The sequence below is a fragment of the Grammomys surdaster genome, unplaced genomic scaffold (assembly GCF_004785775.1).
Source record: "Grammomys surdaster isolate TR1022 unplaced genomic scaffold, NIH_TR_1.0 255, whole genome shotgun sequence".
In the NCBI taxonomy this organism is placed as follows: domain Eukaryota; kingdom Metazoa; phylum Chordata; class Mammalia; order Rodentia; family Muridae; genus Grammomys; species Grammomys surdaster.
This window is the reverse complement of record NW_021604696.1, coordinates 9,682,413-9,754,147: the sequence shown is the minus strand read 5'-3', so window position 1 is coordinate 9,754,147 and position 71,735 is coordinate 9,682,413. Positions and strand designations below refer to the sequence as shown.

At 45.7% G+C, this 71,735-nt stretch overlaps 2 protein-coding genes and 1 pseudogene across 2 annotated transcripts in view; 2 read left to right on the top strand and 1 right to left on the bottom strand.

Annotated features, from left to right (window-relative positions):
* Rfx8 (RFX family member 8, lacking RFX DNA binding domain) overlaps positions 1-18,667 on the top strand; it is a 61,564-nt gene extending 42,897 nt beyond the window's left edge. Inside the window, exons 10-15 of the mRNA XM_028775516.1 lie at positions 652-710; positions 2,680-2,836; positions 5,010-5,104; positions 11,075-11,189; positions 13,470-13,786; positions 18,318-18,667. Of these exons, the coding sequence (XP_028631349.1) occupies positions 652-710; positions 2,680-2,836; positions 5,010-5,104; positions 11,075-11,189; positions 13,470-13,786; positions 18,318-18,512 (938 nt within the window). The 3' untranslated portion in view covers positions 18,513-18,667. The remainder of the gene's footprint in view (positions 1-651; positions 711-2,679; positions 2,837-5,009; positions 5,105-11,074; positions 11,190-13,469; positions 13,787-18,317) is intronic.
* A 12,989-nt stretch (positions 18,668-31,656) lies between these two features.
* Creg2 (cellular repressor of E1A stimulated genes 2) lies at positions 31,657-65,468 on the top strand. Its single transcript, XM_028775352.1, has 4 exons — positions 31,657-32,091; positions 34,569-34,738; positions 63,977-64,090; positions 65,321-65,468. The coding sequence occupies exons 1-4, from the start codon at positions 31,657-31,659 to the stop codon at positions 65,466-65,468; spliced, it is 867 nt and encodes a 288-aa protein (XP_028631185.1).
* On the bottom strand, positions 51,373-51,491 carry LOC114627639 (annotated as a pseudogene).
* Positions 65,469-71,735: the final 6,267 nt, after the last annotated feature.

Below are 71,735 nucleotides of genomic sequence, written 5' to 3'. Positions count from 1 at the left end.
GGTATTAGGAGATACTAGGTGAAAATTCTAGACTCATCAGAATGAATGCCCATCCTAGTTAGCTCAGGCTGCTGTAACACATCATGCCCTGGGCAGCTCACAAGCAGCTGAGATCCATTCCTTGCTTGCTTCTGAGGAGTGGATATCGAACAGGCCAGAAGTCCAGCATTGGACAATGGCAGATCTGATCTAGTCAGGGCTTATTTTCTGGTTCATAGACAGTCTGTCAGCTTTGCCCTTACATTAAGGGAAAGGCGAGGACTCTTTCTGAGTTCTTTTGCCTTAGGAGAGCACCAATCTCTTCAAGAAAGTTCCGAGTTTGAAAATTTTGCTATAACAGGCACCTCCTCTCAGTACTGTCACTGTGAGGTGATGCTTCAGTGCGTGAATAAGAGGAGTACCAGCCTCCCCATAGCAGCCCACTTCAGATGCTAGGATCCACAAGTCTCTGCTGCACAGGCTATATTGGGCATGCTGCTCCTAGCAGACTGCCTAAGCCATTGGGGAAGGAGTCAGCGGATGGGTGATGAGGAGGAGGCACAGACTGAGGCCAGACAGCTTTGCTGCTTAGCCGCGGGGGCCTGCCCCAACACCTGCACAGAGAAGCTAGAGTGGGCAGCACCAGTAATAGCCCTGTGTTGTCCTCCACAGAAGTCACTGGATTTGTCAAAAGACTCAAGAGAAAGACATACCTTTCCAACATGGCAAAGGTACGTTGCAGCTCCCTGATGGGTTGCTAAGGCACAGGAGATGTTCCACACCCTGCAGTCCCTCCATACAGGAGGGAAGCCATTTTACCCCACCCACAAGCAGAGGGCAGACAGGAGAACCTGCAGGCCACTGGCTGGGGAGGCCCCCAGTCCGCGGTGCACCCTTCCCCTTGCCCTGAAAGGCTCCAGCCGCCTCTGATCTCTACACAGGAGAGAGGTGCAAGGCAACATCTAATAAATGTAGGAGGGATACTGCTGGGGATGCTGGCCCGGGCTGGCTGGTGTCAGAGGTGAAAAGGTATCATAGCAGACCCTAATAGATAGGTGGACAGACAGACAGACCTGCTTCCCTTCTACATGTGTCCTTCTGAACTCCACATGTCTGGGGTTCCAGGCTCCTCAGCTCTGAGCCTTTGTCTTAGGTGTTGACGTTTTAGCTGACATGCTAGACACCATGGTTCTCAAACTGTGGGTCTCAAACCCCAGATATTTACATAATGGCTCACAATAGTAGCAAAACTACATGAGGTAGTAATGAAAATAATTTTATGGTTGAGGGTCACCACAACATGAGGAACTGTATTAAAGGGTCACAGCATCAGGAAGGCTGAGGGCCACTGTGCTAGAGAATGGGGATCCGGCTTAATCTTCCTGGAGGTTTAAGTTCCTCTCCACAGGCTCAACCCACCTCTCACTGAAAATGGTTCCACAGCCTTTGATGGCTGCATCTGTACTGTAAGTGGAAAGCCATTCCTTGTCATTGTCCCCTGGACAATACCATGCAACAGCTATGTACATGGAGTGTACTGTATTAGGTGCTCCAAGCCCTCCAGAGATGCTCCAAGCTGTACAGCAGACTGTCCAGACTGTGAGAAAACACAGCATTCCATAAGGGGCCTGAGCATTCACAAAGGCTGGCATCCATTTCACCCCACCCACAAACAGAAGGGGCCCAGGCCTCATGACACTCAGCAAGATCCCACCCTGTCCCTTGCCCTGGAAGGTTCCAGTCGCCTCAGTTCTCTCTGTACACTGGCACACAGAGCATCAAGGAACCACCCCCAAGTTGGTGCCAAGGGGCAGTGGTATGATGCCAGCCACTGGACATGGGCCCCATGTCCATCCAAGCTGGAGAGGAACTTACCAGGTCCTCTGTGAACCATCCCATCTGTTAGCACCCAGCATTCTCTGGGCTCTCAGATGGTCCTCAGGCCATCCCTGGTCAACAGCACTTACATATTTCTGTGGGTCTATCTGGCAGTGACTATGGTCCTTGATCTCATCCCATCAGGGCAGCGTGTTTGGGCTCTCAATGAACCTGCTCTAGGCCAATCTCTGCTCTTATGACTCCTTGAGGATATTTACTTAAGCCCCCAATGCTGTTTCCTCCTCTGGAACATGGAGATTTCTGTAGTTTAGGGATGACCAAGTGCCTATTCTATGAAGTCATGAAATGCAAAGGTTTCTGTCATCCCCACTTGACCACCCAGTAAATCAGCTCCAAAAGGCTAAATTCATGCTTGAAGGTTCCCAACAGGAAGCAGAGACAGAGCTGGAATGTAGTTCAGAGACAGTGATTACTTGCAGTGTGCAGGACCCAGAGGGTAATATCAGAGCAAGGAAAGAGGAAGAGACAAGAGAAGGCAGGCTTCCGACTCCACAGCTATCTGCTTAGGATCAAGGACAGTTTTATAAGATACTGACCAGTTACCCTCCACTCTCCTTCCTAGAGTAACCTGGGCCTGGGTGTGGCAGGTGCCGAGGAAAAGGAAGCTTAGCAGCCCCACACTGGGAGCTAGAACGTGCATGGTCTGAACATGTCCTGCCATTTGAGATTGGATGTTAGCGCCCACGCCCACAGCCGCCTTTCCTACCCCTCAACAATCACAGGAGGCTCTGTGGTGTCCAGGTGGGATCAGCAGCGGAAGCACCACACGAATTGATCATTATCCTCCCTCCTTGTCCCTAGACAATGAAAATGGTTCTGAAGAACAGCAGGAGAATCGGCCTCTTGAAGTCAGATCTCCGTGCCATCATCAGAGACGGCACTCTGGATATTTCGAAGAAGGTCCTGGAAAGTGACTCGGGGCATGACGAGGATCCAGAGAGGCAGACAGAGATGAAATGTAACCCTCCTTCACACTCTCCATTTGGGGCGAGCACGGCCGTTACTAGGAAGGCCTCTCACTGCAGCAGGCAGTTACCTAGTTGAATGTGTTCACACTTGTCTTCCTGTAGAGGGCAACGGGCAACCCAGGAACTCCCCAAGGGCAGCGGTTCTCAGCCTTCCTAGTGCTGTGACCTTATAATACAGTTCTTTAAGTTGTGGTGACCCCAACCATAAAATTATTAACTTCATAACTAATTTTGCTACTGCTATGAATCATGGTGTAAATATCTGATATGTGGCCCCTGTGAAAGGGTCGTTTGATCCACGAGAGGATCATGAGCCACACGTTGGGAACCACTGTTCTATGACATCTGCTCCCAAAGGCTTCCTGAGTGTCAGACAAGATGTCAGTGCCAACACATGTTTGAGGATCAAGCCCACAGAGAGGCGAGGCCTCAGTAATGCTGCTTGACAGTATTTCTTTGCAGACATTCCCCCACCTCAGGGGGATCAGGGGAGATCATCTCTGCATCTGTCTTGCACACACACACAAACCCCAGCATCTCATCCGTGCTGTGTGACTGGATAGAGTTAGCCCTGTGAGTTTCCAGGGTTCCGGTGACCCAAAGTAAGCCGTGTAGAATTCTAACTCTAGGCAGTGTAGGGGTCAAGCCACCCACCACGGCGACTCCACAAACAACTGATGCAGAGATCCTCTTGACAGTCAATAACTGGCAACCATTTTCCAAGGAAGGGAAATCACTCTTCTATAAAGAGGCCTAGTTACTGGTGACACTGTGTTTGAGGGATGAGGCAGGGACAGACTAGTGATTGAAAAACCTTCCCAGGGTGCCTTTCAGGAGGGGAGTTGGGAGTTACCAGAAGGTGGCAATGGGTTCCAGGCTCCACCCCTGGCCAGAATGTCCAGGACGATCTAGAAAGGCTCCCTCTGCAGGGATAATCCCTCCCCAGTCAGCACAGCCCTGGCTAAAGCTGCCTGCAAAAATGCAGGCTCCTTCGGGGTCAACTGAGCCCCTCTTAGGCCACACAGAGTGCCACTTTCACGCAGCAGCACTGCGGTTTCCCTGACCCAATGGACACATGGATTCAGTAACAGACGAAACCTGTAAAATAATCTTTTCTTTGACCGTGAAGTAGAGGTGGCTTTGCTACAGTTGTGCAAGTTGTTAAGGTACCTTGTTTTGTAATAGTGCCCGGTAACCCCTCCTCACTTGTCACTTGTGTCCCTTGTCCCTAAGACCCTGGCTCTCCCCAATCCAGATGCCCTCTGTGATGTTCCACTTCCTCAGCCACAAGTTTCAGGGCTTTGGGTGTCAGTTCCCAGTGGTAGGAGCCTCACAGTCTTTCCTCTCAGGGCACTGGCTTTCCTGGGAAACTCAGGTGGGAATCCAGTCACTGCTCCTGCCCCCAGCCCCACCTACCTACAGAGCCCAGTGAAGGCACATGGGCCCTAGATACCTACAAACTTCCTCTTAGCCTGCGGAGAGCATGTTCCTGCCCACTGCCATCCCTGTGTGTCTCAAAGAGGATGCAGAGTCCTGCCAATGGACTACTAGCTGCTGTTGGTACCTGCAGGCCCCAGTGTTTCTAAAGCCAGGGACGTAGGGCCTGCTGTTTTCATAAACTCCACTTGCTGGGCATCTGCCCTCAGGAGGGAAGGCTGATCCTTGTTGTTCATCCTCCAGCAGTGCTACCTGGGACACCCAGACCTGACATCACACACAGGCTCACATGCAGGCCAGGGGTTCCACCTGTGTGTGTACATAACCCCAGGCAAGGCACTTACTGCCTTTGATGCCCCGGCCATTTAAGTGACACTAACGAGCCAGCTCATTTGCAAAGCTGTCAAAGGTAGGTGAGGTCACGTCTGCAGAGTACAGTGAGCTCATCTGAAGCCAGACTCCACATAATTGCAAGGTGGGGCTATTGTCTCAGGACATGTCTTCCCATTGCCAACAAGTGGTAGAGACAGGACTGTGATTTCCAAGAAGGCGACCCCAGGAGTGACAGCTCCAGCCAGAGTGCTGATTGATCCCTTGGGTTCAAGATGAATGTGGGGTCCTGCCCCCCCCCCCCCCGCACTGTTCTTCAGTTCTGTCCCCTAGGTGTCTAACATGAGCACCTAGCTCACGAAGTCCTCTGTTTTATTTCATTCTGTCTCCTTGCAGGCTTAGGCTGTTTAATTTCTTTGCTGGAAACCTCAACAGATCTTGCTGAACTCCTGAACTGTGTGTCTTCAAACCTCCAAGTGCTTGTCTTCCAGGTATGAAACTAGATTTTTACAGAAAAGAAGTGGGTGTTGATCCTTCTAGCTAAATTACAGCCTCAGGTACCCAGCACTTACCTGTATGACTCTGGCCTTGATGACCATAGAGACAGTAAACTCAGCTCAGAATTCATCCTTTGTTTCCAAAGAGTGTAAGCCTTGGGAGAATCCCTTTGAAGTACTGTCTGTCCCTGGGGGCATGAGAAAGAGGTTCTCTGTGGGGGCTGGGCACAAGTATGTCAGGGTAGTGAGGGTGTTAGCATTGGGACATGGGCTCTCACCTCTCTAACAAGGCACAAAATGAGGAGGTAGCATGGCAGTGTGTGCGTGTGTGTGCGTGCGTGCACGTGTGTATGTGTGTGCATGTGTGTGCATGTGTGTGCATGTGTGTAAGGGTGTTGTGTGCACATGTGTGCATGTGCCTGTGCATGTGTGTGTGCCTGTTCGTGTGCATGTGCATGTGTGTGTTTGAACAAATGTGGGTTTTGTACACGTGTGTGAGTGTTAAGTGTGAAATGGGAGGAATGTGAGAACATGGTCGTGTATGTTCCTGTGTTTGGGTAAGCAGGTGTATGTTAGAATAGGGGATATGTATGTACAAATGAGCACAGGTAGGTGTACACATAAGGATTTGAAAGACAGGGAGAACATGTGCTGAGGGCGTGTGCACCAAGCAACTGTTGAGGAGGAGAGAAGCTCTGCCTTCAGGAATAGTGGTGTCCATCCGGGTGTTTCACAGACCCATCCCAATGAAGAGATTTGGAAAAACCTCAAGGAATGGGTGTGGTGGTTCATGCCTTTAATTCTAGCATGGAGGCAGGAGGATCTCTGTGAATCTCAGGCCAGTCTGGTCTATAGAGCAAGCTCCAGCACAGCCATGACTACATAGAGAGACCCTGTCTCAAAGAGAGAGAGAGAGAGAGAGAGAGAGAGAGAGAGAGAGAGAGAAGGAAAGAGAGAAAGAGAGAGAGAGTGAGAGTAAGAGAGAGGGAAGAAGGACAGGAGATAGAGGGGGAGGGAGGAGGGAAGGAAGAACAGAAAGGTGGGCCACAGCTGTGTGTAGGTCAGTGGTACAGCATCTGCTTAGAGTGTGTGAGATTGAGGATTCCACTCCCAGGACCACAAAAAAAAAAGGAAAGAAAAGAAAAGTGGGTTGGGTTGTCAGTGGATGTGAGGGGATTGCTTCCCTGGCAGGTGTCCCTCTAGGGACTCCTTTCACTGGGGTCCCAGGCTTGACTTCACTGTCCAAGCTGTGAAGAGCCAAGGGTGCCTGTGGAGAAGATATAGCCCCACACTGGTGGTCTCTAATGAACAGGAAGATAGGGCAGGAGCAGCTCAGAGCTTTGAGCTGGAACTGAGATGGAATCCAGACACCTTGAAGGTGACAAAGAAGGCTTGGAGAAAGCGTGGGTCTTGAAGTGACATGTGAAAGGTACACAGCATACATATTAGCAGAGACCAGGGCAGAGATGTGGGGACGAGATCACAGACAGAAACAAGTCTATGGAGAAGTAGGAATAGACATAGCAGGCCAGAACCAGACCCTGGGCCTCAGATCTGGAAAAAGGCTTCAGATACCTCCTCCCCGACCCTTCCTGTCTAACCTTCTAAGTAGCCCTGACCTGGATCGGCATCGCCAAGGAATGAGCCAAACAAACACCCAAGGAAAGAGCCAGGAACCCCTTTCCAACTGTCCTTCCCATCCTTTGCTTCTTAAAAGATAACCACCCAAGCTGTGTGAGAAGGGTGCACAATGATTGAGAAGCTGAGGCAGGGGCATCATGAATTCAAGACTAGCCTGGACTACATAGCCAGACACAGTTTAAAAAAATAAAAGCAATAATAATAATTGTTCCAGATTCTGTACTGGACAGCGATTGACTTGGCATGTCATTGACACATGCTTTCAAGGGTCTCACCTTATTTCTGCACACTCACTCAGCCATCTTTAACCATGAAATGTTTAACTCCAGCTCTGCCTCAAAGCAGCCAGATTAACTCGTTCACGTTGCAAGCCATGTGACATCACGTGATATCACATGACACCACGTGCTGCTGGTCCACCACTCTCTCTGCAGCCTTCACCAGTGAGGCATGTTAAGAAAAAAATGATTTTTTTTTAAAGCACATGCCTTGTAATGGCTTGTTACTATAAAATAGCTTAGCTGATTTTAAAAAATATACAGATGATTGCCAATAAAACAGTCAGTGAAGATCTTTGGACTTGTCAGAGATGACTAATGGCTTTGGTTGTTAGCATCTAGCAGGATGCTATCAGAGGAAAATGTCCAGCTTCCTTCTTGCCTTATGCAGTTTGGATCCAAGTATACTTTCTAAATGTAGAAGCAAGAAGCGCCTGCTGGCAGTGGGACAAATTCTCACTGGCACTTATGCCCCCTGCCCCAGAGCTCCCAAACAGTTGCCTTTAGGAAGCACCCACACTGGACTGAGGATGTGGCTAAGTTGGTAGGGTTCTTGCCTAGCATAGATGAGGTCTAATCCCCAGCATCTCATAAAACTGTACATAGTGATGCTTGCCTGTAACCCCGAGCTTCAGAGGTGTGGCGGGAAGACCGGAAATTCATCACCAAGCTTGAGGCCAGTCAGGGTTACATGAGATCCTGCCTCAAAAATAAATATAAATAAGAGAGAGAGAGAGGGAGGGAGAGAGGGGGGATAGATAAATAGATGGAGAGATGATGGATAGGTAGGTAGAATGATGGATAATGGATTGGTAAATGATGGATGATGGATAGATGAATAGGTAGATGACAGATGGATGGATGGATGGATGGATGGATGGATGGATGGATGGATGGACATAGATATACAGATAGATGATGGATAGACACTCATACATACATACACACACACACACACACACACCTGTATTTTCACAGTGTCTCTCAACCCCACTCTCCCTCCACACTCTGGGTCACCAGGCGGAGCCCCCCTTGGGGGTGAGGAGTGGTAAGAAATATGGAAACCCACAGAGCAGGCCTTTGGCGTCTCTAGGTTTTCTGGGGGAATGTGAAGAAAAGCAGTAAGAAGAAAAGACAGTTCCCTGTTTCCAGTCAAGTGTTCCCTCTTGGCTTCCAGGGCGTACAGCTGCCAGTTATGCATGGGCCACATGGCATGTGACAGAGACTCGGTCTTGGAGACACTTGTCGCGTATACACATTTAAAATTCACAGTATTTCATGGTTGTAGTTCACATGTAACTGACTGCTGCTCTCAGTCTCCACAGAAAACACCTTAGTTACATACAGTAGCATCCTCTTAACAGCCAGGTTGAATACAACCTAGGTCATCAGATGGCCAGAGTTCTGCTGGGCACAAGTGCAGGGGCTTACCAATCCTACATAGTCACACCCCTAGCAGCCAAAGCTGAGTTTCCCACACTGGCACCCTCAGTTTCTGTGGGTTCTGTGGCCTTCTGTCAGTCAGACATGGCATGCAGAAGAGCTAGCCTACAGTAGCCACCAGCTGTCCCATGGCACTTCCCCAGGGCACTTCAGTGAGGCTGCTATGGTGTTTCTCTGTGGTACCAGCTAAAGAAACCCTTTGGTAAAAATTAATTGAACTAAGTTAATTGAAGCAAAGAATGATTCCTGCATTGGGCAATCCTCAAAGCCAGAGAAGGTTCCCTCTGTCAGATGGGCAATGTTTGTAGACAGGAAAGGCTGAGAAAACAGGATGAAGAATCAACTGTCCATTAAGGTTCAAGCAAAGCCACATCATGCCAGGAATTACGGGCTGAGACTTTGGCTAGTCCTCCTTCTCCTCCCCACTCTCTCCCTCTCTTCTTTGTACCCCTCTCTCTTGATCTCTCAGGTCAGATAAAAACCTTAGTTTCCTCTTGTTGACTGTTTTAGTTTGGGTTTTATTGCCATGAAGAGACACCATGACCAAGGCAACTCTTATAAAGGCAAACATTTCATTGGGGCTGGCTTACAGGTTCAGAGGTTCAGTTCATTATCATGGTGGGAAACATGGCAGGCTGTAGACTAACATGGTTCTGGAGAAGCCAAGAGTTTCTACATCATGAAACCTAAGGCAGCCAAAAGGAGACTATTCCCCAGGGAGCTAGGAGGAGGGTCATTTCTGCCCTGGGTGGAACTTAAGCATAGGACCTCAAACCCTACCCCCCACAGTGACACACTTCCTCCAAGGCTACATCTACTCCATCAAGGTTACACCTACTAATAGTGCCACTTCCCATGGGCCAAGCATATTCAAACCACCACAGTAACAGAGCTTTAGCCTGAGTAAATCCATATGGACCTGTTGGGACCCAGTGCAAGAACTCAGTTCAAAACAATATCCCGACTCCATCTTCTGCCCCACACACACACACATAAAGTTTGCTTGCTACATTTCTCAGTTGACCTCCATTTTAAATATTGTGTGGGGACTGAAAATAAAACAGACCAATCTCCCACCTCCCTGTTTCTCTCTGCCTACTTCAAAGGGCTCTGACCCAGAACCACCCACAGGAAATGGGACAAACTTGCTGCTAGACTCGTGGCCTGAATCCAATGATCCTGACAAATCAGCTCTGGCCACTCATCCCTCAAAACAAATGGGAAAAGTAGGGCCTGGAGAGATGGCTCAGTGGTTAAGAGCACTTTGCTGCTCTTTCAGAGGACCAGGTTCAGTTCCCAGCACCCACATGGAGCAACTCATGCCTGTCACTCTTGCTCCAATGATTCAGAGAGAGAGAAGTGGGGGAGAAGATGGGACTAGCCTCCTCCACCCACCCTGTTTTAAGATTACTGACAAGAACTCCTAGATTACAGAGGGGCAGGCAGCACTGGATGAGGTATGGATGTGGGGGAAAGGTTGTCGGGAGTGTGGGAGATGGTTAAGTGTCTGTAGTTAATCAGACCTGATCAAACTGTGGTTAGGCCAGGAGTGTTTGTCACTCACAATATGGTTGCTACTGTCTGTGGGAAGAGGGTGAGTCTTGTCACAAGAGGCTTATCCACTCTGAAATCAAAGGAGACTTCCTTAAAAAGTGACTCAGTGCAAAGGAGACAAATGGAAGCAGAAATGTCAGGCTTCAGTGTACTTGTGGAGGAGCAATGCGTCCCCATGTGTGCACAGGTCAAAGGTCAACCTTGGCACTGTGCTTCAGACCCTAGCCACCTTTTCTTCTTGAGACAGAGACTCCTCCCCCCTCCCTGCAATGCTGTAAAAAAATAACAGCAGGATGACTGGGGTCTGGAATGTGGGTATACTGCCTTTGTATGGAGGTCAGAGGTCACTGTTTAGTAGTTGGTTCTCCTATGTTGTGTCTGAGGCAGGGCCTCTCTTCTTTCTGCTGCTGCTATCTGGCCTTGGACATCCCTGGCATCCTTTGAAAGAAAGTCCTTCACTAGCTGAGAACTCACCAGTAGACTGGCTGGATTCTTCTGTGTTCTGGGACCAGACTCAGGCTCTCTTGCTTATGAGGCAAACACTCTGCCAACAGCTGTCTGCTGAGCCCAGCTTTAATCCTGACCTTAGGACTCAGCGGGCGGCTGTAGTCCAAGCAAAGAGTCCAGACTAAAAGCAAAAGCAGCTACTATGTCCTTCTTACAAGACTAGAAATAGGCCCCCTGCTTGCCTCTGCCTTCTGCAACTAGATTCTTCCCTTGTACAATACATTCAGACCACAGCATCCCCTCCCTCCACTCTTCCCTGTTGCACCCTCCTTCCTTCCCTGGATCCACTCCCTCTCCATCTCCCTTGAGAAAACAGCAGGCCTCCAAGAGACAGCAGCCAGCCCAACAAAACAAAACACAGTAAGGCCAGGCAGAGGCCCTCACGAAGAGCCAGCCTCGGTTCCGACTCTCCTCTCCCTCTCTGTCTTTTTCCTTTTTAAAGTGTCTGCTCATGACAAATACATGCTTTTGAAAACATGTTTATTGTTCCCTTAATTTTGTCACAAACGCCATTTTTCCCTCTTACACCCAAATCTAATAGCCAAGCAAAAGCAAAGAGGACTTTCTCAAGCTTGCTGCCAGCTTCCAACTCAAGTGGAATTTCCTTCTCACCGCCGTGAGCAGAGCCTTGACCGTGAGCCACAGAGACAGCTTTGGTGAGTCTGACACTCAGAGACACGTTGTTACTATAGCTCTGATGTGGGGCTGGACTCTGCAAGAGAACCTTTGCTTACGGTGTACAGGTTCAAGCCCTGACACTGAAAAACAAACAAAGAAATAATAAAACTGTAGGTAAGTAAATAATAGTGCTTCATTAAATAAATGCTAATAGACAAGATAAATAAATAAGAAGAATGTTTTACCATCGGACAAGTTTTCAGGTCAAGTAGAATCGATTCATCCTTCTCTTCATATCTTATGTAGCGTGCAACGCAGACACAGATAACCATGGTTTGTTTTTTTTAATTTTTATTAGTGGCCAGGCGCTTGTCCACTGAATAAACAGACTGTGTCTCCTCCTCCTTCCCTCACAGTTGGAAACAGAAAGACTATCCCTGCTTTTGAGGCATAAAGTGTGACATTTTGAGGACAGTACCCAGGGATGGAGGGGAAGTGTGTTCTTTGAAGCGCTGTTTTCAACTGTTAGGAACAATTATTGGTAAAGCTGTCACCATGTGTGAATGACAGAGTTCCTGCCCAGTGACAGTCCTCCTCTGTGAAGGAGCCAGGTCATTGATCTTCATGAAGCATAAGGAGGTTGTAGAGAGGTAACATTTTTTTGTAGTTTTCTGAGATTAATCATTCAATGAACAGGTTTTTCTCCCCCTAACCACCCATGTCCCCCCACCTGCAATGTCCCAAGTGCTGTCATAGCCACTGGGCAGACAGCATGTCAACTTCCTTGGATTTAGAATGTTGTAGGAAACTGGTGAGGCATACACCTGTAGGTGTGTCTGTGAAGACATCTCCAGAGAGGATTACCTGAAGAAGGATGAGCCACCTTCCGTGTGTGGTGCCTCCCATCTCTAGGGACTGAATAAAGGGAGAAGGTACTTGTGCACGTTATGGTATGAGCTGCTTTGCTCCTAGTCCCTTCCCCACCATGATGTGCCAAACCCTCCCTCGGGCTGCTTCTGTCAGGCCCAGTGATGATAACTACCTCACACAACAGAGGGGAGACACAGCCTCCACTCCCACAGTCTCCACACTAGTCAGGCAGGCTCAGCCTCACCCCACAGGCTGCCCTGCCCCTTCACTGTGCGTAGACAGAGCAGGAAGGAGGCAAGCAAGCCTTAGTCTAAATGAGTTTGCAAACACCCTGTAGATCTTGGGGAGATTGCTGCTAGAGACAGCCATGTGGGTGATGCCCATTTTTAATGGGGCACTCCCTTCTGGTCCAAACTTTACACTAACACCCATACCAAGCAAAGAAATAGAGCAAGGCCATGTGCGAGCACAGAAGACATCCAGCTCTGAGGGTGTCATTCTACAGCCCCGGCCTCCCCTGTGTGCACATCACTCAGAGTTAGAGCATTCATGCTGGCAGTTTTATCCCTTCCTGTAAACTGTGATTTTTCACAAAGTTTAGCTAGCGGGGCATTGTTGACCAACTTTACTGGAGACAAGTCAGACAACTATCTCACAAGCAGTGTCGGTACCCCTGGATCCAGCAGAGATCAGCGAACACTGGGAAAATGGTGGGAGGGTTTGAAATGGACAAATGGCTTTAAGAAGATGGAGTCTACACTTCTGGAATATGCTTTCATTGTTTTACAACTCTGTAATCTGCAGCCAAGCAAAAAACCCAAACCCCTCTCACTCACAGGAGCACCCATCACTGGCATCCTTCTGTGAAGCTAATTCTGCCCAGAGGACCAATCACACCTGTGTCAATTTGTAAAATACGCAGTCACCAGTCCACACTGCTACCAGTGTTTAGTAACTACAGTTCCCCTTCCATCCTTCTACAACCTCTCCCCCGTCCCCTCTCTCATTAATAATTTAAATAGATCACATAAGAGCCACAGTTTTGCTGTGTTTAAAAAGTATCTTTAAAGATTGCACAGGCTAGGTCTCCCATTCTGTCTCCCGGGCAAACATCAAGGGCAGACTTCCCTCTGGTAGAGCAAAAGGGACCGCACTTGTCTCTTACATGGTGCAATTGCCTCCCGTCTCACACCAGATGGGTATTAACTTCTCTCTTGCCGATACAACTCTAGCCTCTGGCCCTCTGTCTGTGGCTGATCTTCAGGGCTCTCTCAGTGTGGATGGCTGCAGGGGTCAAAGTCCAAATCCCTTTCCACCAACCACCCCAGCCATTCAGACCATTCCTTGGTACCAAGAAGTTAAAAGCCACCTGTTCCTTAGAGACTGATTTATGCCTCTCTGTCTGCTGGTTGTCGTATGTGTTCATCTCCGGTGTCATCTAAATGTAGGTGCCTGGCATCTGTTTCATCTGCTGGTGTTGGAATATGTGATTCACATCTTGGAGTCGTGTATGGAAGAGGAGGAGGAAGAGGAGGACCTCGGGAGCCTCCAGGACCTGATGTCAGATGACCAGTTCCTCACCCAGCCAGACCAGGCCTTTTTCCACCCTCTGGATTCTTTGCCAACATCGGAATGTGCAAGCCGGAATGTGGAGTCACCTCAAGTGACGCTGAAACACATGAGCCAGAGCTGCGGTCCCATGGGCATGAGCAGCATGGTTCTCCAGGTGCTGGGCTTCCTGGTGGACACCGCCACAGGCAATAAGGTAGAGACACCCACACAGACAAGACAGACAGACACACACACACACACACACACACACACACAGACAGAGAGACAGAGAGAAAGAGAGACATACATGGGGAGAGAGACAGAGACACACCGAGGGATACAGAGACAGACATAGAGAGAGACAGATAGACATATACACAGAGGGCAAGAGTTAATAAATATGCAACAGAGTTAAGAAACTCACAAAGATTGCGTGGACTCAACAGTGGTGAGGGGTTCCAGAACCCTCTTGTTTGCAGTCATTTTGTCAGGGGCAGCTGTGATAACTTGCCTGCCTGTTACTGGTCTGTGTGTGTGTGTGTGTGTGTGTGTGTGTGTGTGTGTGTGTGTGTGTATGTTAGTTTATGTGTGTGTGCACGTGTGCATAGAGGAACATCTATGTGCATGTGTGTATGTCTGTGTGTGCACATGTAGGGGCATGTATGTGTATGTGCATTTATGCATGTGGGGGGTGGCATGTGTATGCATGTGTGTGCATGCACGTGTGTGTCTGTTTGTGTAGCTGACTGTGTGTATGTGGTATGTGTCCATCTTGGCTTTTTTGAGACAGAATCTCTCACTGGCCTAGAGCTGTCCATCAAGCTAGGTTGGCTTAACTGAGTCACAGAGACCCACCTGTCTCTGTCCCCACCTGGCTTTTCGCAGAAGCTTCTGGAATTGTGCTCATGCTTGCAAGGCAAGTGTTTTACTGAGTCCTTTCTGCGGCCCTAATTTCTTCAACTCCTATACACATTTGGTGTTCAGTCACCGTCCCTAGCTTTCCGTTTATGGTCACAGATCCCCTCTAGAGCAGATGGGCTGTATAGAAGCAGATACATTGTCCATGACCCAGACAACAGTGGATATGAAAACTGTGCATACCCAGTATTCTGCAAAATACAGCCTTCCAGGGAACTGTCTTTGCAAAACAAATTCTTAAGTGTTCCAGAGTTCAAAGATTCTGTACAAGACGTTCAGAAAGGCATCACATAAGTCAAAAAAAAATCAATGGGAGTCAAGAAAATGTGTCTTTGAGGTGACAGATTCTGTCTGTCTGTCTCTGCTTAGACTTCATGCTTTCATCTTGGAATAGTAGATCTGTTTATCCAAGTTGTGTTAATAGCCTCTCCCAAGTTGTGTTAATACCCATTCCTGGAATGGGTATGGGCTGTTCACCCTCTCCATGGCCAATGTTCGGATGGATACTGAGAAAGAAATCAGGCTTGTTCAAAGGCCAGTGTCTCAGGAAGACAGAGGAGCCATTGACTCAAAGCTCTGTCCTGAGGAGACTGGAGCCCTGAGACGTTTGGTAGGGAGGGACAGCTATGTTCTAGGTACATCTTTACCATGTATGGTGTGCATCTCTGCTTCCCTTCTTGTCCAGAGTTCTGCAGGAGACCTTCGCCACCATGGCCTAGCTTCTGAATGTCTTGAGAGACAAACATCACTTTTCTACACCTTAGACTCTTATCGGTCTCCTGTGATGTGTTCATTGAACATGGAAACTAAAGATTACAGAGTATTGTATGTTCTAGTGTTTACCAGAGGTTCCAGGTTCTATCAATCTAAGGGAAGATTAGTAAATATCTTGATTTAGGCAGAGCCTCCCTTTAGGATTTAGAATGCCTAGAAATAGACAGGATGAGGAAGGACTGGGGAGAGGAAGCAGTCTTGTAGACAGATAAACACTAGTCCTTCCCAGGACAATGCCAAAAGAATCAGCCTGTTGCAATGTATGTCCCTATAAGAAACTTCTTCTCTTGTGTGTGAGTGTGCCTACTCAGTGAGCCAGGAACTGGTGACTATTGACCCCAAAGTCAAGGACTTTGACTCAAGTGGGATCTGGGTCTCCTCAGATGAGGAGGAGCTGGAGCTAACATTCCAGGAGCATTGACAGAAACAAGCCCAGGCCCCTATGAAGAAGGCTAACAGGGAATGGCTCTCCCCAGGTAGTGACCTAGAAGATCTGTGCAGGCCCATCTGAGCCTATTCCAGAGCATTCTGTAGAACTCAATAGGACCACCAACATTAGTGCTGGATTTCAGTATTCAGTAAGAGTATGAACTACAGCATGAGAACCTGTTAAAGAATAAAACATCTCATCCAGTGATGTGGGTTAAAACATGATGAGGAACACTTTATTCAAGATCAATCTAGTGGGTACAAGGACCACCGAATGAGGTCTTGCCCAACTCTGAAAACAATGATAGAAGATAGGGAAGGATCAAAGATCAGTCAGCTGTCGGAAATCACTAAGAGGAGACATCAAACGTCAGGAGGGTTCTGGGTGAATCAGCTTGATGGGATTGTCTCCGATGGTGGACCATGGTGCCCAGATCTTTCCCAGGGAATGGTGAAGGCTGAGGAGCCATGTATGGAGGATGGTGAAGTATCAGAGGTGGTAGGGACCTTCCCAAATTGACTAGAGATTCCTTTAAGTGGCTAGATAGTTCTAGAAGAAGGCTTGGAGTTAAGTTTGGCCACATAGAGAATCTTGTCAAAGTTTGCCTGCTCCCTGTCAGTCAGGAAGGTGAGCAAGTGAACTTTTACCTCCGGAGCCACAGTTGAACAGGATGGAGAGCAGACGCAAGCATCAGTCCAGCACGTGGGAAAGGGGACATCACCAGATCTGTATTACAGCACCATAACTGAGGCTCTCCCAAGATCACCTCACTGAGAGCACAGGGTTCACACCAGTACAGATGCCTTTCCAAGGCTAACTTTCCCAGCATCCTCTATTCAGTGGGTCTTCCACAGATGAGCTTAATTCTAAATTCAGTGACTTCATAAGTGTGCAGTTCTTGCACACAAATTACAGAATCTCACCTCTTCACGTGTTACCCGAGAACCCAGAGCAAACAGTTTAATTCCATAGGTTTAAATAAGCCAGTCACTGAAAAATGCTTTAAAACAACACCCAGCCATCCACTCGTCATCATGGTTATTCCTCCCGGAAAGCTCCTTGTTCTGAGCACCTGCCCTTAATGCCACCCAACTCCATAGTCCCAGAAGCTCATTACAGTGAGGTCTGACTTAATGTTTAATTGGCGGAAACAATAGAGGAGACATTAATAACTTAATTGAACTTCATAATAAAGCAGTACAAGCAGATGAATGACAGATAATCCAAGGTAATATGCATTAGAGATTAATTAAAGCTGCTCTGTCTCTTCACGCCTGCTGAGTTAGCTGTAATGACTTAAGCAAGCAAACACCGAGGAGTCACACGCCTCTGATTTCCACTGCATTCATTATCCAGCATGTGTGTGCATCATGAATGAAAAAAGGCACACACACACACACACCATCTGCACTCAGCTGCTAAGAGTTAACGCCCCGTGTACTGCACATCTGTGACAAGCCTCATTCTCAGAACAATTTAGCGCTGCCTTGCACCCAGGATAACAGCCCAAGTCAGCATTCCAGACTGATACATCCATCAGTCTTGTGAACTGTGGCAACATCCCGAAGACTCTAAGATGCCAAGGCATGTTCAAGAAAAATGTCAAAGGTGTTGGTGGCATCAGATAAGGAAAATAATCTTAAGAACAAATTTTTTTTTATCTTCATCAATTTAGAATTAAAGCAGAGAGAGACTTTGTATCCATGGTAGGTGTTGGTTGGTTTGCTACATTTATGTCTTATGTGTGCAGGAGAGTGCTCATGTGCAGGTCAAAGGACAACTGGTGGGAGTTGATTCCCTCCTTCCACTGTGTAGGTCCCTGGGATCAAACTCATCCAGCTTGGTGGCACCTTTACCAGCTGAGCCATCTCGCTAGCCCAAAGACAGACTTTTGAGGTGTACTTGAGAGTGGAGTGATTATTATTGCAGTTGGAGAGAGATATTTTTTTTTGTAATGTCCTGCACCTAACATTTGTCTTGTCCACATCTTTGAAGAAAAATATTCACTTATGGAAGACTTGTTGATGAACTCAGACCAAAACGAGAGATACTCATATCTACTCTAAAGTCCCTAAAGTCATGCTCAGTGCTTTGCAATCTCCCAAGTCCCCTAGAGCTGAGGGAAAGACAAACAGTCCTCTCCATTCCCTGCTCCCGTGGTGTAAGGAGGTCAGCTGGACCGAGTATATGAGCTGTGTCGGAACCTGTGAACCGCTGTAATCCTTTACTGCCCAACCTAGTGTGCCTTCACCCAGTGGAAGGCAACTTTTCACAGCCTCTTCCCCCAGTCTAAGTTTATCTTTGAAGAATGGTGGGGGAGGTTTTTGTGGGAAATAATCAGCCCCAAGGTGTCTCTCCAAAATGCAGTCCCTCATGCCTTTCCTAAGGGCAATCTACTTGACATGAGCCATCTCTCTCGCCTCTTCAGATTGGCAGGCCCTCCCAGGAAATCTCCTTGAGGTGTAGAGGATCCCCTGAGAAATTAGGGTCCCCCAGCAGGAGCGAAGGAAATTCACACACTTCCCACATTAGGCCCCCAAGTGGGTGGCTCCTGCAAACAGGACTAGAATAATGGTGTTCTTTTGCCTTTTCCTTTCAATCACTCCCCCCACCCCCACTGCAGCTCATCCAGGTATTGCTGGAAGACAAGGCCACTGAAAGTGCTGTGAAGCTCAGCCTCCCCGTGGGACAGGAGGCCCTCATAACCCTAAGCAATGGACAGAGATTTGTGATTCACATCTCAGATGTGCCCCAAAGCTCGGAAAACACTTACTGCAGGAAGAGCAATGCAAGCATACAAGGTGGTTTGCTGGAGTAGGGTGTGAGGAAGCAGGCTTGGATTCTTAACACATGTGTCAAATCCTAAAGCTTTTGTATTGCTCTCTGAGAGTTTAATGTATATAATAAATGAAGCATTTTATGTTTGTATCTTGAGGAATTGTATTTGATCAAACTATAAAGAAAATTTGAGAAAAATTCGCCTTGCCTCTTGCTTTCCTTTTGGATATTTTTTGGACAGGTCCCTTTGGGGACAGAACAGAAGACCAGTTTAAGAAATCTCATCCGGAGTAAGAAATGGTTAGGTCTCCAGGAAAAGATACAGTTTGAGAAATACAAACTGGTGTTTCTCTTTCACTCTGTTGTGGCCCCATCAAAACAGAACTTGCAGGAAAGTCCATCAGGCTTGAAGAGCAGGGGGACGCTCACTGAGTCCTGCCTGTCCGTGTGTCTCTGTGTGTGTGTGTGTGTGTGTGTGTGTGTGTTCCATTATGCTCGTTCCTTTACCGTTTCATTACCTCTACTTTCTAAGCAGGAGATAGAATTATAATTCAAAAATGTCTAACACAGGACCCTTTCATGAAGCACAATCTTAAACGTTGTTGAAACTTTGCGTATCCCTGCTGTACATTTACAATTTCTGAACCTGATTGATGATTAACATGATTTCTGGTGTAAATGAAATGACTTGAGAAATTATATTGCTCTCTTATTACATTTTCATTTAGTTCTACATATGAAGGGAATTAGATTTACCTGCGAAATGAATTTAATTTCCTATATGCATAGAAGTCTTAAGAAATAGGAACTGGGTCACACTAGAATTTTTCACCTTTGGGGCTGGAGAGAGAGCTCAGCAGTTAAGAGGGGTTGCTGCTTCTTCAGAAGACCCAGGTTCTGTTCCCAGCATGCAGCCACAGTTCTGGGGGACCCACCACCCTCTTGTGGCTTCTCTGTTCACTGCATTCATATGCACAAGCCCGCATCCATGTATATACACACGGATTAAAATTCAAAATAAAAATTATTTTAAAATAAGCATCACAATTGTTTTGTAGATAATCACATTTTAGACCCCACCCTAACTACCTCTGTCCCCAAGCTCTCTGGAAGTAAAGAGTCTCAGAGACCAATTCAGACACTGATTACCCTCTCCTTCCCTCCAGAGGCTGTCTGTGTCTCTTGTTTGCTAATATATAAACAGACAGTAGGTAGCTGATATATAAACAGACAGTAGGTAGCCGGGGTGGGTGGTGGGTGGGGAGCTACAACAAGGTCTGGTGAGACAGTTCAGCAGGTCAAGGCACTGGCTACCAAGCCGGATGACCTGAGTTCAGTCCTTGGAACCCGCATGGTGGGAGGAGAGAAGTGACTCCAAGTTCCCCCTCTGGCCACCATCACATGCAGGATTAATCAATCAACTGGAAAAATAAAAATGTAATGAACTAAAATTTTAAAATAATAATAAATGAGAAATGGAGGCACTAGGGATGGGGCCAGTAGTACGGCGCTGATTCAGCACATACAAGATCTCGGGCTCCATCTCCAATATCGGAAATTGATCATTACTAAGATGAGTTACCCTGTGTAGACATGAGTGTCCTGCCGAAGACGAGTGTCCTGCTTTAACTCCCAATGTCCCTTTCTATTGAACTAGGGTTTGGGGTGAGGTGCAATTATATGAATCTACCTCTGCTGGATTCAGACCTGCAGCTGTTGTCTGTCTGTCAAGGATGCATTAGTCTCCCCTAGAATACCGACCGCCTCCTGTTGCTTGATCACAAGTGGGCACAGGAAACCTCTCTGCCATTCCTCAAGTTTGGATTTTTACCCAGGGGCTAGAAATAGCCTGCAGAGGAGGCTTTACGGCTTGTTCTCTGCTGTCGCTGTGCGCTGCTTTGTGGCTGCAGCGGCATGACAGACCCTCCGGGTCCTGACATGGCCACATAGCGTTTCCCCACAGTCCACAGGTTGTTTGGCTGCTCTTGAGCCTCAGTGGTGGCTCCTAACAGACTTGCTGAGGACTGACTGGGCAAGGAAAGCTTTGTCTGGGATGACGTGGCTGTCCTCTGGGTAATGTGTATTCTCTTTACAGAGAGAACCTAGAGGAGAGCAGAGGAGGAGACACAGCACGGTACCTTTGTTTTATTCTTGTGCCATTGGCCCAAGTGAGTCATATTGCTGAGCTCAGAGCCAGAGAGGAAGCGGCACTAACAGACGCGAGCACCAGGAGGTGTTCAGCATCCGGAACTGTCTGGGTCACTCCGCCGCATACCTTATGGACTTCAGCTCATTCCAACTAATATCTAGACAGTTTTCCCCGCGACTGTCTTGTTAGGACAGCCTGAGCTGCTGCTCGATGACATCAGGCAAGAGGGAACACCTTCTGCAGATCCTGTATCACTGCTGTGGCATTTTCTAAATTCGTGATGCAGCAGAAACATAGGCTGTTAGTGTTCTGTCTAAGCTCCACCCCACAGTTACCTGGCAACAGCTAGGTGGGCCTGACCCACTATAAAAGGGGGTGCTTGCCCCCTCCTCTTTCTCTTCCCTTCTAGCTCCTGCTCTGTTCCTTCGCCTTTCCCCATTTCCTTCCCCCTCTCTCCCCGTGCTCACCGCTCTCCTACTTCTCTATTCTCTTTCTCTGCCTCTACTCCCCTTCTTAACTCCCCTCCCCATGCCCTGAATAAACTCTATTCTATACTATACTGTCTGTGGTTAGTCCCTCAGGGGGAAGGGATGCCTCGGCATAGGCCCGCTGAGACACCACCCTTCCCAAACGTTACCACACATCCACCAAAACATATCTCCCCTCACTTTATCTTTTTATAAACAGCACAGTCTCCTCAGGAACACACGCTAGCAATAGTACTTCAGGAACAATCATTGGAAATAGAAATAACAATCAGACCCTGCACAGACAGGAATCCCCCCCCCGATGCATACCACTATTTGTCAATGTGGCATACAGAAAGGGTGGCATATCACATCTCTCTCTGGGGTAATAATAGCTACACCCACAGACATCTTGGAACATAAATTTCCCCTCAGGATGATAAGTTAGAAACCCACTAACATTCTGGCAGCATACAGATTTCCCGGAAGGGGATATTTGATTTAAAATGTATAACAGCATGTTCCAAAATTAAGTATTTGTCATAGATTTATTCTTTTCCCAGGTACCATGAATAAGTAAGAGAGCCTCTGATTATGATGAAGCTTATGTACCAGGTAGGGAAACAGAGATACTGACTCAATGTTAATTTTAACAGATTAAAGCAGAATACCTTACCTGGGGGTTAGCATTAGAGAACCACAGGGTACCAGCAATGGCAGGCGGCTTCCTAAAGGACAGTGGAACAGAGTCTCCCTCATAGGGTATAATCTGAAATCAGAAGTGAGGAGGGTAAAAGAAAGAGTGAGTTCCAGAAGGGCTGGAGAGTGGGATGAAGTAGGTGGCCATGCCTCACAGTCCAGAGTCACCCTTGAGGTCAGTAACCATGAATTTAAAGTGGTCCCTGGATTTCCAATCAGTATTGTTTTCTAAAGGAGAAGTAACTTGGTGGTAGAGAGAGCCCTTGTCCTGTACATGCAGAAGTGTGTGTTCAATCTCCAGTAAACAAAAATCCCAGAGCTAAGACACCCACTTTACTGTCACACCAGGACATCCGATACTACAGTGTTATGTGTGTGCGTGTATCAAATACGATATATACATTGTAACATACACACATACTTTTTTTCTTAAATGTCTTACATTGAAATGGCACAAGAACCCAGGGATTAGGTTGAGAGTTAATCAAAGCAGCGGAAGGTAAGCAGCTGCTTCAAATCCAGGAAAACCTGAGTTGCAGTTTTGATGGCCTCAGGAAAAACAGGGCAAGTGTCTGAATATCAGAACCAACCTGAAAGAAGAGCCTTCGAACACTCTGCTGGAACATCCTGGCAGACACACAATAGTCCTGACAGACAGACAACAACAGCACTGACAGACACACAACAGCACTGACAGACACACAACAGCACTGACAGACACACAACAGCACTGACAGACACACAATAATCACTGACACATACACAACATTTATGCCTAGCAGTGGAACTCCTGGCTCATCTGTGTCCACCAAAGTGATTTCCCAGTGGTGACATACTAAACCATCAGCAAGATAGGAAGGATCATCTGCACGTTCCTCCCGTGGGTGCTCTGCTTGTTTGATTGCACCCTAGAAAGGGAGCAAGGAGCATTTCATGGCTCCAGTTGCCTTCCCCTAATGCCTAACACTGGGCACCCTCTCATGTACTTGGTGGCCATTTGCTTCTCTCCTTGGGAAGACAATTGTTTAAATTCTTCCCCTATTTAGAATTTGGTTCTTTATTTTCTTGTTGTTGAGTTATAAATGACCTTTGCATATTATGGATATAAATCTGTTATCAGATATATAATATGCAATTATAATGGTAAATATTTTAATGTACCTGTATAGCAGAATTTCTATCTAATCAAAAAATCTTAAGAGAAATATTATCTAATAAGCCTATATTAACTAAGGGAGGAAAAAAGCAGAATGTTTAGAGATGAAAACATAGTAACTAAATTTTTAAAAATGAGCAGAGAAGTTGAGCATCAGATTTGATCAAGGAGGTGGAATAATAAGCAGACTTGAAACAAACCAAGGTGAAGAAAAGAAAATAAATAAAATGAAAAAAGACCTGGGGGCTCATCAGACGCCATTGAGGCACCAGTAATGCACTGTGAGGACCCCAGAGAGAAAAGAGATAAAGAGACACATACAAAGCTTACTTAAATGATAGCTGTGGACTCCCCACATCTGTGGAGGGAAATGAGTACCCAAGTTTAAGATGCCCAGGGGACTCTGACCACATGAACCTAAAGAAGCCCACTCCAGGACATATTGCTGCTGAACTATCAAAAGAAAGAATTTTGGAAGAAGCAAAAGCAGTTGAATTAAATTTAAAAACACCTTATCACATACAGGAAAGATCTGCATAGCTGTTGGGAGATTCTCATGAAGCATAGCAGGCCAGAAGGGAGAGGGATTCTGTTCAGAATAATAATAAAGGAGAAAAATGAACAGGAATGCCTTCAAAGATGAAGGGGAGAGAAGATTCTCCCAGATGGTGCGTGTGTGTGTGTGTGTGTGAGTGTGTGTATTTGTATTTGTGGGGTATGTGTAGTTTGTGCACGTGTGTGTATGTGTGTGTCAGTAATAATAAGGAAAAGGAGATCGTGAATGTGAGAAACAGGAGGAGCTGGAAGGACTGAGGGAATGATGTAAATACAGTACACATACACAAAAAAATTAAAGGAGAAAAAATACATGTACTGAGATTTTTGGTTTTTCTAAAAACCCAGTTATGTTGTGTGAATATGTTTTTGTTTTAATCCCAGGTGTGGGATGAGAGGCTGCTTCACAGCAGGTGATTGTGATTTGCCTCCTGCTCTAGCAGCGGTGTGTTTTTGCCAGCTGCAGATAGTTTGATTCTGGGGATTCTGGAGAGGGTGTAAATAGGAGAGCCCTGAGAGGGCCTGAGAAGTTTACTGCTCCCCCTGTTGCTCCAAGTTGCTACTGTTGCATTTTGTCAAGTAGTCATGACCAAAAAGAGGAGAAGAAATTAGATATCCAGACAATGAATATTGAACTTGCCCCAAGGAAGTCAATACCCCTAATTATCGATAACTAGTCTAAAGATGTCTATATCCCATTTCCTTCTAACCTTCTTCCTCTCCTACCTAGTGTTGGGGGTTTAGGGTGGAATAAAGATTGGAATAGAGATAAAGATATAAGAACTCAATAAAATAGCCAAAAAGAGTGCCAGCAAATACAAAGTTCAGAAAAATGAAATTATGCAAAGTTTGGAAAACTGAAGTTATACTAAGTATCATTTGACATAATGCATACTGACATGAAACTAGAGTTCAAAAGCAGAAAGAAAAAAAAACCCTAGAAGATCTGAAAAATATGTAGAAATCATACTCTCTTAAACAACCAAGGGGTCAAACCAAAGGACAATTTAGAGCATACTTTAAGACAAACCAAAAGTAAGCAGAGCATACTGTATTAGTTATATTTCTGCTGATGTGAGAAACACAGGCCTAAGGTAACGAGGGGAGGAAAGGGTCTATTTCACCTTACAGCTGCAATCCATCACGAAGGGAGTCAGGCTGGGACCTGGAGGCAGGAACTGACCATGGGGACCATGGAGGAGTGCTGCTTACTAACTTATTCCCTGTGTCTTGCTCAGCATGCTTCCTTACACCACCAAGGACCACCTGATCGTGAGGTTGGGGAGGAATCCCCCAGAGAACTGGACCCTTCCACATCAGTCATTAAGCAAGAAAATGCATTATAGTCTGCCTACTGGCCAACCTAAAGAAGGCATTTTCTCATCTGAGGTTCCTCTTCCCAGATAGCTCTACCTCATGCCGAGCTGTTAAAGAAACCAACCAAGACACACACCAAAACTTAGAGGACACAGAAAAAGCAGTAATAAAGGAAATTTACAGTATCAGATACCTACATTTCAGGAGAAGAAAGCTGTGTGCGCCTGCAATCCCAGCACTCAAGAGGCTGAGGTAAGAGGCTTGTTGAGAGTTTGAGACTAGCCTGGGATACATAGTAAGTTCAGGACCAGCCTGTAGTACACATTGGAACACTGTCTCAATCAATCAATCAATCAATAACCCAAGTTTACACTGCAGCAAATTACCAAAAGAATAAATTAATCCCACAACTAGTAGAAAGAAATTAAAAAGGATTTGATTAGAAATAAACCCAAGGAAAAGAGAAAAAAAATTAGATTGGTTTTTGACAGAGCCTGCTAATCTTCAGCAAATTCCCTGAAACTACACAATGGGGAAAAGAATAGTCTCCTTCACAAATGCTGTTTTAAAAGCTATACATCTGCACACTTTGATCTCACACCACATACAAAATTATCTCATAATGGACCAAAGACTTAGAAATGAAATCCAGGTAAAGCTCGCAGAGGAGAACACAGTGGGGAAGCTTCTCAGGTTGTTCTCGATGGTGATGTGTCAGAAATGACACCACACGTACAGACAGAAAGTGCAAATACAGACAAATGGGGCTGCATGCATTTATTAAAAAGCCCAACAATGTGAATGACACACTAGCAAGCTACAGAATAAATAAATAGTGAGCGATGTGTCTGGCAAGGTGTGTGCCGGCTTGTTCTTACTGTCAACCTGACAGAAGTTAGAGTCACCTGAGAAGAAGGAATCTTGTCTGAAGCACTGCCTCAGCCAGGCTGGCCTGTGGCCAAGTCTGTAAGAGACTGACTGATGATTGATGTGGGAAGGCCCAGCCCGTTGTGGCTGGCACCATCGCTGATAGACCAGCTGGGCTATATAGACAAACCAGCTGGGCATGTGTCAGGGAATGACCCAGTAACCCAAGATCCTCCATGGTATCTGCTTGAGTTCCTACCTTGAGATCCTCCAATGGGGGTCCATAACATATAGGTTGAAATAAACCCTTTCCTCCCCTGTGCTGGCTAGTGTTTGTTACTTGTCACCAACTGGAGACACCTGGGAAGAGAAAACCTTGGCTAAGGAATTCCCACCATCAAATTGGCTTGTGGGCTTGTCTGTAGAGCACTTACTTGACTACTAATTGATAGACTAAGGCCTAGCCCACAGTGGGCGGTGCCACCCCTAGGCAGGTGGTCTTGAGTTGTGTAGACGTTCTGAATGTGACCTGGAAGCAGGCCAGTAAACACTTTCCTGCACGGGCTCTGCTTCAGTTTCAGCCTCTAGGTTTCCACCTTTGCTTCCCTCAGTGATAGATTGAGACCTGAGAGTTTTGAGAACAAAACAGACCCTTGTGATGGTTTGTTTATGCTTGGCCCAGGAAGTGGCACTATTAGGGGTAGGTGTGTCACTGTGTACATGGGCTTTAATACCCTAGTCCTAGCTGTCTGGAAGTGAGTATTCTGCTACCAGCCTTCAGATAAAGATGTAGAAGTCTCAGCTCATGCCTGCCTGGATGCTGTTGTGATGATAATGGACTGAACCTCTGAACCTGTAAGTCAGCTCCAATTAAATGTTGTTCTTGTAAGAGTTGCCTGGGTCCTGGTGTCAGTTCACAGCAGTAAGACCCTCACTAAGACAACCCTTTCTTCCCCAAGCTGATTCTGCTTCATGTTTTAGTACAGCAACAGAAATTGAACTAACATAGCCTTTAAGTTGCTTTTGGTCAAAGTGTTTTATCACATTAATAGAAAGCAAACCTGGTCAAAGTGTTAACATCTAAAATACATTTGGGACCCAATGACAACAAAAATAAAATCTGGTTTTGAGATAAGCCAATAACCTAAATAAACTCCTCTACAGAGAAGCTGTGTCCATAAGCAGAGCACACCAGAAGAGGCTGATATTGGTGGTCATGGGGAAGAACAGATGTAAGTTACAGTGACATATCACCTCACACCTGCTAGGACGGCCAGTACGTAAAAGCAAACACAAGCAAAACCAGAAAATATATGGTACTGGAGATAATATTATGAAGAAATTAAATTGTAAGAGCCAGAGCACCCAGAAGTCCACCGTGAGACTGTGTCTGGGAGCAACAGGAACGCTTCACCCATGATACCACAACAATACAGCTGTCTAGAGCTGACCTGACGAAGCACACCAGCCTCCCTGGATACGTTAACATGGAAGGGAAAATCCCATGGGCCCCCACCCATAGACAAAGAGCTGCAGTCAACTAAAGACTCCCAAAAGAGAGAGAACTAGTCTCCCTCAGGGGTGAGGCCCCTGATTGATTATGCAATACCAATTGCTCAACCTTGAAATCATAGACACACAGCAGCAACACTAAACGGGCTGAGCAGGTTACATTTCTGTATGTATGTATGTATGTATGTGTATGTATGTATGTGTATGTATGTATGTGTATGTATGTATGTATGTCTAGACTGCAATGATAATCAAAGAAAATAATTTTTTTAAATGGAGCCATGAGTTTGAGAGGGAGTGACAGGAAGACTGGGTAGGGATTGGAGGCGACTTTTGAAGGATCAGAGGAAGAAAGGGAAAGAGGTAAATGATGTAAATATATTTTTATTAATTATTTAATATAAAAAGGGGGAAAATAAACTGCAACAGTTAGGGTTATGTAGAGTGACTGTCTCAAAAACAAAAAAAGCAAAAAAACCTTAAAACAAAACCACCGTAAGACCCAGTAAGCCCACTTCTGAGTATTTAGCTGAGAGAAAGAATAACACCCTATAGGCACACATTTTTCACAACCTACTTCAATAAAGGTTCAACCTCCTCTCTAGCCCACTGCCCACCAGAGGTAGTGGAAAAGAAACGTTATTAGGATACCTGGGAAGTGGAACTCTTTAGAAATAGTTCTTTGGGACAATTCCAATCTTCATTGTTCTCAGTCTAGTCCACTAGCAGACACCAAACATGAATCAGCAGCTACAGTCCAGTCCATTTGGCAGACACCACACACAAATCAGCAGCTGCAGTTCAATCCAGAAGAAACCTCTAGGCTCGTCAATCAGCCCGAATCCAAAAAACTGGCAAGAAGCTACAGGAACCTCACAAGAAGTTCTTTGTCAAGTTTCTATGAAGCCACCACAAGTGGAACTCAGCAACACAATGTAAGGCGAACCAATACATGTGTGTCATCAGCGAAGACTAGTGAGGCAGAGCAAAGCGAACCAATACTCAAGCTCCCACTGTCTGTGGGGTCATATTTATATTCCTTCTAAGCAACACACATTGTTTCAAGTGTTTCTATAGCAAACCATCCTTTCACCTGTGTCTGTGTCAGAAAAACATTCTTTCACCAGTCTGCCCCAGCAAAACACCGTTATAATCTGAGTCTACAAAGAAACCAGAATTTTCACTTTAACACCCTCGTCATATGTTACACCCCTGAATTGATAGCAGCATAGCTCATAATAGCCACCAAGTGGAAACAACTGAAATATCCACTGATAGATAAATGGATAAAGAAATCAGTACACAGATAAAGTGGAATATTAGCCTGTCAGATGCCACTTCATGAGTGAACATAGAAAGAATTATGCTGAGGGAAATTAGCCAGTCATCCACACAATTGACTTTGTCTGAAGCATGAAAATGGCCAAATTTATCAAAACAGAAGTTGGAGTGGTGCCTGCTGGAGGGTGAGCTAAGGAAACAGGAAGATGATGTTTGGAGGATGTGGAATTCCAGGCACGACGCCAACATTCTACAGATGCATCTGTGGCAAGGTGCATAGCATTGAGCTAAACTCTTAACCGTGGCTAAGAGGAGAGCTTTGATGCTGTGGCTCTCACCATGGTGGGGTGACAAGCCGACATTCTTAAACAGAAAACAACCTGTTGCAGCGGCGTGACCTTAATTGTCAATCTGACTAGATTTAGAATCGTCTAGAAGACAGTGAGGCACTGTGTGTGTCTGAGAGAATAAATGGATAACAGGTTAACACTGGACGACACTGGAGTTCTCCTTTCTCTGCTTCCTGATGCGAAGCCATGACATGATGCCTTGTGCCCTTGTGCCCTTGCTGCCATGATGGACTGTGGGTCAACGCATTTGTCAGGACGCTGGCGGCGACCACAGGGTCCCCGGAGCAGAGATGCCGGGCACTCGGGACACAGTGCAGGCCAGGGTCCACGCCAAGGTGGTGCACGGGCCACTGTTTTCAGGAGAAAATGTCCCGTGGCCCGCTAGAGTGTAGAGAACACAGGGGCGGACAGGGGCGCGTGCGAGTCTTGACTTACACAAAGAGTCCAGAGTTCAAAGAGACACGTGGAGCTGAAGACATACAGATTTATTGGCATGGCGGTGGGTTCGGATGGTGACAAGCTCTCCTAAAAAATGCCAAGAGAAGTCTCCTTATATTAGAAGCGGGAGAGGGGCGGGGCCAGAGCCTTTAGGTAAATCTTGAGGCAGAGACCTGTTAGTCTCGGGTCTTACATGACCTAGCAAGGGGGCTGTATGTTAGGTCTCTGGGTTCTGGGGGTGTGGCCAAACACCCAGGATTCAACAGCCCCACAATGGACCACATCCTACTAAATCTGGAGCCAAAGTAAACCTTTCCTCCTTCGATTGGTGTGTAGGGTGATTTGGTCATAGTGAAGAAAAGGCAGTTAATACAACTGGTCATCCAGCTAAAGCAAATAAATCAATGAATACCTGTCATTGCCAGTCTACCAGATATGGGTAGGAGCCAATGCTCTCTCTGAATCTGACAAAAATCTAAATAGATAAGAATGAAGGAAAATAGGAACTCACACTTGCTAGTACAATTGGTGTTTAAGCCAGTTTGACATCTCATAACAATTATTTACACAGAATTAACTAGCAGAGTTAAATACATTCAAGCCACAGCTTGACCTCTAACGGGTCCATGGGGGTGGCCTTCGAATCCGTACAAAGACACCGTCTCTGGCTTTTGCAATCCAACATATCGGGACCCATAGGAACATAAGAGATCTGCAGGACTCCTGTGAGGTTCTACAATTAAGCTCATTCCACCAGTCATAGCCTAGGCAGAGGAGACACATGCCTCTGCCACAGCTGGCCAACTCAGGCATGCAGAAAAAGAAGATGGATTGATCCTGCCCTGAGAAGCCACACTGATATATCAGCTCAATCCCTTTTCCTTCTCTGAGGTTGAAACAGACATCATTTTCCTTCTGAGTAAACAGAGCGAGGAGAAGCTCTCCCCTGACACTAGAGACGCCATGCTTGACATCCAAAACCTGGTGGGGGGGATGTAAAAATCCTCATCTTGTAGCATCAACAAAGACAGAAGTGTCAGGTGACATGTCGCTATCCCATGATCAGAACATAATAGAGCAAGGTCTTGATTATTTTTAATCCAGAAGGCATATTTCAGGGAGAGGAGTTGTTGGGTTTTATGTTGGATCTTAAAGTGGTGTCCCATGTAGTCTAGGCTGGTCTTGAAATTGCTTACCTAGCTAAGGCTGACCTTGAACTCCTGATTCTTCTGCCTCCACCAGGGATAACAGGTGTGCGCCATCATGCCTGACTACAGAGCATAGCGTTTCACTGACTTCCCATCCTGTCTCTCAAGACCATGGAACACATCTTCCCGGGAACAGGGGATGCGGGGGTCTGTGAGGCTGAGGAGAGAGCAGCAGCAGATAACAGCAGAGCCATTAGGGAGGGTAAACAAGATGTCTCTGGGAGAAACTGAAGACTCCATCAATGTTTCAAAGCAGACAGAGAGCAGGGCAGGGAAAAGAAAGAGAGAAAGAGCAGCCAGGGGCAACCAGGGAGAGAAAAGAAGTCCTACACAGATGAGAGAGACCAGCCATGTCCACATTGGCAAGGTGCTCTGGCAACCAGCATCCAGGAAGAGTCACAGGAGTTTCACAGCAGGGCACCATGAGGAAATGATGTAGGAAAAATTCAAATCCCATTTCAAAATATATCTGTATGGGACCAGTTAATGCAGGACTCTTTCATTGTAGAACACAAGCAATAGAAAACATTCCATGGTGGAACAAAGATTGGATGTCATAAGAACAAGTAAAAAAAAAATTATAATTACTTTGAAGTTATTTTGATATCTATTAAACTTCTTACTGGAACAAGATGTTTTTAAAATGTGCTATTAGTCTGTGTCCCTAATCACACGACCCCACGGACTGGGTGAGTGGTGGAGGATGTGGGTATATTGTGGTTCACGGTTCTGGGGAGGTGATGGGGTGCAGTAACTGAGCCTGGTGATGCCCTCCTTGTTGGCACAGAGAAGTTAAGCAGCTTGGTAGAGTCGCACAGCTGACAAGCGGAGGAGGGCATTGAGCCTGAGTCGTGAACGCCCACCCCTCTGGCTGCAAAACGCTTGCCATCCTGCGGAAAACCAAGACATCCAGTGGCACGCGTGGACTCTGAGCTCAGTAGCGGTGGTGAGCGCAGCCGAGAAGACTGGTCTTGGCCAAGAAGACTGGTCTTGCAGCAGACGTCGCTTCTTACCGGAGTATAAGGCATTACGGGGACCCTGGCCCCTGGCTGATCGAGACCCCCACCCGAAAATCCTACCGCGGGGAGAAGGGGTTCCGACGCACGCTCTGCCGCAGGGGGGCGCCCCTGGCTGGCCGCTGCTTGGCGAGTGGTCCCCGCCACAGGGCGCATCGCCTTCAAGAAGATGTCGCTGTCCGGCGGGGAGCGCCCTGCTTGGCCAGGGACTCGCCTGTCCTGGCTGCTATGCTGCAGCGCCCTGTTGTCCCCAGCCGCCGGCTACGTGATTGTGAGCTCGGTGTCCTGGGCTGTCACCAACGAGGTAGACGAGGAGCTGGACAGCGCGTCCACCGAGGAGGCGCTGCCCGCGCTGCTGGAGGACTCGAGCAGCATCTGGCAGCAGAGCTTCCCGGCCTCGGCGCACAAGGAGGACACGCACCTGCGGCCTCGGGGCTCCGCCCGTGCCAGGCCCGCACCGGCCGCGCGTGGCATGTTTTCCTACAGGAGAGAGAGCGGCTCATCCGAGGCATCCTCCGGCCCCAGGGTACATGCCGGCACCGCCCGCTCCCTAGCCCATGCTAGTTCCTGGGGCTGTCTGGCCACAGTGTCCACCCACGAAAAGGTAAGCCAGAGGTCGGGACGCGGGGGGCGGTGCGCGACTCCCTTGCGGGATGTAGAGCGACTCGGGTTTCTCAGGTTCATAGGCTGTAGATGCTCTGTGAATAACGGAACCGGAGTATGCATGGGTCAGTCCATCTGGCTAAGTGCATGTGAGTGGGGAGGAAGGCGACGCTAGGAAACAGCCTGGTGGTTAGTGACTGAATCCCTGTGTTAAGATGGCCAAAGAGATGATCAGATAAACGACCACAATCTGGAAACCTGGAACGCAGACAGGATCGCCTTTGGAATCACAGATGAGACACATCCAGCTCCTGCAGGCTGTCCTGCAGACAGACTCTGGCACCGCCTCCCACACCAAGTGGGTGTGGAAGAACACCATCTACACACCAGTAGACATTTACACTTTAAAAAAAAAAATGGAACTCAGATGTTTTAGAAAGACGACTTAGGCAAAGGGTAGAGGTTTCGGCTGCAATTCGTCTCTTTCGATCCACGAAACTGTATTCACATTTTAACCTGCTTCCATCCAGAATGACATGGAGAGGTGCTGAGGCTTTGTGTTCCATAAGAATAGCCTCCAGAAAGCTTCTAGTCCTGTCTGGTAAACAGAGATGTGGTCCTAACTCCTGTTTAATGTGTACACAGAAGGTCTAACACCTTTGTTATATATCACACCATGTGCAAGTCTGGTTCTTGCCACAGCTCTGGGTCTCACTAACCCTAGCTCAGCTTAAACATCCTGCTTTCCCATCTACAATATTAAGAAATTCGGTGGGCAGAGCTTGAAAGGTTTTTTTTTTTTCTTAAAAAAAAAATCCTAATAAAGGCAATGATCTTGTCCTCTTTCTATGTCAGAATCTAAGCCAGTTCTGTATTCCCAGGGTTCAAATAGGTTTTTGTTATATGTCGAACATATACTTTAATAGAATACAGACTTTAAATATGAAGCTAATCTTGGTTTACAACCAATCATTTCAGACAATTAAAAAGCTACAGCCTGAAGCTAGGGGAAGCGGCTCAGCTGCAGAATGATTGAGAATCTGTGTTAGTCAATCTCCGGAACCCATGTTCTTTTGTTTGTTTGCTTGTTTGCTTTTGTAAAGTGCCGGGCAGGGTGACATTAATACGTAATCACAGTGCTGAGTCAGTTGAGACAGGTGAACCTTTAGGGCTTGCTGGCAAGCTAGCCTAGTCTACTTCAGGAGTCCCAAGCCAGTGAGAGAGTCTTTCTTAAAAATACAACAGTCCTGGACTCCGAGGAAAGATACCGGGAGGCCGGGGGCTTGACCTCTGACCTCCACGAATGCACACTATGCACAAGCACCACACACTCAGGCACACACAAAACAAAGAAGCCTGGTGCCAGTCAGGCTTGGTAGCCCATGCCTACAGTCCCAACCCTAACACAGCTAAGGCAGAAGAACTGTAAGTTCAGAGCCAACTCTGGATATGTATCTAGGCCCTGCCTCACAGAAACAGGTACAGCCGAAGAAAAAGCATCCACGGTCCTCGCGTTGCCCTTTTGTTGACTTCCTTAGGCCTTCCCCTTCCACTGATGACTTTGAATCCAAACAGTCAATTTGAAGAACATTTATTTGCATGAGCTGCTGAGCCTGGAAATAGAATCTGTGCGTGATGTTTCATATTTCTAAATTACTAAGGCCCTTCCTTTTAGAATCTTGCCCACCATGTCGGGTGCTCAGAATATAATGGTGGCTTCACTAACAGGAAGGTTCTTTGTAAGGGACAAAGCAGGGTGGGGGAAAGCTAAGACTTAAACACTTTTGTTAACATCACATAAGCATGGCATGGGACCTTCCCTCATGGCAGGTGAGCACAGACAAAGATCAGTATACTACATGTCTGTGACTTCCATTTATGCTAAGATGAAAGTCACAGACATTTATGCTAAGATGGTATCTAACATATCAATTTCCCATAACTTGTTCAGTTATATAAAGAAAAGTTATCAATCATAATATAACATACAACTGATAGCTGAAGAAATGTTGCCCCGACTGAAACAATTTAAATATTCTTGTCATTCCAAAGGCCAATCAGTTTGTTAAAATTAATTAAATTCTATCCCCCAAAGTTTACAAAGGATCAAGGGGACATGGTGGTTATTTAGGAGGAGCTTCTGGGAAAGACTGCACACTGTCTTCATCCCCAGGAGCCTGGTAGTCCTCTCCCATCAAAATAAAAATAAAAATAAAAAAGACTGCATTCACTGTGTGAAGTCAGCGTCCAGAATAACCCTTTAGCTTCCAGACAGAATGCATTTCTCTGCATTCCACCCAGAGAAATTCTGAAACTGTCACTGGATGAGTTGCTTAGATTGGGACCGTGAAATCTGCCGCAGCACAGAAGTGGTCCAAGCAAGGTCCCAGCGGGAAACATCAAGTTTGCTCCCAGCTTGTTACTCGTAGCTGTGCCACCACAAAGCCTTTTTGTCTTTGTTATTGTTGTCTTTGTTAGATCCGAGGACTGCCCTTTGGGAGCTGTCTGGCCATCAGTGATGGCCCCGTCCACAACAGCACAGGGATCCCTTTCTTCTACATGACAGCCAAGGACCCTGCGGTGGCTGACCTGATGAAGAACCCCACAGCCTCGCTGATGCTGCCGGAGTCTGAGGGAGAGTTTTGCAGGTAGAGGAGGGAGGGTTTGTTCTTAGGGGTTTGGGCAGAGGTGGAAGGTGGGTTGTATGGCTGTTGTCACAGGCCCTTAGATGTAAATTGACATCCTTCTTCTTAGAGTTCTCCTGCAGACCAAGCAATGTGATTTGGAGCAAGCTACCTGACATGTATTTATCTGTAAAATGGGAGGGTGCATGGGTTTTGACTTTCATTGGGGTGATATAACCAGTGAGCCTATTATAAATAGAAATTGTGTCCATTGGAATGTGCTGGCTACACTAAGCCTAGCACACATCTCTGCTCAGCCTGGCCCACCTTAGCGTCCCTCAAAGCGCCAACACTGACCTCAGGTGGACCAAGCCTTCTAACAAAAAGCTTATATGATAATAAGAGTTTGACAGTGCATTTGTTGAATCCTAAACTCAAAGGGAAAACACAGAGGCCTTTTCTGTACCCACAGCACAGCCTGGAAAAAGAGCAAATTTCACAGTGCACGGTTTGCTGAACGTATATTGCTTTGATACTGGCATAAAGATGAAAATATAGAAGCTGAACAGTCACAAGTTGGTATGCATAATCATTTCTACCCTATAGAGTGTTAACAAGCCTTAGACAAGGTGCCTTCTGTGAGACAAATCTTGAAACCGTTTTTCATGGAACCCAGGCTAGCCTTGAACCTAATCTGTAGCCAAGGATATACCACATTGGTTAATGCCACACTAGGGGATTGAACTCAGGGCCTTATGGATACTAGATGAGCATTCTACCATCTAAGGTATGTCCCCAGCCCAAGGTGTCGCATCTGACATCCAGGTGGGCAGGTGGTACCTCTAGTACTATCAAGGGCACAGTGGGCTGGGGGCTGGAAGGAGACACAGTAGTTTGTCTCCCTGGAATGTTCGTGCTGGAGCCTATTGTTTTTTCAATCCATTTACAGACTCTCTGTCCCCAAGGGATGCGTGTGATTCAAGCCAGCATCCTTTAATGCAGTTTCTCAAAAACTCTCTCGAAGAAAAGACTTCTAAAGACATTTAAGCAAAAAATAGAGCATCCATTCATTCCGATTCTGTCATCTAAATTCAAGATGCAAACCCCAAAATCACTTGCTGCCAGGGAGACACTGCACTGAGCTTCTATGGCAGTCCTCTCCTGGATTAATCTCCCAGAGATTAACAATTTTCACAGGGTGCCCTGGAGGGAAGGGCAGAATATGCATGGGTATCTCCCATCTCATCTGCAGACAGAGGTGTCCCGGCTCGAGCTTCTGCTCCAGTCCACAGATCAGGGTCTAGCAAGAGAGAGAGTGGGGATGGAGGGGCGAGAGACGCCAAGAATGGAGACAAGACAGAGGGTCTGATAAAGTCGTGTTTATTGAAAGGAAATCCTGGGTATTTATATGCTTTACCATGTGCCTTGCCCTCGTGGACAAGCAGGGGAACACAGCTGCAGGCACTACGTCACGTGCCTTGCAGCATGGATACCATGTGGGCCTTGCAGCTGGGGGCACTAAACAGCAAAACATGATATGTGAGAAAAACAAGATGTTTATCAGAGTGTGCTGAGCTGTTGTGGGCTGTTAAAAACAAGTCTCTTGTCAGGGTATATGGTTCGAAATGGCTGCAAAGATGATAGCCGCTTTCTGCTAGGAGTCGGCTCCCAACATGGAGGTGATTGAGAGCAGGGACTGGCTTCTTCCCACTTCTGAAGCTCTGCCCTCAATGCACAGCATAGAAAACAAGCAGCCATCCTGTTTGCTCTTGTGGAAAACAATTACAGCAATAACAGGCTACGAAATGCAGCCTGGGAAAGGCCTTGCCATCCCCTCTCCCACCATTTATCCTCAGCCATAGAGACTCTAACTGCAGGACTTCCACTGTTCCCCACCAGGTTATGGCCAAAAGCCAGGGAACTAGTATTCTTTTGTCATGGTCTCCCTGTCCTTAGCCAGCTCACTGCTACTAGAAACATATTCCCAGGAGAACTTCCTAAATTGCATATTCTAAAAGCAGTCATGGCAGTATGTGTTGCTCCCAGAACCCAGAGTGCACCTGCTCTGGAAAACAAGCCACAGGGTTCAGTTCCAGAAGCAATGTGCAGCCACCCTTGGCTGGACAACATTTGCCTACCAGCAGGCCTCAGGCAGATAAAAATCAGAGCCTTGAGGAGGCAATCTCCATAGAGACTGGAAGAGGCCAGTGTCTCAGAGTAGCCTGTCTCCAGCCACTTGCCCTTACCTGTATACTTTATACTGTGTGTGTGTGTCTGTCTGTATATCTCTGTTTGCATATTTGTGTGTCTGTGTGTGTGTTTGTGTATATATGTGTGCGTTAGTTTGCATGTGTGTGTCTGTGTGTTTGTATATGTGTGTGTGTTTGTGTGAGTTTGTGTGCATGTGTGTCTGTGTTCTGTGCGTCTATGTGTATGTTCTGTGTGTCTCTATATGTGTCTGTATGTGTCTGTGTGTCTCTGTGTACATGTGTGCATGTGCACAAACATGTATACGATGCTGAGTAAGAAATGAGACAGCATCTGGCCAAAAGTGATGTCTCCAGGGTCAAGGGCACACCTGTATCCCCTACTGATGTGCAGAAACAGCCACACCTACTGTCCCCACCCCCACCCCCACCCCCCACCCACCCCCACCCCTGTGTCTAGAATCTCCTCATGGAACTGTTCCCCGAAACTGCCAATCCCTAGCACTCTTTAAACTTCTGAAGTGTTGAAACATGGTATAAATTAAATTTGCCTTAGCGAGGGTCAGACTTCCAAGCAGATGTTCTGAAATGAAGCTGTACCTTCCTGTGAATGGCTTAAGCCCAGATGTGTGGTTCACCTAGAATGTTAGAAACATTGAGTACAGGGCTAGTGAGTCAAAGCCTGTATCAAAAGATAAACAGGTACCAGACCCCTCAGATAAGCAGGGAGCTCCTTGGAACCACCTGAGCAGCGAGAGGATCTGGTAGAAGATATTACCAGAATTGCATCCCAGACAAGAACCTCGTAGAGCTTAGAGAGAGCAACAAGACAGTTCCTGCCTGTTCCCAGAACCTGGAGATATCACCGGTGAGACCCAGATTTGTTGTCAAGTGCTTCACAGCAATTCTGGGGACTGGGGAGGGGATTCAGAAACCTCCAGCTGTCATTATGGTGAAGGCACCTGGTGTTGCTTGTGTTCAGAGAAACAGCCTCGTCTTGTGCTGCGAAGAAGCATCCTGTGGACTGAGCCTTGGAGCCGTGCTGTCTGCCCATTTGGTGTGTGTTCTGATCAGAGTCCTCTGCAGCTATGTGCAGTGGGAGAGTGAAAGCCTTTGGGGATACATCCCAGGGTCCCCACAGGCCTAGATTAGCCAACAGAAGAGGGAACACAAGCCAAGTTAGGAAAGGAAGAGAAAGGCTGATTTTGAAACCATCTCCTGTGGCTCTTTGGGCATCGTCAGGTGTGCAGTTCTTTGGCTGCTGGCCTACCTATGTCTTTATCAGGGTATACTCTTACTCCCACAGGCCCAATTTAGTGATCTCTGTCTTCACCAATGGGACACACAAGCCAGGAGAAGAAGGTCATCAGCAAGCACCACTGAGCATAAGAAGGACGCATGTTCGGAACTATCACAAGAACAGACTGAACAGGTCTTTTTACATTCAGAACTTTGTTTGATAAAGCTACATAGAAAATGGATGTGCTTATTAAGCAGAGAATGTATAGATAAATTAGTCAACTCTGTGCGGTTATCACAACATACCCAAGGCTTGGGTTTTGTTTCACACTTCTAGAGACTCACAGTATAGTGTTATCGTGTGCTGTCTCTGTGAGGACCGCCTGGCTTCATCACACCAGAGCAACTGGCAAGTGCAAAGGAACAATTAAGTAGCAGGGCAGGAAGCAAGAGGGATCGGGCATGCTCTTTTGTAAAAGGAATTATATATTCTCGCTAGCCCGTATAAAAGATACACAATCCAGGTATTTTGTTTACAACCCGTAAGCCTAGATTGGGCAGGTTTGGGAGATATTTTAACTTATACCCCAGGCCCTTGTTACTTGCTGTTTCTCCTGGCCACTCACTCATGGTCCATCTCCTTCCATGGAGGCTTCTTCCTCTCTTCCTGTCCTTTCTCTCTCTTTCCTCTCCACCTGTGACCCCAGCCAGGTAACTGAAAACCCCCCTACCTCTATCTACTGCCCAATCACAGGCTTTAGCCTTTTGATGACCAATTAACTTGGGGAGCAGGCTCACATAGCATCATTTGGTGTACATGAGGCTTTATCTTTTCCTCATTGTCAAGGGCAACCAGATCTTGGTGGAACTACTTAGCATTTGAATACATAGCATCACCAGACCAACCCCAACACTTTAAAAAAATACAAAAAAGCACTCACAGTGTTACTAGACCACTGAGAGGTTAGCATTGACCCTTTCCGAGGGTGGTGGTCCATGCCCTAGTGCTCTTGCACCAAATCTCACCTCTTAAAGATTCTACTCTCTCAGTACAGTTTCCCTGGGACTAAGAACATGAACCTTTGGGGACCTGTTCAAACCACACCCAAACCAGAGCAAACCAATCCTCTCAAATATCCAACTTTTCTCTGAGAACATTCACAACATTCAACCACAGCTGGTCTCCCGTTCACTCTTCATCTTGCGTTACTAGCCACTCAGATCCTCCCATTCTTCTGCTAAACTCTTCCACGAGGTAAATCACCAGAACCCTCCCGGGCCCTAAACGGCCAGGCATTCACTCCTTCTCGGAACAGATCACGATGTCTGCTGCTTCGCTTTGCCAGCTCTCTTAATATTTTATTCATATCCAGCTTTATCAAATTAAAAGTCTGACCCAAAGGCTCGTTGTGATCAAAGCTTGCAGAAGGACTTTGGCAGGTAGCTACAAAACACTTTCCACTTAGTGGCCCCCACTGCGTATCACTCAAAATGGTATTCCGGTCCATTAGCTGGCTGTGTATTAAAGGTTCCATCAGAGGCTGGAGGGATGGTTCGTCAGTTAATGGTGCCTACTGCTCTCACAGAAGACCTGAGTTTGGTTCCCAGCCCAATGGTGGGCGGTTCACAGCCATCCGTAACTCCAGCTTCAGGGGTCCCAATTCTCTCTTCTAGCCTCCACAGGTACCTGTTTGCATATGGTATACACTCATACATATAAATAAGAATCATTTTTGTAAAAGTTAAACCCAAGAAGGAGATTGAGAATCCAGGTTCCAGAGTCTTGGGAAGTACAACCATGAAGAGAACGTTGCTCATGGTATTTGTTTAACTAAAGGAGGGAGAAGCTGGTATCTTGGGAGATAAAATACATACTTCTTCCTTCCTTCGAGTCAGAGTTTCAATGGCCCAGAAGGAGTCTTGTTATTATCAGATTTATCGTCTTGATTACATGTATGTATATGAGAGTATGTGCACATATGTGTGTTCAGGTACACATGCCTAACCATGTGAAGGCCAGCAGAGGGTGACAGATCCCTCAGAGATAGCATTACAGGTGATTTTGGGACATCTGCTTGTTACCAGGGTGCTGGCATCCAAACTTCAGTCCTCATACCCATGACCTGGTACTTAACTACCGAGCTATCTCTTTATCCTGGCCGAGAGCTTTTAAGTGAATTTGTAAAATGAACCTGTGTTGTGCCACCTCACCTAGTCAGATGTTTTACTAATTTGTTGTTGTGGTGGTTGTTGTGGTTGTTGTTGTTGTTTCTCTATTGCTTAATGTCCTAGTAAAGTTACTAAGGTTAGCTTGGCAAAATTGTCCTGGCCAGGGCATATTATTTTAAGTGCTTCATCTGTTCTTCAAAAGTGACATCCAGGACTTGAGAGATTGTTCGGTGGTTAAGAGTACAGGCTGCTCTTGCAGAGGACCTTGGATTGATTCTCAGCACCCACATGGCAGCTCACAAGTGTGTGTAACTCCCGTTCTGAGGATTCAGATGCCCTCTACTGGCCTCTTTGGGCACTGCATTCATGCAGTACACATACATGCAGGCAACAACACTCATACATATGAAAATCAATAAACCTATTGAAGGTGGCATTCAGTACTAGATAGGTAGCACTACATTGGCCATTTTGATGCATCCTTGTGGCCAAGAAAGTTGTTTCTGGGATAGAAATAAATATTCAGACTTCCCTTGGCATGTAGGAGAATGTGGGGGTTGAATCTGAAGGCCCTTAAGTCTGTGCTTAAGTAGACCTTCCAGTTGTGAATCCTGGGTGAGAACAGTCATCCGGGATGCTGCTTATCCTACCACAGGACTGCCCTTCTGTGAGGATTTCATCCACGGAGTCAGTCAACTACAGAAAAAGAAATGTCTATATAGAGCATAAACTGACATTTTCTGGCTTTTATCCCCTGAACAAAGAACAGTGAATCTTTGCACAGTATTTATATCAAATAAGTGTTATAAGAAACCCGAGATGATTTAAAGTCTGTGGGGGAGCGTGGGGTGATATACAAATATCACTACTAGAATACTTCTATTTTAGTAAGCCAGCAAGATAGCTTAGTAGACACAGATGCCTGACTTAAGGCCTAAGGTTGATCCCTGGGAGTCATATGGCATAGAGAACTGGATCTCCCAAGTTGTCCTCTTACATCCACACATGTGCTATAACATGCACATACGTGTAAATATGCACACATACTACATAAATAAAGTATAATATGACACTTTTACTTTATAGAGAGCATTAGGCACCTGCAGATTTTGGCATCCGAACAAAATTCCCCAGGGATATCCCAAGGGATAACTGTGTGTATATTCTACAAAGGTTGTAAATTATAAGATGCAAGCCCCCAAAACGCGAGCGAATTCCTGTCAATTACTTGGAAGGCAGAGACAAAAGAGACGTATTAATGACAGCCTTACCCCTCCCTCAGCCCACCTTGGGAAGTATACAGACGTACTGTCTGAAGGTGATCTATCGTGAGCCTGAGGCTTCTGGAAGATGAAGTTATTCATGAGCCCTAAATTCATCTCTAGTGCTGCCAAGAAAGGCCTGTGAATAACCGTAATTTGGCCCATTCGATAGCTCACGTCCACTGTAAATTGAAACTAAAGTGAGTCTGGCAAAAAATAGTGAATGCGTTCACATACAGATGAAATCTAAGGAAGTTCAACTCATGGAAGCAAAAAATAGACTATGGTTCCCTTGAGCCAGGGAAGAGAGGAGTGAGGCGCAGGACAACGTGGGGACTTTTAATCTTAAGAGGGTTTCGGGCTCAAACGCTCAGCAAGGATCAGCACGCATGCGCCAAGCTGATTGCGGTAATCGCCACACGATGTATGCACACAGTGAGTGGTCACACTGCATATCTTCAGTGCGCTCAGTCTGCGTTCGATAATTGAAATATTCGAAACGGAAAGGATTCAGTCTGAGGAAGAGCAAGGGAGGAGGGCTCTCTACTTGTCAGCCATCACAACCCACACATATGTCTTTATTAATAATCATTAGTTTATTTCAAGCGCTTTATTTAATTAGTCTGTTTACATTTGGGCACTGCGTTTTCTTCATTTAATTAATTAAATGAATTAGGGCTGGGAATCTATTTCCCAGCCCAGGTTAAGATGGTAAATTGAAAAAGACTCTATCTTAAAGAGATCCTGGCAACCAGGAGTCCTTTCTGCACCTCCCTTTCCAGTCAGCACATACATGCACGTATGCATGGGCAGGTGCCCAACCCCCTTTCCAGTCAGCACATACATGCACATATGCATGGGTAGCTGCCCAACCCCCAAGAGAACTTACACTCAGACACTAGACTTGACTGTGTGAAAACCTAGTTGATGGTGACTGTCAATGACAGTATCTCAGACTCAAAAATTCTGTTGTAGCTTCTCCCTGTCTGTAGTACACAGACTTGAACTGTGGCCTTCCGCACTGTATCTTATTAATGAGCAGGCTAGCAAGCCCTCTGGACCAGGAGGGGCATTTTATTGATTTACATTCTCCTGGATGGTAATGGGTCAGTTTTCATTTTGATAACTGGGATATCCACAGAACTGAAAGAGTTAATAAATGCTTTTCTTGAATTCAAAACATATTGAGGGGAGATTGGACAAATGCTCGGAGAGCATGACTTGATTATCATAAACAAGGTTTTAGAGACATTTCTCCTCTTCCCCAAAAGGCTTTTGATTAAAAAAAAAAAAAGGAGGGGGGAGAGTGTCACAAATGCTACCAGGGCTCAGAGCCCCCTCAGTCCTGACTGAGGAGAAATAACTGAGTTAGTTGATGCTGAATTTAATGATTCCCTTGTGAGATGTAAAGAGAGGTTCTAGAAATAACAATGGCTGATGGCCACTGTAGTCGCTTCATCATAACATAATGGTGTGTGTGTGTGCATGCATGTATGCATGTGCATGTGTATGCACGCATGTGTGCAAGTGTGTATATGTGTGCGTGTATGTGCATATGTGTGAATGTGTGCTTGAGAGTGTGTGCATATGTGTATAAGCATGTGTATATGTGTGTACAGCCATGTGTGTATATATGTGTATGCATGCACTTGTGTGTATGTGTATCTGCATACATGTATGTATGTGTGTGCATATATGTGTATGTGTGCAAGTGTGCATTGTGTGCATGTATGTGCACATGTGTATGTGTAAGCATGTGTATACATGTGTGCTTGTATACACATGTGCATGGATGTATGTGCATATGTGGATGAGCATGTGCATATGTGTATACACTCATGTGTGTATAAGTGTGTGTTCACTCATGTATGCGCACTAGTGTGTGTGTGCACTCATGTATGCGCACTAGTGTGTGTGTGCACTCATGTATGCGCACTAGTGTGTGTGTGTGTGTGTGTGTGTGTGTGTGTTTGTGCATGCTCATCTCTCTTCACATTTTTGTTGTTCCCCCCAGAATCCACCTCTCTCTTCCTGCCAACCCTGGGATTGCAGGTGTGGGTGGGAGTGGCTATGCCTTGTTTTCATGTAAATTTCCCTTCATTGTTCTTATGAGACTAAAATGTGGAGTGAGGTGGGCAGTACACTCCTGTAATCCCAGCACCAGGCTAGTAAAGGCTGCGTAGCAAGACCCTGCTTCAGAGAACAAAAACAAACAAGAGAATAAGTGTGAATAACTGGTGTAAGCTTCCACTCAGCCTGAAACCAAACTCAAGTCTGCTAACTCCATGGGGCCTTTGGAAGGCCCTGTTGATTCAGTGGCTCCTAGTTGAGCTCCATCAGGTGAGCATGTTGTAAGCACCTGCTGGCAGCAACTAAGGCAATGACTGCCGTGACTCTGTCTGTAGAACTGCATCCACCAGAGATGTGACGTGTTTCAAAGCACAGGGTCCAGCCCAAATCAGACCCGGAAGCCGAATCCAAATTCTCTCCTAATTCTCATTCACGCCTCTTGAAAGCAATCAATAAATCCTTTAAATAAGTGATGTGTGTGTGTGTGCGCACACACATGTATGTATGTATGTATGTATGTATGTATGCATGTATGTATGTATGTGTGTTTGCATGCATGTATATGTGTGTATATGTGTGCATGCATGCATGTATGTGTGTGTCCATGTGTGTGTGCATGCAGAGATCCATGTCACCTGCTCTTCTTTGCCTAAATATTCCTGCCCATTCCTGGAGCTAAAGCCATCTCAGTCACCTTCAAAGAGCATGCAGGGACTCTCCAAAGAGAAAGCTGGATGAGCAGGTGTCCAGGCTTTTCTTCTGCCTTCTGCCTGTTCCTGTGGGTGGACCTCTCAGCAATCAACAACCACTTCCCTCTCTCTGTGAGGTCTGAACCCTGGAGTTCCCAGCTGGTTCTTTTTTTTTTTTTTTTTTTTTTTTTTTTTTGGTTTTTCAAGACAGGGTTTCTCTGTTTAGCCCTGGCTGTCCTGGAACTCACTCTGTAGACCAGGCTGGCCTCGAACTCAGAAATCCGCCTGCCTCTGCCTCCCAAGTGCTGGGATTAAAGGCGTGCGCCACCACTGCCCGGCCCCAGCTGGTTCTTAATTCACTATCTTCCAGTTCCTCTGTTGTTACACTACCCTTTCTGTCTGTCAACTCCTTCTGGTTCACAAATGTTGTTGGAAAGGTTTCCATCTTAGACAGGAATGATTTAAATATAAAACAAGGTGGTAACACCCATATATATAGATACTTCAAAAAGCACTTAGCTTGTTGAGGTGAATGAAAATGTGCTATCAAAGGGCCCAAACCCCATAGAAAATGTCTCTATGGACTTATCTGTTCTGGACATTTAACTAACTTATTGATTTATTATGGATACCATATAAATGGAAGTCATGTTATGTGATATTTTGTGAATGACATTTTAAAAGACTATCTTGATATTTTCAAGGAGCATTATTTTACAACATTTATCAATAATCCATTCCTTGTAGTGGCCAAATAGCTGGGAGTAGACTTGTCAGATCACATGCTAACTCTATGGTTAACTTACCAAGCATTCTTCCTGGATGGCCACACCATACTATACTCTCAGCAGCAGTGTTTGAGGGTTTTGGTTCCTCCATACCCTGGCCCATCTTGTCTGTCTTTTTTATTCAGTCTGTCCAGTTGTGGGGGTGACATTGCACAGTGGTTTTGATGTACAGTCCCTGAGGGCTGTGGTATTGAGTATTCTGTTGTGAGTCAATTGTTCATTTGTCCTGTTCTTGGGAAAGCTCGGTTATTTATCATTTTATTGTTGAATTCTAGGGTTTCTATCTATATTTCAGATATGATCCTTCTCAGACATTTGTAAGAATACTTTTCTCCTCTGTTTATGTCTAATTTTTTTCAGGGTCATTGCAAGAAATACAAAATTGTTAAATATTCAATATTAACATCCTAATAGCATATACTCTTGGTAAATGTCTTTTGTTTTGTTTCGTTTTTTTTGGTGCTAGGTGTTTTGTTTTTTAGAGACAACTTTTCACATGATAGGTAAGTGCTCTGTGTCTACACGATAACCTTAGCACTAAAATGTTTTTCTCTTTTTATAAAATTTATTTTAGGGTGTGTGCATGTGTGTGTGTTGTGTGCATGTGTGTGTTTGCATGTATGTGTCCATATATGTGTGTGTGTGTGCATATTTGTGTGTGTGTGTAGACCAGAAGTCTGCTGGGCTGGAATTCAGATATCTTCACATCAGCCTCCTAAGGAGAGAACATTACAGACGCCCATCACCACACCTGGTGCCTTTCCTTCACTTCTATAGGTTGGGCCTTTTCCATCAGTTAGGAGATAACTAATATTCCTAAACTAATACTGGAGAATAAATTACCTAGAGTGTAGGTAATAAAACGTCTGAGTAAGAAAACTCAGGGATATCCATTTGGCTAGGGATATGCAAGGCCCCAGGCTCAATCCCCAGCACATACGGACATACACGCATACCGCTATGAAAAACAGATTTTAATTAATCAGATTCAAAAGATTGTGTGAGGGAAAATTCTTACTCTGATAATATAAAAACAGGTAGGATAATGAAACTGAATTAAACCTCAACTGGATTTATAACATATTCAATTAAACACCTATTAAGTGTATTATATACAAAGCAACACATTAAATACTGTAATTGAAACAAGATAGTTTCCTGTCAAACAATAGTTACTGAGCGCTTACTGTATGCTTGACCTGCATGGACAAGATTTAAAGACTCTGACTGTTTACAGATATAAAACTCTTTAACATGCCTGTCAAGGCCTAGGTGATTGGCTCCTCCACGTGTGTAGTCTGACGTCACTCTCCTCTCTGCCTTTTCTTGGTCTCACTGACACTATCTTACCCTTTTAGTTGCTGTAACAAAGACCATCAACAGAGTAGCTTATGTAACACCACAGACATCCACTACAGACCAGTGGCTCATACACAGGTACTAACCATGGATTGAATTATCTTGTAAGGTTTTCATTTCTCACAGCTCTAGAATCTAGGAAACCCAAGGCCAAGGTGTATTCAGTAACTTCCTGGCTCACAGATGGCAACTTCTCTCTGTGTCCATGAGTCGTTGAATGGGCAGAAGTCTCTGTCATGGCAGGAGACACTTCTGTCTTACTGCCCTTCCTGTCCCAGTTTCATTGAATTGGAACGAATTTCCCAAGATTCAACTGTCCTTGACTCCTAGAACACAAGAAGGAGCCGTGTCATCCAGCAAGCGGACCATTAACTGTGCAGCAAGCTCGCCAGCCTTTCCTGCTGGGTTGCAAACTTCAAGGAAGTAGAGCTTTGTCCTTCTGCCTCTCACTAGCCCCACGAGTACACAGAGCCTCTAGCATAAAGTGGGTTGCAGTGACAACTGGTGGGATGTATGGAATATTTCAGATGGGTATTGAGGAATGGTGGATTCACTTCCTGCTGTTAACACAAACTTTGGTGCTTAAATGTAGGTTAGATTTATTCTAATTTAAAGTGCAGACACCTATAATGAGTGTCTTAGTTAGGATTTCCATTGCTATGAAGAGACATCATGACCAAGACAACTTTATAAGGACAACATTTAACTGGGGCTGGCTTACAGGTTTAGAGGTTCAGCCCATTATCATCAAGGCATGGCAGCGTCCAGGCAGGCACGGTGCAGGAGGAGCTGAGAGTTCTTATCTTCATCCAAGGAAGCCAGGAGCAGACTGGCTCCCACATGGTTAGGAGGAGGTCTTAAAGCCCACCCCCACAGTGACACACTTCGTCCAACAAGGCCACAAATATTTAAACCACCACAGTGAGTCTTACAAGGCTAAAAGGAAGGAGTCCATGAGTTTGCTCCCTTCTGAAGGCTCACAGAGAATATCCACAGTCCCCAGCTCAGAGTCCCAGACTTCCCCCCACTACAGCCTGCTACTGTCATCCTGACTCTGCTGCCCACTTCACACTCTGCCCTGTGAAGACTCTTCTGATTACATTTTATCTACGAGCTACTATGTGATCATTGTTCCTTCTCAAGGTGTATAGCCTAATCTGCAGATTAAGACATGGCACACACACACTCTGGAGATTGGGGTCTGAACATCTCTGGGGGAGCTGTTCATTTACCCTATTGCAGACGAGTGTGCTAGCTTAACTGTGCTTGCAAATGAGGACAGAAACATGATCATTCATTCTAATGTATGCCGCGCCTCCCTTTGATATTTCAGGGGTGTCACGATTGTGCCTACTTATAGTCTAAGCATTTCAAAATACAGACGTTGGGCTGGGGAAGTGGCCCAGCAGCTTGAGTGTTTGCTCCATAAGCAAGCGACTGGTTTGGATCCCCAGAACTCACAGCTGAGTAGTTATGGCAGCTTACCTGCATTTCCAGCTTCAGAAGGAGGAAACAGCTGGCTGGTGAAACTGGTCTCCTCGGGGAGCTCTGAGCTTAGTGGACAGTCCCTGTCTCAAACAGAATAAAGGTAGAGCGAGATCAAGGAAGATGCCTGTCATCAGCCCCAGGGGATCTGCACACAAGTGCACATGAACACACATGCAGGAACACAAATGCATACACTGGTGCACAGTTCTCTTTGGGCACAGAGAAATAAGAGAATGAGAACTCAGATCCACCTCAATGGCAAGAGCAGAGCTATTGGTCTGAGAGGGAAGCCTCACACCTCTGTGGCACAGGATCTGAGGTGTAGGGCAGTATGCAGCACAGTCTGAAAGCAATTTCTGTAATTGGAGGTAGAGAGCAGGGAGGGCATAGCTCCAACCGCCTAAAACCTGTGTGGCAGCAGCGTGGACTAAGTTTAACTGCCTGCTTTTGCAACCTCTGGGCTTCTGAGTGTGTGGTGGGGCTTATTTGCTCAGCAGGAATTCCATGAGCCCTATTCCCTAGACCCATGGGTCCCCTTGAAAGCCCTGTTGCTGAGGGGAATCTTCCTTTGCACGTAGAAAAATATATAGAAGGTAACATAGCTCTAATACACATAGTATTCAGTTGATGAAGATAAAGCTTGCCATATTCCAAGCCTGTTGGGATGAGAGAAATGAAAAAATCCAGCTATGAAGGGAAAACTGGAGAAACTTCATTCAGATAGTGACTCACCCTCACAGGAGAGTGGTTCTACCCTCCCTCCCCACGTAAGTGTCTCTTCCTCCAGCTTTTCCTGCCCCATTGGCTGGTCAGTGTCTGTTGAATCACAAGACTTCACAGTGAGTGAGAGAAGTCTCTAGTTCCAATGAATAAGGAAACGTAAGGAAACAGTTTCCTTTGGACGCTTTGCCAAGCTTCTGAGCTGCTCGATTTCACTCTGAGAAACTCAGAATTCAGATAGAAGCTTTGTTGTTGTTGTTTTCTGCTAAAGAAATCAGTAAGCCTTTTTTAGAACTTTTTATCGGTTCTTTGTGAATTTTACATCATGCACCCCAAACCTACTCATCCCCCCTCCACCTCCCCTTGTACCGGTCCTCCACTCTTCAACAACAATCTCAAAAAAATCTTTTTGTGGAAGCTGTAGTGTGTCACAGTATGTTCCACAGTATAGCTTTCAGTCTTAGTTAGGGTTTTACTGCTGCGAACAGACACCATGACCAAAGCAACTCTTATAAGGACAACGTTCAACTGGGACTGGCTTACAGGTTCAGAGGTTCAGTCCATTATCAGCAAGGTGGGAGTGTGGCACCATTCAGACAAGCATGATGCAGGAGGAACTAAGAATTCTACATTTTCATCTGAAGGCTACTAGCAGAATACTGGCTTCCAGGAAGCTAGGGTGAGTCTTAAAGCCCACGCCCACAGTGACACACCTACTCCAACAGGGCCACACCTTCTAACAGTACCACTCCCTAGGCCAAGCATATACAAACCATAACAGCTTTTGTACACACTTCTTTTTAAAAAAAAAAAAAAAGATTTATTCATTTTATTTATGAGTACACTGTAGCTGTCTTCAGACACACCACAAGAGGGCATCAAATCTCATTACAGATGGTTGTGAGCCACCATGTGGTTGCTGGGATTTGAACTCAGGACCTCTGGAAGAGCAGTCAGTGCTCTTAACCACTGAGCCATCTCTCCAGCCCCCTTTGTACACACTTCTTTGCTTGCAAATGTTCACTGCAATGATTTGTTGGTCTGGCAGGAGGCCTCTGGTTTTTGCTACTGGATCCTCACTGGTCTCCTGTCAGATATGTGAGTTGTCCTGTGGAGTCACTACAGCTTTGGATCTATAGGACAAGCCCCTTCATCCACTACAACAGTCCATCCTCGGAGTAGATGTTGGGATGGACCAATTCAAAGCCCTGGATCTGGGTTTGAGTGGCATCTGAGCTGGTCACAGCTGACTCTCTGGCAACCCCCACAACCAGGGCCAGCTCTACCCTGCTGCCCAGGTGAGATACAGAGTCAGCTCCCTTACTCTCATGACCCCAGAGGAATCTTCCTCACTGCCATAGGTGGTGAGGGACCAGAGAGGAGAGGAGGGGATCTCTCCCTCATAGGAGCCACTGTGGAGCAGCAGACAAGAGGTCGGCCTGGCTCTCCTGCGCTCATGCCCTTGGGGCTGGCTCACCTTGGAGCTTGCTGCCTAGGCGAGGTACAAGGCCCATTCTTCTGAGCGCTGAAGCAAGTAAGGGCAGGGACAGTTCTCCAGCTCTCATGACCCTTTCACCAGCTTCCCCACCTGCCATAGGTGACAAGGGACAAGAGGGCATTTTCTCCCTTGCCCACACTGCCTCACAGCAGGCACTCTGTGAGGCCGGCTCTCCTAAGCTAACACCCTTGAGTCCAGCTCACCCATGCCCCTACCATCAGGGTCAGCACTATAGTGCTGCCCAGGTGAGGTACAGGGTCTGCTCCCCTGAGTACTGCAGCAGGTAAAGGGCAGGATAGCTTTCCCATCTCAGGACTTCAAGAGGTCACCCCCTGAAGGTGATGAGAGGTGAGGAGGGTACTTCTCCTTGCAGGGGAGGTAATTGAGGGCCAGCTCTCCCACAGTTACACCCTCAGGTTGCTCACTATCAGCTTCGAGATGCACTCTCCAGAGTACTACAGCTGGTTAGGGGTAGGTCAGCTCTCTTGCCCTTCTGGCCCCAGGGCCAGCTCTCCCACAATGCCCAGGGAGGGGTGGGGCCTGTTCTGTACAGGCCTCAATCATCAACATGTCCTGGGCAGCAGCCCAGACCAGGGTTATCTGCCATTGCCTTTGGTGGCAACAGACCCTGCTGTTTCGGGGCCATAAACCCAGACATGGGCACCTCGTGGCAGCACAGGACAGGGCCCCACCATGGTTTCAGATGGCATCACCAGCTCCTCACATCAGTTCCTTACTACCCTAGAGTCTCTACTTCTGCCTCTCTTTCTTGTTTCTGTTTCACTTCTCCACCACTTCCTTGCTCCTCTTAGTGATGCCCAGGGTATCTGAGTGTCTGGGACCATCTCAGGAGTGGTCTCAAGAGTGCTATGCCCAGCTCATGCATTATGGCACCCAGCAGAGGTCATCTTGGACATGGTCTTCTCCCCCTCCCCAGGCCTATTCAGCGCCAGGCTGGTAGTCATCTCCCGGTAGCCCCCTGTCTAGGTCCCATGACACTGATGGCCCAATGTTTGTCTAGGGCTCACTCCTCACCCAGACCCACCCAAGTGGCCCCTTGTAAGGGTCATCTGTCTCTGGCTCTCTTCTGCTTGCTTCCTGCCCTGAGAACCAGTCTGGGCCTGTGTGGCACTGTACTTGTGGTTGTCTCAAGTTCGCTTCTTTCAGGGAATGTTAGGCTTCTAGTCATTCAGAACACTTAATATGGACATAGCCTCTCTCCTCTCTGCCACCTACTGATGCACATGTGACCCAGCGGCCATACCTTCAATGCCTCTAAGGGCCCAGATAGGAACTTTGAATTTTCTGAGGTGTAGAAATCACAGCAATGGTGCAAAGATAAGTGAAAAGATTTTCCGAGTTGGAAAAGCCAGAGTCTGGGAAAGATCTGTGGATGACCATGACTTACAGAGAGGCTCCACGTCAGACTGTTGAGAAGTGACCACCTACAGGGGAAGATGGGGCCTCAAAAGGCCAGGCTTTCCCGATGACAGTGGGGAAGCCATTACTAAGGTCTGCTTTCTGGAGCTCGGCTATTTTGTAAATCAGAGTTTCTAAAGAGAAAAATCTCATCTTAAAAAAAAAACTATTAATATCTATTAATTATATAGATGATTTCATTATTCATTATGCATGGACAGAACACCTTTTAGTCACATTTGTCTCCCCTGCGTTAGCACTTGGGCTTACTGAATTCCTAGAGAGATCATCCCACCCCACCTTCTCCTTCACAGATAGATCCTCTCCCCCCCCCCCCACCTTCTCCTTCCAAGATAGATACCCCTCTACCTTCAAGAGCAAGTGGGATTGTATGAGGGAGGGGTTGTGTGGGAGAGGAGTTGTATGGGAGAGGGGTTGTATGGGGGAGGGATTGTATGGGAGAGGGGTTGTAATGGGGGAGGGGTTTATGGAGGAGGGGCTATATTGGGGAGGGGCTGTATGGGGAAAGGGTTGTATGGGGGAGTGGTTGTATGGGGGAAGGGTTGTTTACAGAAGCATGGGAAATTTACCAGTGACTATGTCACTGGAGAAAGTGTCTGCCTCTGTTGTGTGATACTGTTTCTGGGGAAATGTGAACACATGTCTACTCACCCCAAATATGAAACTGAAAATAGACCCAAGTATGAATACCATGATGCATTGGTGCACCATCGCTGCTGCAAGCTACCATGGCTCAGTGGCTTAAGCCACCCGGTTCTTTGTATCCTAGTCCTGGAGTCAGATAGCAACAGCAGATCTCACTGGACCAGCACCTAGGTGTTGTCAGGACTCTGTTTCCTTCTGAGGGCTCTCTTGACTTTCCTAGGTTCTACGGCTTGTGCCTTCTGCCATACTTGAAGCCAGGAATGGAGGCTGAGTCTTTGAGGGAATCCTCTCCCTCAACATGTCCTTTAACCTCCATCTCTTACTTTAAAATTGTAGCCAACTAGGGTGACCAAGTTCTTTAATCCCAGCACTCAGGAAGCTGAGGCAGGAGGATTAGAAGTTAAAGGCCAACCTAGGTTAGATAGTGAGACTCTAAATCAACATTAAAAAGAAGAAAAAGAGGGGGGAACAAAAGAAGCTGATGATTCTCTTGGATCTAGCCAGACAGCCCAGGAAGAATCACCCCATTCAAAGACAACAGATTACTAACCTCAATTCTCTCTTGCCACCAATGGTAGCGTATTCACACGCTCCAGACTTGTGAATGTGGACACCTTTGAGGGCTTGTTAGCCAGCCTATCACAGAGAGAGAAAATAATGCCAAGATAAGCTGGGCTTCCTTCCTATTGTACAAATGGAATGTTCTGTACTTACAGTAAATATATAATTTTTTAAATTCTACATAACTACCACCAATAGAGAAGAAAAAACTCCTTATTTAAATATACTGTTTCACTGGAGCTGTTGCCTGTATGTGGAATAGGTTCTAGCTGGGCTGCCTTGTCTGGCCTCAGTGGGAGAGGAAGGGCCCAGCCTTGAAGAGATTTGAAGTGCCTGGATGGGGGTGAGGGATAGCCAGGGGGCCTCACCTTCTCAGAGGAGAAGGGGGCATGGGAAAAGGATTGTGGGAGGGGTGACCAAGAGGGGGGCAGTAAGTGGGATGTAAAGTGAATAAATAATAAATTAAATTATAAATAAATATACTGTTTTACTATTCTGTGATGATTTACTTAAGAGGGCTAATTCCATTGCTTCATTCGAGAGAGATTTTGTTGAAGAAATTGACTTTAATTGTGAAGAGATAAAGCTGATGGTCTTGTGTGGATAAATTCTAATTAATTCTTGTAATACATGCAGAGTCGTTTCTCGCTCGCTCTTGTATTTACTTTCTCCCATGTGTCTCGGGGTTGGCTCGTTTGTCTGCTTTAACAACATGCTGAGTAGATTCCATTTTTCTTGCAATTGAGTTCTGTGATTCCTTTACCTTGGCCCACGAGAAAAATTCCCAGCTCAGCAACTAGACTTTTGCCGTGTTGAAAACTCTGCAGATATAACACTTTCAGATAGAATGCAAGGTTCTCCCGTGTGCAGCAATGTGTCTGAGTACGTGTGCACGGTCACTGTTACCCTCTCTTGTTAGGACTCAACAGGGTGTGTGATTAAAAAAAGCTTCTGGGCAGGTAGAGACAAGTCCCTTAAGTCTAAGCTCAACATGTATGTGGTTCGACAGAGGCATCTTTCTCAAGACTTTTGCATAATGTGATGGATGAGTCTGAGTGTGGGAGAGTCACACCCCCAGATAGCTGTTTTATACCTGACTGTCTCCCAGACAGCTGTTTTATCCCTGCTATCAGTGTTACGAGGAGCTGTCAGTGTCTGTGTGATCAGGCACATCAGAGTCCCCAAGGCTCCACTGGCTCCATGACTTATAAGAAAGATTCACAGGACTCAAAAGCTCAGGGTTGCTGCATTGAAAATGTACAGGTTGAGATGAGCAAGTCTCGAGGTGTGTGGCCTGAAGTCCAAGAGAAACCAGACATAAGCTTCCAAATGTCTGCTGCCATGGAGTTGCATAGGGCAAACTTGACTTTCCAAGCAATGATGCCTAGCACTGTGTACAAAGTATTGCCAACCAAGCTTCCAGACCTGGGTAGCCTGAGTTTAGTATAATCTGGTCCTATGCACACTGTAGTGGCTGCATTTGATCTCAGCTCGTCAGACTTTTAAAATTCCCAGGGAGTCAAATGGTATAGTGTGGCCAAGGTCCTCAGACATAGAAAGCCAGTCAGAGCACTCTCCGAGGGTCCCCCTGAAGATGGACCTTTCTTAGATTATGCTGGGTTTGAACAACCCAAACCTTCCAAGTTACTCCTTGTGACAGCACATTGCTGCTCTGGTGCTGCATCAGATGGACACTGTGAGAGGTAATCAACCTCTAAAATATAAAAATATATTCATGGTAAATAGTTATACCTGATTAAACAACTGACTACGGAGATCTGAACCAATCTGCATATCCCACAAGATCCAGTCATGGTCTGACTTAAATGGAGCCTGGCTTTCACTATGGTATTGGCAGATACTACAATTGCTATTGTCATTCCTCTGGTGATAAACCCCAGGACATCACGTTTGATCATATTAAAGATTGTGAAAATATAAGATGTATTTTCCCATATGCCCCTGGGTTTCCTGGAAGAGGATCTGTAACAAACACAGCCAGTCTCCATTAAACCTGAGTCTTTAAAAACACTTTCAAGTTTTCGTGTAGACTGATGCCGGCTTGTATTGTATATTATCCGTCGCCCCTCAATTTAACCTTCTTCACAACAACCCGCATCTGCCATAAACACAGCTGGGCCCGTGGTGGTGCACGGGATCTACAAATGAGATTTTGGAGCTGCAGAGACGGCTCGGCAGTTGGAAGCCCTGACTGACTGCTCTTCCAGAGGACACGAGCTCTGACTCCTTGACTGGGGTGCTCACTGTGCACAGTCAATTAAGGACAGTTGTCTGGGTCCTCCAGTTGCCTCTGGAGACCACCTTGGCTATGTCCAAACAAGTATTGCTATCATTTTGGTTGAGTTTTCTGTTTCTAATTTTTAATCTAGTTTCTTATTCTCTCTTTAAGGGTGGCAGCAGAACTCAAAGCTCTGTGTGCCTGTGTGTTCACCCTGTCTCTGTGCACCTGTGTGTTCACCCCTGTCTCTGTGCACCTGTGTGCTCACCCCTGTCTCTGTGCACCTGTATACTCAGCCTGTCTCTGTGCACCTGTGTGCTCACCCCCATCTCTGTGCTCCTGTGTGCTCACCCCTTCTGCTTTGGGCAGGAACAGGATGTCAGCCTCCTGTCTGCTCAATCAGACATAATAATGGTGCCGGGATGCAATCCAGTGCTTGTTAGACATTATAAGACTCAGTCTTGGCTTACTTACTGGAGTTAGTGAGACCTTCTAACAGCCAAAAGGTTAACTATGTGATGTGAATGTCTGCCAATGTGTTGGCATTCTGCTCTGCACATTTAAATAGGTAAACCCAGTTAGAATTGACTTGTCGACAGTATGATTCATACTGCACATGTGTGCATGAGCATGAAGCCAGAGGATAGCCTGGGGTGTGGTTCTTGGGGTGCCATGTGCCACATCATCTTACAGAATGAATACCAACTTAATACCAGCTAGACTGTTAGGGAGATAGAAATTACATATCAAAATAGTTCACACAGATGCAGAAGTCCAAAATAAGTTGTTGTAAGCTGTACCCACAACTCTTAACTACCCATTTGGATCTGCAAAGCTGTGAGTGTCAGAAGACAGTCTATTCACGTAGCTAACCACACCAATAGGAACCATAGAGACTACAGAAATTATATTGTTGTGATGTCATCACTCTGGGTATTGTGTGTCTTTATTTACTTTATTTAGTAGTGATGCCCTCAAAGGATGGATTTCTTTTGAGACAGGGTCTCCCTGTGTAACTCTGGATAGTCTGGACCTTCCTGTGGAGAACAGGCTGGCCTTGAACTCACAGAGATCAGCTTACCTCTGAACTCCAGGTGCTTAGATTAAAGGCATGCACTACCACCACAGCCCAAAGATTAGATCTTTAAAGATTTAGTTGTGAGCCAGGTGTTGTGGCAAACAGCTTTAATCCCAGCACTCAGGAGGTAGAGGCAGGCAGATCTTTGTTATATGAAGAGTTTACATGGGGAGTGTGTGTGTGTGCGCAAGAGTGTAATGTATGTGTGGTTATAGTATGTAGCAATACATGCTCACGCAGAGGCCAGAGGAGAACAAGGTTGTCTTCCTCAGTTGCTCTCCACCTTCCTTTAAGAGACAGGGCCCCTTGCTGAAGCTGAAGCTCATATTTCAGTTAGGCTGACTGGCCACCGAGCTCCAAAGATCCACCTGTGTATGCCTCCAGAGTTGGGGTTTCAGGCATGCGTGACCATGCCCAGCTTTTGCATGGATGCTGAATCTTGACTCAGGTCTTGCTTGTGTAGCAAGCCCTCCTACTGACCCTCAGTGCCAAATCTGATATTTTAAGAAATCTGTATGACCCATTCATCTGTCTTATTTAAGAAATCCCATTTATGGAACAGGAAAGATGGCTCAGCAGTTAAGAGCACTGACTGCTCTTCCAGAGGCCCCTGGTTCAATTCCCAACACCCAAATGGCAACTCACAACTGTCTATAACTCCAGATTTAAAGCTATAAGTATGATATAGTTCCCATATTTCATCTTGAATGCAGTAGAGTTTTGCTTCATGTAGAAGAATATCTTATGTCTGTATGGATGTGGCACCTGTCAATAATAAATTTGATGGCCTATGGCTTAGGCAGGAAGTAGAAGGTGGGACATCCGGGAGGCATGAAGGATTCTGGGAGAGAGCCAGGTGCAGGAGATTTGCCCAGGAAGGTGTGATTAGACAGACACATGGTACCTGAGCACAGGTAACCAGTCATGTAGCAGAATGCAGATTAGAAACGATGGGTTATTTTAAGTTATGATCTATTCAGAGAAGAACCTAAATATATGGACAAGGTATTTGTAAATATATTTTGAGTTTGAGTCTTATTTCTGGATGCCTGGGGCTGGGAGGTAGAACCAAGCCTAACTTCTACAGCTTCGCACATTGAAATCATTGATTCCATGTAGAATTGATATGTGCACAGAACGACATAAGGATGTGGGGCGTGGGTTCCGGAAAGGATCTCACTATGTAGCTCTGGCTGTCCTGAAACTCACTCTATAGACCAGACTGACCTAAAAGCCACAGAGATCCAGCTGCCTCTGCCTCCTGAGTGCTAAGATTAAAGGTGTGCATCGCTATACCTGGCTCATAATAATCTATTTTTAAAGAAATGTGTTCTATGGTCATGTAGACCCAAACCAGAGTTCTCCGTGATAACGAGGAAATTAGAGGCCCAAAGGGCTTAGACAATAAGCTTCCTTCCCCAGACATTCCCTCCCTGAAAAAGGTATTTAATCTCAGGTATACCCTGAGAAGTAGGTATGGTACATTGTGTATCCATTTTCTGCCATGACAATAAACTGTTTATTTATAGAATCTGTTTATTTATAGAACTGTTTATAGAATCATGGAGTGTCTCTTTTCATTGGAATCTGCCATAGGGAGTCATGGAGAAGGCCTTCGCCTACAAAGCCGCAGCCTAGTCTCTTGTTGAAGGCCTTTCTGCCCTCCCAGCCACAATCACCACCAAGCCTGCTTCTGGCAAGCCAAGCACTATCCCTCCCTTCTGGGTCTAGCCAGGAGCTCCCCAGCCCCCGGACTAGACGTGGCCCCAGCTTGCAGGTCCCTGACTCCGTTCTCTGCTCTTCTGCAACTCCCAGCAGTGCCTGGATGTCCAACAGTCTGAGAACCTCATAGCCTTGGCCTCATTGCAGACCCGGGACCCCCAAACCAGCTCCAGCTTTCCCACAGATAAGACTGCCCTTTCCCACCCTGCAGTGTCTCAGTGCTTCTCTATGGCCCAGCACCTGCCACTGGTGGCAGCATGGGGTAAGCACAAACTTCAGAAGGTCCGCCTCCCCAAGAGGCCATGCCCAGTGGTGGAGGGGACACGGGCCAACAACCCTACAACCATCTGGCAGAAAAAGGTCTCTAGCCTGACACCCTTCTTTATAGTGACGCTAACTGTTGGACTTTTGCTATTCCACATGAGGTTTACACTCATCACACAGTCTGACTGGCACGTGCTATTCATGGTCTGAAATTAGATGCTGGTGGTGGCTACCCAAGCATATGAATACACAAACAAACCTCCAGGACTGTGTTGTTTAAAGGGTGAGTTAAAGGACTATTTTGTTTAAAGGTGTGCCTTGCACATATTATGGTTTGAGTGTGAAGTGTCCTCCACCTTGGTAAAGACTTGGTCTCCGGAACATAGCACCACTTTGGAATGAGATAGAAAGTTCAGGAGGGGGGGCCCAGTGGAAGCAAGTGGATCACTAGGAACATGCCCAGGACAGAGAGACCCTGCTGCTACCTTCTCCCAGCCCTCACTGCTGGTGAGAGTATACATTTAACATAGGTGGGAGCAGCTCTCCATTGAGAACTGAGGGCAGTCTGTGTGGGCTACCTTGTGACAAACATCTGATCTGCATTTTATCCATTCCCGAGACTTTGTGGGTGGCTTCTCAGCTTTCAAGCTGGGCAGTGGGTTATTTTGGGTATACTGATTGGTTTTGTGTGTCAACTTGACACAAACTAGAGTCATCAGAGAAGAAGGCGCCTCAGTTGAGGAAATGCCTTCATGAGATCCAGCTGTAAGGAATTCTCTCAATAGTGGTTAATGGAGGAGGACCCAGACCATGGTGGGTGCTGCCATCCCTAGGCTGGTGGTTCTGGTTTCTATAAGAAAGCAGGCTGAGCAGACCATGGGAAGCAAGCCAGAAAGCAGTATCCCTCCATGGCTTCTGCATCAGCTCCTGCTTCCAGGTTCCTACCCTGTTTGAGTTCCTGTCCTGACTTCCTCCAGTGATGGACTATGATCTGGAAGTATAAGCTGAATTAAGCCTTTCTTGCTTTTTGGTCATGGCTTTTTTGCCTTAGTGATAGAGTCCCTAAGACAGACACTTGGTGTTTTTTTTTTATAATTCTGGGTGGTTTGTAATAAGATTTGAGAGCAAAAAGAGAGCGATCAGGAAGATTTGAGAAATTTGTTTAAACAGGAGAGAAGTGGTTTTCAAGTTTGGGATAAGGAAGGCAGCATCAAAGAACAGATTAACGCCAGTAAAAAAAAGGAATCTCGGGGCTGGAAACATAGTTTAGCAGTTAGAGCACTGGCTGCTCTTCCAGAGGACCTGAGTTCAATTCCCAGCAACCACATGGTGGCTCACAACCATCTGTAATGGGATCTGATGCCCTCTTCTGGTGTGTCTGAATATAGCTACAGTGTACTCATATATATATATAATAAATAAATCTTTAAAAAAAAAAAGGAATCTCATACTTTGCACCAGAATACTGGCAAAGATGTCCTGAGGGTATCAGGAGAACTGTCCAGATTTTGTCCATTTCTGGCCTAAAGATGTAAAGGAATAAACTTGTTTGAAAGATTTGGCTTGGAGAAGAGGGTTCTGAAACTTTCTGTTCACAAAAGGCCTCCAAGGAAACTGCCTTCCCAGAATTCATTTCACTCTGCTCAGTTATATAGGCCCTTAGAGACCACCAAGACATGGTTCAAGGAGGACTGGCGACTGTTAGATCTGATAGCAGACCTTGGTGTTGTCTGTGTGCATCCTAATTGTGCATGTATGCAGAATGCATAGATGATGTAGATGACGTACACACCCAGATTTTCAAGGAAAGTTTAAAAGGCCCCAAAATGTGTAATGGGGCTGGAGTCACTTCCAGCAGTCCTAGAGAAGACAATGAATAAAGCTTTGAGGGTGAACCCTAAGCCCTATGCAATAGACACCCTGGATGTCGGAGCCCAGAAAGCACTTCTGCTAAGGGAAGCTACAGGTAGCACAAAGAGCCAACACAAGAGAGAAGCCTTGAGGGCTGCAAACATCAAAGCTGTGGAATGGCGCTCACCACACACCACCACGTATGCAGGAGCTGAACACGGAGCTGTAGGGTTTAACGTCTCCCCTGCTAGGTCTGGGTCTTGTGTTCCCTCTCATCCTTACTCTCTGTGCCTCTACTCTTCCTTTTTGAACTGGAAATGTTTAGGTTGTGCCACTGTATGTTATAAATGTCCAACTTGTCTTTTGAATTTAGAGTCTTTGCAGCTAAGTTTGCTTTGAGTCTCAGAAGAAACTTTGGACTTGAACTTTTAAGCCATTCTAGAACTGTTCAGACTTTGGGGGGAATATTGGAGATAGACTAAATGAATATTGATATTAAGAGTTGACCATGAGGGCTGGAGAGATGGCTCAGGGGCTCAGAGCACTGACTGCTCTTCCAGAGGTCCTGAGTTCAATTCCCATCAACCACATGGTGGCTCACAACTACCTGTAACAGGAACCCAATACCCTGTTCTAGTGTGTCTGAAGACAGCTATAGTATACTCATATAAATAAAGTAAATAAATTCTTTTTTAAAAAAGAGTTGACCATGAGCCTTTGGGGACCAGGCAGAATGCATGGTTTGGATATAAAATATTCCCTCATGGACTCATGTGTGAAAACTCGGTCTGCAGTTGATAGCATAATTTTGGTGACTGATGAAAACTGCGGAAGGTGAAGCATTGTTGCTTCCCGATCCGACCAGCAGACAGAAGACAACGAACACGGAGTTCTTCTTCTCAACACAGTTTATTCAGGAACCTTTACATTCAGCAAAAAGCCCCCGAGCCTCTCCTCCACCACCCTTAAATCCCTCTGCCTTCTCCAATCAGAGCCTGCCACGTCAGTGCATGCTATAGGATAGCCGGTATCTTGAGATCTGACGTTGCCCTACGTAGCAGATGGCCTGATTGTGCATAGCAGTGAGCCTGCGCAATATTGCCTGTGGGCGTGGCTTCTTCAGGGGCGTATGAGGAAGTCAGGTGTTAGCCCCAGGCGCCATTTTGGAATGGCCGCCATACCCGCACCCGCTTCCTACAAAGCATAGTTAGAGTATGTATTATCCAGGGTTCTCTAGAGGAGCAGAACTGCAGAACTGATAAAATGAATACATATATGGAGAGAGAGAGAGAGAGAGAGAGAGAGAGAGAGAGAGAGAGAGAATGAATTTATTAGAGTGACTTAAAAGTCATGGTCCTGCTAGTCCAGCAATAGCTCGCTCTACCAACGGAAAGTCCAAGAATCCAGTAGTTCAGTCCATGAGGCTAGATGTCTCAGCTGGTCTTCAGGATACACTGGAATTTAGAAGAAGTAGGCTGTAATGCCAGAGAGGAACTGGACCTGCCAGCAAGAGCAAGCAGGCAAAGATAGCAAGCTTCTTTCTTCCCTGTCCTTTATCTAGGCCACCAACAGAAGGTATGATCCAGATTTAAGGTGGGTCTTCCACCTCAAAAATATCAGAATTAAACTTGGGTCTTCCCATTTCAAATGACTTAAGAAAAAAAAAAAATCCCTCACACGTGTGCCCAGCCACTTGGATTCTAGTTAATTCCAGATGTAGTCAGGTTGACAACCAAGAATAGCCACAAAGGAAGTAAATTACAAGCCCTAGAAAGACTGTACCTTATCATCTCTTTTTCCTGTCCCTCTCCGCTTCCCGTCCACCGTGGAGTGAGCAGCATCCTCCTTGCCCCTGCTCCCCAACCATACTGGTCAGCTGCCTTTGGACCCACAGCAATGGGTCTGCTGATGCCAAATTAACACCTCCAAAGCCATGGACCAAAGTGAACCCTCCTCTATAAACTTACTTTGTTCAGTGCTGAAAAACTGACTGAATCTATTTGAACTTCTAATAAACAACAAATGCTTTTCTTCCTGTGAGTATGACCCAGGCAATTCTTTTAACTGATGACCCTAACTGGGTCATTACACGTACATTGTAAGTTGGCTATAAATATATAGCTATAGACAGATATATGGAGACAGGGCTGAAATGAGAATGTAAGAGTATGGTCATGAGTAAGTAAAAGGTAAACCACTTAGCCCAACAGAAAAATATACTGGAAAAGAAAATCGAATGGTCAATGAACAGAGAAACATGTTACATGTTTAAGTTCACATACAACCAAGGAGCTATAACTAAAACACCACTGAAATGTTCAATTGTGAAAACTTCGTTCTGTTAATATCAGACATCAGAAAGCTTAAATAACCACAAATTCTTTCTTGCTCAGAATATGAATTGCAAAAGCACTTCGCAAAACCAAAGAGACCGTGCCAACCAGTGGCCTTCTCGGATCTATGCCTGGGAAGTCATACACAGAAATGATTACCACAAAACCATTTACAGCCAAGTTAGAATGAAAACGGGAAACCAAAGTAGAACAAATAGATAAATTTCATAAATGTTTTTACCGTAGGCAACACACAAATAATTAGAGTAGAACCACCCACTGTCAGCATGAACAAATCTTCAACATAAACTGGGTAGAAAACATCAAGTCTCAGGGTTATAGTTTGATATATACAGAGCATGTTAAGTCCTCAGGAAGCAAGATGTTACTTGCTGGTGTCTATAAATAAGAAAATACAAAACCATGTCTAGATGTGAAACACTAAACTAAAGGTGACTCCAGGAAGAAAGTGGTAATGAGGAAAAATGTGAAGGGCGCCATTGCTCTTGCTTCCTTTAAAAAAAAAAATAGAGGAGTGGGGGAGAAGAAAAGGGAGAAGAGGGGAGGAGAAGAGGATGAAGAGGAGCATGAGAAGAAGAGGAGGAAGAGAAGGGAGAAGAGAAGGAGATGAGGAGGAAGAGGAGAAAAGAGGAGAAAGAAGAGGAAGAGGAGGAGGAGAAGGAAAAGAAAAGGAGGAAGGAAGGAACGAAGGAAGGAAGGAAGGAAGGAAGGAAGGAAGGAAGGAAGGAAGGAAAAGGGCAAAGATGATGAAACTTTAAGATCTGACAAGGTTGCATGATGGGCATTATTAAAATGAGTCAAAATGACCACAGACCAAGGGAGAGAAGTGAAGAGAAGGACAGACAGACACACATGATGGGGGAAGGGATGAATGAATCTCTCCTGAACCTTAGAGATTTGCTGACTGGACAGCCACACAGACACACTGTCTGGAACTGAATCTGACTGGAGGAACACTTTTTTCAGGAACCTACCACAGCCTTTCAAGGCTAGAGAAATACCAGAGTGACCAGTTTTTCCCCCTAACCTGAACATTCCAATGAACTGACAAAATTCAGCACCACCCTGATAGAATCTGCTCCCAAGGACTGAGCTGGGAGCAGCCCAAGCGGCTTCTCTTTTAGAACTCTCAGTATCGCTGAGCCTTGCTTTCTTTGTTTGTGGATCTATTTGTAAGACAGGATTTCTCTGTGTAGCCTTGGTTGTTCTGAGACTTGTTCTGTAGATCAAGCTGGCCTTGAACTCAGAGATCTGCCTGCCTCTGCCTCTTGAGTGCTAGGATTAAAGTTGCCCACTGTCCAGCCTTCAAGATGATCCTTTCCCTACCAAGTTTTAGCACATAGGCCAAACTACCACAGGAACAATAGTAAATTGCAATTCCCACAGCATGTGAACCCTAGCCTAGAGTGTATCAGCTGTCTTCTAACTATCCTACTGGCATCCAGCATATGCACACACCCATCTATGATAAAATATTTTTCAGTGGTTATAAACAATATAGAAACCTGAGGTGGTATAATCAACAATGTGACTACTTTAAATGTTTGATGAAATCCTCGGTATTCCAGGCTCTTGTGTTGCTTTTGCCTTCATGTATGAACAATGTTCTTCCCATGCAGAAAAAACATCATCGACCCAGAAGATCCCCGATGCGCCCGGTTAACACTCACTGGCCGGATGGTCACGGTGCCACCAGGGGAGGTGGAGTTCGCCAAGCAAGCCATGTTTTCAAGGTATGAAGATGCTTTAAAAATGGTTTCCCTGAAGCCAGGTGTGTTGGTGCATGCCTATAACTCCAGCATTTGGAAGGCTGCAGCAGAAAGATTCAGAATTTGAAGCCAGCCTGAGCTACATAGTGAATCCAAGGTTAGCTTAAGCTATGTAGTAAGAACTTATCATATGAAAAAAATAAAGGGCTTGCCCCAAAATAGAGAAAAATAATGGAAATCAGAGACAGTGGAGGGATGCTACTTCCTGGCTCGCTCCTCCTGGCTCGCTCCTCCTAGCTTGCTCAGTTTGCTTCTTCATATACCCCAGAACCAACCTACATAGGGATGGCACATCCCATAACCATTAATATTCAAAATCAGTCATTAATCAAGAAACTGTCCACAAGCCAATCTGATGGAGGCATTTTCCTCCATTGAAGTTTCCTCTTCTCAGATGACCCTGGCTTGTGTCGAGCTGGGAAGACCCAAGCAGCTCACATGGCTTTCAGTGAAAGCAAGAGGACTTTCCTAGCCCCGTCTGTGCCTCGGACGTGCTCAGACATTTCTAGGGAAACAACTATGGTATTTGTTACAGATGTCCTTCTGGCCTGCCATCAGCCCTTGACTTGTGATAATTACATCTTTATATGTGATGTGAAGGAGATTTTTATTTTTATAAACTCTTACAACAGATGGACCGCCTCGCCTGCTCTGTAGGTATTACGATGTGTTTGGAAGGCAGGCGTGAGTGTAGCAGGAGACGCAGGTGGAGTCCTCTGTCCATGAGGAGACACATTTCACAGCCTCACTATTCTGTTACCTTTCCTACAGACACACACATGAGCTTTCTTGAGGTTTCCCACTAGCGACCATCAGCATCCACTGAGCACTGGCTAGAACTGAATGTTATTTCTGTGTGCGCTTTCTGCTTGTTCCCCATACAGCCCTGTGATAAGCATCATAGCCTTCGCTTATACGACAGGTGAGGACACAACCGTAGGTGCAGCGTTAGCATCTGAACTCATTAGCAGGCTCCAGAAAAGAGCTCTTAGCAGCTCTGTATAGAGACTAAAACTTCCTACCTTCCTAGGGCTCCCCCATTCCTGACCCCCATCCGCAGCTCATCAGCTTCAACCTCTGGTTGGATTGAGTAACTAACTCTCAGCCCAAATCAGGCCTACAGGTAGGAGGTCCCCTGGGACTGGCTGAGGTGCAGAATTGCAGGTTCACTGTGCAATCTCTTTATTCCTACAGGCATCCAGGGATGAGGAAATGGCCCCGCCAGTATGAATGGTTCTTCATGAAGATGTGGGTAGAACACGTCTGGCTTCAGAAATGGTATGGAGGTGTATCTGACATCCCGAGGGAGGAATACTTCAAAGCAGCTCCAAGAAAGGCCTGATGGTAACACAAAAGTCCCGGGGGTTTGCATTAAAATGAAGACCTTTGAAGTGGTGCAGCCAGTCTCTGACTGCCATCTCTTTGTTTGAAGAGGGCCTAGCTGTCCTGTCATCCTACAGCAGAATGAAAAGGGATGAACAGGGAGCCTTGGGGCTAGAGTTGAGATCCACTGGAGTGGTCCTTTGCTGATCCATCATCCACGCAGGGACTTCACATGGAAGCATTTCTGTTTATACCGTACTCAATCCAAACACACCCATTTGGAAATCGTGGTTGTCAAAATGGAAGTGGTAGTTGCTATTCTGTCCTTTAAAACAAAAACAAACAAACAATGCCTGTATGTCGCATGTTATCACCTTGTATTGTGAGAACATTGTGTTGCTTACTGTGCAGAAGTCATGCTTTGGATAAAAGCTCGTGGCATAAAAAGAGCTGAGCGCGCATCACACAAGGTGGCTGTGGGTCCAGGGCAAGGTGGAAGGCTTTTTGTCAGAAGGTTATCCACTACGTCATGGAATTGCAGATGTATTTTCTGGAACATACGGGTCAGGTGGAGAGCCTTTCCTCCACTGTAGTGTATAGCAAGTCGAGTAAGCACGTTCAGTTTTGTGCATGGCCCGTTCTGTGTGAGCAGACGACAGCAGAATATTAACAAGAATGAGGCAGTTTTTCCATTGAGCTTCCCAGATCCCCACTGTTAGTATTTCCAGTAGGAAGTGCCCCTCGACCATTCGTGAAGTGTGATATTCAAAGTAAAAAGCACCTCCTTCCCCATGATGTAGCAAAAGACAGAGGAGAGAGTACAACTGAAAAAGCAAAGGCAACGTGCAAGAGAAGGAGCCCGGGAGTCTGTTCACTGCCTAGCCTCAGGCCAGATCCTCGACAGAATCACCTCACTTAATCCCCGGCCCAGTAAGATGCATGTCTTGGTGTCTCATTCAGACTGGGAGACTGAAGCTAAGAGAGAACCAGTCAGCATCCCAAACTCAGGCTCCTGCGTTCACTGCAGACAATGGGTGAGGTTCTCCCGCTGCATTTTCCAATTCTAGAGATGAGTTACTGAAATGCACAGAGGGTCATCAAGCAAGGGCTGTGATTCAAAGGACAATGACTAACCAGTCTGCTGGGAGTGCCAGGTGCAGGGCTAGGGAGCACGCTTTGAACTTTTCAACAAACCATTTACAAGAGTTCCTAGCATTCAGAAGATACTAAACTGAAACTGTGTATGTACCTGAGGCCTTACTGAACCAGAGCACACACCACCAAGACCGAGTTTTCTATCTTTCTACAATGGCTAGAAATTCTCTATGATGGATCAGGTATGTTATATAACATAAGAACACATCACTAATATAGAAAATATACACATTCTTAGAACAAAATAATTTCATTTAACCAAATAAGACATGAACTGAATTTGTGTTGTTAAAACATACTTAAGTACTTATTACTAGAAACCTAGTAAAGCTACACAATCCTATTTATTTGACATAAGCCAGTTCACAAGAGTTCCCAACAATCACTATTTCCAATACACAATCATAGAGTGGCTTTGTTAGAGGTCGTTCCTATTTCTAGACTTTAAAATTATTGCTACTCCCAATTTAGAAGAAGGTGGAAGGCCAGAAGAACAAACTGCAGGTTACAGGTACTCCACAGGCCAACCTCAGACATCAATCCTTGAGACGTCACTGCCTCTCACAGCTTCCTTGTCAAGGCTCCCCAGTCCCCCTCACTGGTACCTTTTGCTATGTGAGCTTGTTATGAGGTAGCTCCTTAAGGGTCCCTGATGCTTCATAGGTTTTGAATAGCGGGTTCCAATTACAAACCCCTAAAGTTATCAGCTACTTATCAAAATTATAAGAAATAAAATCTGAATCATCTGGACACCAAGAACGATGTTGAAAGTTAATGGGCTGGAGTTAGATGGTTCCTCTTCAGGCAAATGAGTTTCAGCAAATCTCCAGGAATTTACATTGAATTAAAATGTGCAGTTTTAGACATAAAGTTCGAAGTTTTAGACATAGCAATAAGGCAAGAAAAAGAAATTAAATGCTTACAAATTAGAAAGAAAGAATAAATGCCTCCTTATTTACAATGGCATGATTAACTACATAGATAATTGCACATAATCTACTTTTTAAAAGCCAGCAGAAGCTGGAGGGATGGTTCAGCTGTTAAGAGCACTGGATGCTCTTCCAATTGAATACAGGTTCAATTCCCAGCACCCACATGGCAGCTCACAACTGTCTGTATCTCTAGTTCCAGGAGATCTGACACCTCCACACAGACACCCAAGCAGGCAAAACACTAATGCACATAAAATTAGCAAATAAATAATATATTTTAAAAAGGAGAGACCCTGCCCCCCCCCCCCAAAAAAAAAAACCACACTAAACCAAACAAACAAAAACTCAGGAACAGCCTTTAGCAAATGTGATGGAGCTGTGGGCACTCAGAGTGAACCCTAGGCTAACCTCAGAGTTCACATAAAAACTAAGTCAGAAGAGCTCATGCTTGTAAATACAGGAATGTGAAACTATTGTGCTGTAAAAAGAACTAAAAAAACCCTTTGGAACAAGGGCTTGGCAGAGTGCACTTTATCAAACACAAAAACATAACCTGTAAAAGGAAATTTTGATTTAAATTATATGTCATTAAATTTTAAAAGTTTGGCTATGCAAGGGACTCTCTTAAGAGGACAAAAGACAGGTGATGGGGATGGAATATCTGCAGATGGCGTACCTGGCAAAGTGCTAGTCTTAAGAATATATGCAAATAGAAGCAAGGGTATGAGGAAGCAGAAAGCGCTACACGGCTGCTGGGAACATTAAATAGAACTGGAAAGCCACGTGGCTGTTTTCTAAAACACTAGATAATGTAACTGCCTACCAACCAGAAACTAGAGATATAGTTCCAGAGAAATGAAAACTTATCACTCACACAAAGACTTACATATGATAGGGCCAGCAAGATGATGGTTCAGCCAGTAAAGGCGCTAACCAGGCAGCTCTGATGACCTGAGCTCAATTCCTGGAACCTGCCAATAATCCAATAATGGTGGGAAGAGAGAACTGACTTCACAAAGTTTTCCTCTGATCTCTCTCTCTCTCTCTCTCTCTCTCTCTCTCTCTCTCTCTCTCCTGGAATCAACTAGATGCCCTTTAATCCTTTGATCTGGTGTCTGGCAAGACAAACCGTCGTATATCTATACCATAGAATAGTATTCAGCAATCAGCAATATAAAGGAGGTAATACTGATACAAGCAGCAGCTTTTGTGAATCTGCAGAAGATTATGCTAAGTAGTTAAAGCAAGCCAGAAGAGTGTTTGCACTATATTCTTCTGTCCATGTAACATTCTGAATGTGACCTTTAAGAAGGAAGACTTTTCAGAAAGGGGGTCACAGAGTGAGACAGGTGAACCTAACTGTAAGTGGGTAACGACGGATTCTTCTGATGATGGAAGCGCAGACCTAAATCATTATTAAATTGGAAACTGGGTAAGATGAATACAGGATATCTTTATATTATTTCTCAAAACTGCATCTGCATCTTTAATTATCTACAGCATCTACAATTACCACAGAGGGAAGTATTTAACGAGAAGACTCAAGTAAGACATTCGTGCATCTCGCTTGTGAGTACATAGCAAAATGTAGCAGAGAAGAGACTTCTCCCTTGTGAATCACTAATATACACGTTTGTGAGAACCACGGAACTCTTCTTTTAAAGGTTTTCTAAATGTATTCAATTTAATACTGAAGCCCTGGCAGAGCCCGGGGTACGGCTCAGCGGGGCCTTTGCTTAGCATGAAGCATGAGCGTTAACACCATGAAAATGAAAGCTGCATAGACATGACTGGATGGGCCATGAAAGCTGCATAGATGTGACTGGATGTGCCATACACATTTTCTAGGAGACATTTAGAAGACCTGAGTTTCTTTACGTTTCTGACATGCATGTGTTGAGTATAAAATAAGTAATCAAGTCTGTAAATAAGGTTTTCTCGCTGTATTCCCAACTACCATCCTCTAATTCGGGTGGGAGATAGTCTTTGCTAATGTGTTTGCCATGGCTTGCCCCAACCATGAAGCTAGTTCATAGTGAGATTCTGCTGCTCCTGGTGCCCACATACATTGATACATATTGACTCTTGGTGACTATGTTCTTTTAGGATTGAAATATGTTCCTGAAGTTGTCCCCAAAAGTCTTGTATTTCACTGTTAATAACATAGCTGTCACTACTGAAGTATTTATTGATGGCAGACTTTCTCTAGGATAACCTATTGATGTTCATTTGACTGTGGTAGCAAGTCACTCATGGGAAATGTGGTTTATCTGTCTCAAGTAATGCATATGGAACACAACATCTATCTTCCCACCAGGGATGTCTGGTTCATCAAAGCCTATTTCATTCCTAGTACAGCTCCGTGCTGGACTATGTTGTCCTAAATACATTGGGTCGTTGTACATAGTCTGTCTTATGTACTGTTATAGAGCAATGTTATTAGGTTCCTACAAAGAGCAGAGGCTGCTACAGCACATTTGCTGAAAACCCATCCAACAGAAAGAATGAGCAGGTGACTTGGTTTCATTTGTACTTTTCCTCTGCTGAGACTGATCGTGCTGCCTTGCCCAGGCTGATCCCGAAAGCCTAGGCTCAAGCAGTCTTTCAGAGTCACTGGAACTCACGTGCCTCACCATCGATCATGGCTGCTGTGACTTTGTGAGGCTCTGACTTATGGGAGTTTTAGTTGCTGACCTAGAAATCCTGTTGTAAACTCCAGTCCAACTGTGGCAGCAGTGCAGGGCCCTCCACCTCCCCTGTTCCTGAGGAAATGTTGACGACTGAGGAGGACGAGTCATTCTTCAGGCGTGTGGCCACCAGCTGCACCCACAGCTGTATATACATGGGCAGCATAAATGGACTTAGTGGGGTTTTCTTTAAACTAAAACAAAGAAAAGAAAAGAGGGGTAAACTTAGAAGTAGAAATCCGAGGGGAGCTGAGGAGGAAATTGGGGTGGAGGAGTATGATGATATTTCTTTGTAAATGCATACTAAATTGTCAAAGAATAAAAACATATAAATAAAAAGAAATGCTGTTGTGGCCATGCTTTAGGTTTCCCAGTTTTAAAGTTGTATTGTTTTAAGTGTGTGTGTGTGTGTGTGTGTGTGTGTGTGTGCATATACTATATAAAGATATGTTTGCATATGTACATATGTTTGTGTGTGTACATATGCACATGGGTGTGCATGCATGCCATGTGTATGCATTTACAGCCCTGAAGTCAATGTCAGGCATTCTCCTTAAGAACTTGTCAGCTCACCGGGCGGTGGTGGCGCACGCCTTTAATCCCAGCACTTGGGAGGCAGACGCAGGCGGATTTCTGAGTTCGAGGCCAGCCTGGTCTACAGAGTGAGTGAGTTCTAGGACAGCCAGGGCTACACAGAGAAACTCTGTCTTGAAAAACCAAAAAAAAATATAAATGAAAAAAAAAAAAAAGAACTTATCAGCTTAATTTTTTAAGGTTGTGTGTGTGTGTATATGTGAGTGTATGTGTATGTATATTATGTGTATGTGTGTGTGAATATGTATATGAGTGTGAGTGTGTGTGAGTATATATGTGTGTGAGTGTATACTGTGTGAATGTGTATGTGTGTGTATATGTATGTGTGCATGTGTGCATGTGTGTAAGTGTATGTGTGAGTGTGTATGTATGTGTGTATGTATGTACATGTATATGTGTATGTGTGCATGTGTGTATGTGTGTGAGTGTGTGTGTGTGAGTGTATGTTGTGTGAATGTGTATATGTGAGTATATATGTGTATATGTATGTGTGCATGTGTGTGTGTGAGTGTATGTGTGTGTGTATGTATGTGTGCATGTATGTGTGTCTATGTGTATATGTGTGAATATGTATGTGTGTGTGTGTATATGTGTGTATGTGCAGGTGTGCACATACACAGAGACCAGAGGACATCACGTGTCCCACTCTATTACTCATTACCTTATTCCCCTGAGACAGGGTCTCTCACTGAACCACAGCTCTACTGGCAGCTAAGTGACCCTCCCATCTTGGCCCTCTACAGAACGGGTTTACAAGTGTGTGGTGCTGAGTATGGCCTGTCTGGATTTTTACATGGGTGCTGGGGATTTGAACTCAGGTCATATGTGTGCCTAACAGGGACTTATTCTGGCTGAGCCATTACCCCAGCTCCCTCCACTTTGTTTTTAAGATGAGGTCTCTTACTAACCCTGGTGTTT

Excerpts from the sequence above, each read along its gene's own strand:
- Creg2 (XM_028775352.1), top strand. The coding sequence starts at position 31,657 with ATGTCGCTGTCCGGCGGGGAGCGCCCTGCTTGGCCAGGGACTCGCCTG. Across the intron at positions 34,739-63,976 it reads TCTGAGGGAGAGTTTTGCAG|AAAAAACATCATCGACCCAG; the intron begins GTAGAGGAGGGA and ends CTTCCCATGCAG. Across the intron at positions 64,091-65,320 it reads AAGCAAGCCATGTTTTCAAG|GCATCCAGGGATGAGGAAAT; the intron begins GTATGAAGATGC and ends TTATTCCTACAG.